Source organism: Mesoplodon mirus, assembly GCF_964341445.2.
Source record: "Mesoplodon mirus genome assembly, chromosome: 3".
Taxonomy (NCBI): domain Eukaryota; kingdom Metazoa; phylum Chordata; class Mammalia; order Artiodactyla; family Ziphiidae; genus Mesoplodon; species Mesoplodon mirus.
Genome location: NC_138978.1, coordinates 137,171,900 through 137,243,988, shown reverse-complemented (window position 1 = coordinate 137,243,988; position 72,089 = coordinate 137,171,900). Strand labels below are relative to the sequence as shown.

Sequence of the window (72,089 nt, the reverse complement as noted above, 5' to 3'; positions counted from 1 at the left end):
GCCCATCAGTATGTCTTCTTTGGAGAAATGTCTGTTTAGATCTTCTGTCCATTTTTTGATTGGGTTGTTTGCTTTTTTGATATTGAGCTGCATAAGCTATTTGTATACTTTGGAGATTATTCCATTGTCAGTCCCATCATTTGCAAATATTTTCTCCCATTCTGTAGGTTGTCTTTTTGTTTTGTTTATGGTTTCCTTTGCTGGGCAAAAGCTTTTAAGTTTTATTAGGTCCCATTTGTTTATTTTAGTTTTTGTTTTCTTTCCTCTAGGAGGTGGATCCAAAAAGATATTGCTGCTGTGAAAGAGTGTTCTGCCTGGATTTTCCTCTAAGAGTTTTATAATATCCCATCTTACATTTAGGTCTTTAATGCATTTTGAGTTTATTTTTGTCTGTGGTGTTAGAAAATTGTTCTAATTTCATTTTTTTTTACATGTAGCTGTCCAGTTTTCCCAGCACCACTTATTGAAGAGACTGTCTTTTCTACATTGTATATTCCTGCCTCCTTTGTCATAGATTAATTGACCATAGTTGTGTGGGTTTACTTCTGGGCTTTCTATTCTGTTCCATTGATCTATATTTCTGTTTTTGTGCAAGTACCATACTGATTACTGTAGCTTTTAATATAGTCTGAAGACAGTGAGCCTGATTCCTCCAGCTCCATTTTGCTTTCATAGTATGCTTTGGCTATTTGGGGGTTTGTGTTTCTATACACATTTAAAATTTTTCTGTTCTAGTTCTGTGAAAAATGCCATTGGTGGGGGCTTCCCTGGCGGTCCGGTGGTTGGGACTTCACCTTCCAATGAGGAGGATGCAGCTTCGATCCCTGGTCAGGGAGCTGGGATCCCACATGCCATGCAACCAAAACAAACAAACAAACAAACAAACAAAAACCAAAAATCAAAGCATAAAACAGAAGCAATATTGTAACAAATTCAATAAAGACTTTAAAAATGGTCCACATGAAAAAAGTCTAAAAAAAAAAATTCCACTGGTAATTTAACAGGGATTGCATTGAATCTGTAGATTGCCTTAAGTAGTATAGTCATTTTGACAGTATTGATTCTTCCAATCCAAGCACATGGTATATCTCTCCATCTGTTTGTGTCACTTTCGATTTCTTTCATCAGCATCTTAGAGTTTTCAGAGTACAGGTCTTTTGTCTCCTTAGGTAGATTTATTCATAGGTATTTTTTTTCTTTTTGATGTGATGGTAAATGGGATTCCTTCCATAATTTCTCTTTCTGATCTTTTGTTTTTAGTGTATAGGAATGAAAGAGATTTCTGTGTATTAATTTTGTATTCTGTGACTTTACTGAATTCATTGATGTGGTGTATCACACTGATTGATATGTGGATATTGAAAAATCCTTGCATCCTTGGGATAAATCCCACTTGATCATGGTGTCTGATCCTTTTAATGTGTTGTTGGATTCACTTTGCTAGTATTTTGTAAATGATTTTTGAGTCTATGTTCATCAGTGATATTGACTTCTTTTTCTTTTTTTGTAGTACCTTTGTTTGGTTTTGGTATCAGGGTGATTATGGCCTCATAGGATGAGTTTGGGAATGTTTCTTCTTCTGAAATTTTATGGAATAGTTTCAGAAGAACAGGTGTTTAGTGTTCTCTAAATGCTTGAGAGAATTCACCTGTGAAGCCATCTGATCTTGGACTTCTGTTTGTTGGGAGTTTCTTTTTTTTAAATAAATTTTTTTTAATTAATTTATTTATTTATTTTATTTTTGGCTGCATTGGGTGTTTGTTGTTGTATGTAGGCTTTCTTTTTTTAGTTGTGGCAAGCGGGGGCTACTCTTCATTGCGGTGCATGGGCTTCTCATTGCGGTGGCTTCTCTCGTTGCAGAGCATGGGATCTAGGCACGTGAGCTTCAGTAGTTGTGGCATGCAGGCTCAGCAGCTGTGGTTCGTGGGCTCTAGAGAGCAGGCTTAGTAGTTGTGACCCATGGGCTTAGTTGCTCTGTGACATGTGGGATCTTCCTGGACCAGGGTTCAAATCCATGTCCCCTGCCTTGGCAGGTGGTTTCTTAACAACTGCGCCACCAGGGATGCCCTGTTGGAGTTTCTTAATCACAATTTCAATTTCAGTACTTGTGATTTGTCTGCTCATATTTTCTATTTCTTCCTGGTTCAGTCTTCGAAGGTTGTACCTTTCTAAGAATTTGTCCATTTCTTCTAGGTTGTGCATTTTACAGGCATATAGTTTCTTGTAGTAGTCTCTTATGAGCTTTTGTATTTCTGTGGTGTCCATTGTAACTTCTTTTTTATTTCTAATTTTATTGATTTGAGCTCTCCCCATTTTTTTCTTGATGATGCTGGCTAATGGTTTATCAATTTTATCTTTTCAAAGAACCAGCTACTAGTTTCATTGATCTTTCCTACTGTTTTCTTTGTCTCTCATTTATTTCTGCTCTGATCTATATGATTTCTTTCCTTCTACTAAATTTGGGTTTTGTTTGTTCTCCTTTCTCTAGTTGCTTTACTTATAAGGTTAGGTTGTTTATTTGAGATTTTTCTTGTTTCCTGAGGTAAGATTTTATCACTATAAACTTCCCTTTTAGAAATGCTTCTGCTGCATCCCATAGGTTTTGGAACTTCGTGTTTTTGTTTTCATTTGTAGGTATATTTTTAATTTTTGCTTTGATTTCTTCAGTGATACATTGGTTGCTTATAGCATATTGTTTAGCCTCCATGTATTTGTGTTTTTTACAGTTTTTTTCTCGTAGTTGATTTCTAATCTCATAGCATTGTGTTTGGAACAGGTGCTTCATATGATTTCAATTTTCTTAAATTTACCAAGGCTCACTTTGTGGCCCAGTGTGTGATCTATCCTGGAGAATGTTTCGTGTGCACTTGAGAAGAATGTGTATTCTGCTGCTTTCAGATGGAATGCTCTATAAATATCAATTGATTTCTTCTGGTCTAATGTGTCATTCAAGGCCTGTGTTTTCATATTGATTTTCTGTCTGGATGATCCGTCCATTGATGAAAGTGGGGTGTTAACATCCCCCAATACTATTGTGTTACTGTCAATTTCTCCTTTTATGGCTATTAGCATTAGCCTTATATATTGAGGCGTTCCTGTGTTGGGTGAATATATATTTACAATTGTTGTATCTTCTTCTTGGATTGATTCCTTGATCATTATGCAGTGTCCTTCTTGGTCCTTGTTACAGTCTTTATTTTAGAGTCTATTTTGTCTGATATGACTATTGCTACTCTGGCTTTCCTTTGATTTCCATTTGTATGGAATACCTTTCTTTTACCCTCCCACTTTCAGTCTGTGTGGGTGTCTAGATCTAAAGTGAGTTTCTAGTAGGCAGCATATATATGGTTCTTGCTTTTGTATCTATTCAGCCAGTCTATGTCTTTTGGTTGGAGCATTTAGTCTATTTACTTTTAATGTAATTATCAATATGTATGTTCTTATTGTCATTTTGTTCATTGTTTTGGGTTTGTTTTTGTAGCTCTTTTTTCTTCCCTTCCTCTTTTGTTCTCTTCCCTTGTGGTTTGATGACCATCTTTAGTGTTGCATTTGGGTTGCTTTTTCTTTGTGTATCTATTGTAGATATCTGGTTTGCATTTCCCATGAGGTTTTGATATAGCAGAGTGTATATATATATATATATATATATACACGAAAAGTTGTTTTAAGTTGCTGGTCTCTTAATTTCAAATGCATTTCCAATATCCTGCATTTGTACTCTCCTCTTCTCATGATTGCTTGTTTTGATATCATATTTGTGAGTAGATGATTTCCTACCTTTACTGTATGTTTGCCTTTAATGGTGAGCTTTCCCATTCATAATTTTCTTTTTTTTCTAGTTGTGGCATTTTCTTTTTCATCTAGAGAAGTTCCTTTAGCATTTGTTGTAAAGCTGGTTTGATGGTGCTGAATTCTCTTAGCTTTTGTTTGTCTATAAAGCTTTTGATTTCTCTGTCAGGTCTGAATAAGAGCCTTGCTGGGTAGAGTATTTTTGGTCGTAGGTTTTTGCCTTTCATCACTGTAAATATAGTGGGCCACTCCCTTCTGGCCTGCAAAGTTTCTGCTGAAAAAATCAGCTGATAACCTTACTGGGGTTTCCTTGTATGTTATTTGTTGTTTTTCTCTTGTTGCTTTTAATGTTTTCTTTGTCTTTAATTTTTGTCAATTTGATTCATGTGTGTTGGCATGTTCCTCTTTGGGTTTGTCCTGTATTTGACTCTCTGTGCTTCCTGGACTTGAGTGACTGTTCCTTTTCCATGTTAGGGAAGTTTATGGCTATTATCTCTTCAAATATTTTTTCAGCCCCTCTGTCTCTCTCTTCTCCTTCTGGGACCCCTATAATGTGAATGTTGGCACATTTAATGTTGTCCCAGAGGTCTCTTAGACTGTCCTCATTTGTTTTCATTTTTTTTCTTTATTCGGTTCCAAAGCAGTGATTTTCACCAATCTGTCTACCAGCTCACTTATTTATTCTTCTGCCTCATTTATTCTGCTATTGATTACTTGTAGGGTATTTTTCATTTCAGTTATTGTTTATCTCTGTTTTTTAAAACTTCTAGCTCTTTGTTAAAAATTTCATCTATGTTCTTGGTCTGTGCCTCCATTCTTTTTCCAGTTACTTGTATCATCTTTACTATCATTACTCTGAATTCTTTTTCTGGAAGATTGCCTGTCTCCACTCCACTTAGTTGTTCTTCTGGAGTTTGATGATGTTCCTTCATCTGGAACACATTTCTCTGCCTTCCGTGTTTGTAGCCTCCTTTCCTCAGGCTGCAGGATCATGGCTCCTCTCACTTCTGGTGCCTGCCCCCTGATGGGTGAGGTTGGTTCAGGAGCTTGTGCAGTCTTCCTGGTGGTAGGGACTGGTGCCTGCCCACTGGTGGGTGGAGCTGGGTCTTCTCCCTCTTGTGGGCAGGGCTGTGTCACGTGGTGTTTAGAGGCGGCTGTGGGATCAGAATAACTTTAGGCAGCCTGTCTGCTCATGGGAGGGTCTGTGTTCCCACCCTGTTGGTTGTTTGCCCTGAGGCATCCCAGAACTGGAGACTGCAGGCTATTGGGTGGGGCCAGGTCTCAGTGCCCAAATGGTGACCTCCAGGAGAGCTCACAACAAAAAATATTCCCTGGGTCCTCTGCCACCAGTGTCCTTGCCCCCACAGTGAGCCACAGCCAACTTCTTCCTCCCCAGGAGACCCTCCAAGACCCTCAGGTAGGTCTGACCCAGGCTTTTACAGAGTTACTGCTTTGCCCTGGGTCCCAGTACACATGAAACCTTGTGTGCACCCTCCGAAAGTGGAGTCTCTGTTTCCCCCAATCCTGTGGAGCTCCTGCCCTCAAGTCCCACTGGCCTTCAAGATCAAATGCTCTGGGATCTCCTCCTCTCATTGCCATGTCCCCAGGCTGAGGAGCCTCACGTGGGTCTCAGAACTCTCACTCCTGTGGGAGAACCTCTGTGATATGATGATTATTTTCCACTTTCTGGGTCGCCCACCCAGTAGGTATGAGATTTGATTATATCACGAAAGCACTCCTCCTACCATCTACTTGTAGCTTCTTCTTTGTCTTTGGATGTAGAATGTCTTTTTTGTATGTTCAAGTCTTTTTTGTTGATGGTTGTTCAGCAGTTAGTTGTGATTTGGGTGGTTTCATGAGAGGAGGTGAGCTCACGTCCTTCTACTCTGCCATCTTTGTCTCTACCCTCTCTCCTGAATGTCACTGTGAGGAGTTCTGGCTTCTTAAAGTCCAATTTTGATTGAAATTCATGAAGGACTTCAGGCTTTACCTCTGGTCAACCACTATCTATGCAGAATATCTCCAGGGTTAGAGGGAAATCTCCCATATAGGCTCTTTTAAATCTGCTTTGCTGGAACTTTTTATAAGGAATCTCCAGATTAAACTTTTAATAGTCCCTTGAGGCTAAGAAGCCAAGCCAATCATTTGACATCCATAGATTTGGGGGAATTTTTCTCCTCAATGTCCCCCAAATATTCTGAGGTTCTTGCATTTGCCAGGAAGTGACCTTCCTTACTCAGCTAGTAAGGCTGCTGGGAACTCTGTAAGCAAGGTACCACACTATTTTCCCAAGGGGCTTTATTGGCTCCATGAAGTCAACCTTAGTTTCTTAAAGCTGTTTGGTCAAATCTAAGTTTATGTATATCTCTCTCAAATATGACATTCTAGGCAAAACTTTAGTAATATAATCAATGTTTGCAATTATGTGCTATTATAAGGAGAACAGATTCTTATTGAAATTATGCAAATAACTATATTGCCAAGAAAATAAGAATGTTCACTGAAAGCCTCTGAATTCTGGAGGAATCGGGTAGGGAGAAAAAGACAAATGATTCAATTTTGCTTACAAGGGTATAATTTACCAAATTGCTCTAAGCTTACGAGAGAAAAACAGGGCTTCCCTTGTGGCGCACTGGTGGAGAGTCCGCCTGCCGATGAAGGGGACACGGGTTCGTGCCCCGGTCCAGGAAGATCCCACATGCCGCAGAGCGGCTAGGCCCGTGAGCCATGGCCGCTGAGCCTGCGTTTCCGGAGCCTGTGCTCCGCAACAGGAGAGGCCACAACAGTGAGAGGCCCACATACCGCAAAAAAAAAAAAAAAAAGAGAGAGAAAAACAAATTTTCCTAAATTTGGAGAAACAAAACTTAAAAAAAAGAACCAGCAATGTTTCAAATTTAAAAATCATAGGGCTTCCCTGGTGGTGCAGTGGTTGAGAGTCTGCCTGCTGATGCAGGGGACATGGGTTCGTGCCCTGGTCCGGGAAGATCCCACATGCCGCGGAGTGGCTGGGCCCGTGAGCCATGGCCGCTGAGCCTGCTCGTCCGGAGCCTATGCTCCACAACAGGAGAGGCCACAACAGTGAGAGGCCCGTGTACCACGAAAAAGAAATCATAAAATGGGGCTTTCCTGGTGGCACAGTGGTTAAGAATCTGCCTGCCAGTGCAGGGGACATGGGTTCGAGCCATGGTCCAGGAAGATCCCACAAGCCCCAGAGCAACTAAGCCCACACGCCACAACTACTGAGCCTGTGTTCTAGAGCCCATGAGCCACAACTACTGAAGTCCACAAGCCACAACTACTGAAGCCCATGCACGTAGAGCCCACGCTCCACAACATGAGAAGGCCACGCACCACAATGAAGAGTAGCTGCCGTTCGCCGCAACTAGAGAAAGCCCACACACAGCAACAAAGACCCAACGCAACCAAAGATAAATAAAATAAATAAATTTATTTTTAAAATCATAAAACATTATAACCATCTTCTTCAGTTTACTTAGTCCCATGTAATTAATTCTTGTTTTGTTTGATCTTTTGTTAGAAGTTTTATGAAACCATCAATTTCTCCATTAGGGTTTTGTAAATTCTTACTCAGTTCAGTGTAATGATTTGAAATTCATCAGAAACTTGTGCTCTAGAATACTTGTTAGATCCTTTTCCAAGAATTTCTCTGAACATGAAACACATTTTCAGGAAGCTTTTGTAAAAGCATCTGAGTGAAACCATTGTCTAAGTAATAAAAGACAAATATCCATTACTAAAAATTTGATTCATTCTAATGGAATTGACAAGAAAATTTATCTGTGACACAAAACATTTAAGATAATAACTAGAATTATGACTGATAACATTATACTAGGACATATCCAATTTTAGGAATTTCATATACTTTCTAGAACATTTATATTAATAACATTCACCCTTATGATATAACCTAGAGTTTATGATCATTTATTTAGCAATGCTTCCCATGTAAGTAACATACCAAATAAGCCTAATGAGTTTCATAGCTCTCTTTTCTAATAAGATAAAACAAATCTTTTAAGGTGTTCCAGGGGGCCTCTGGAAAACCTGAACGTTATTTCCAGGTCAATAAGACTTCATTTAGAATTTGATTTGGGGGAAAATCTACTTTTTCAAAAATAAAAATGTTTTAAAACACTTTGTCAGATATGATCATATGTCACTGTGAATTAATATTTAGTTATCAATTTAATCAAAGTGACAAAGATTCACATGTAAATACAGATAGTTAAATAGTTGTACAAAGACTTAGCTCTTTTAATATTGAAAGCACTCAGTTTTTCTTCAAAATTATCAAAGACTCATAAAGACAAAATGAACAATATTTGTTTTGCTAGACAGATTACATTAAATGTAAAAAAAAGTCTTTGTTTACAATTTCTCATTAAGAGCAGACTAATAATTAAGAAAATTTTGCAAAAAGAGAGAAAAAACAAATTTTAATTTTCTACCAGCTTACATTGGATATTAAAACTCAATCACTTTATTAAATTCATTCCAATCTTAGACCTGACTACACATAAAATTCCTTTCTAAAGATTCCTTTTTAACAAACCTCTTACAACTTTCTATGTCCATTTTGGTTTGTCCCTTGTTCTCTTTCCCATTTAGAAGTAACTGGCTTTAGGACAAAAATCACTTAACAAAGTTTTTACATTAACAAAAACATCTCCATACCTTACACTTTTTCTTACCCCAAAACACATTCTAATTTCCTTATAATTCCTAGTAGTTTTAACCACATATATTATTTACAATTCTTAATCCTTTGAAGCTTTAATTTTTTTGTAAAGATAAAGTTAAAATTATTAACTGTGTAAGTATTTTGTGGCTTGGCAAACTTATAAATACATTTCATAATTTCTAGAAACATATTCTACTTCATAGTACAAGCTTTTAATGAAGCACAAGACATGTTTACTAATAGAACCAAACATATTTAGTGTGTAATAAGAGGTCAAAAGTAGGTAAACTTAGACTCGTTCAGCAATTAATATTTCAGTATTTTGTCTTAGTTGGAAATGATCTAGACATTCAATTCATTTAATTTAACTTAGCAAAACTCTAAGGGTACAATTTATCAAAGACATTTAGAAAACTATTTAAGTTGACATGGCAAAAACAATTATTGCTAAAAAAAGTTTACCTAAAAGAATTCTTATCTTATGTCTATTTAATTAATTTGTTCTTAACAATCACTCAGATTACTCAAGACAATTTCATAAGATGTTAAAGTAGTGTTAGCCATCATCTTAAATTATTATTATTATTACTTTTTTCTGAGAAATTTTGTAAAAGAGATAACATGAGCTTATTTGACTTTTAGTAAAACTACATAGAATAAAGCTATTATACTTAATGCTGATAACTCTTAAGATATGTCTGTATTAATTAAACCTAAACCTGAACTAGATTTTACTTACCAAAAATTATCTTAGATCATGTGAATTTGAAAAATATTTGTATTTGTTTTTGTTATATTTTTGAGAATTTTTATATTGCTTGTTGGAATAAATTAAGTTTACTCACTCAGATAGCTACAGTCTTTTATTATTTATGGAGAAGACTTTTAAGTCTTCTTGCCCTTTAAGTGTACTTGCCCTTGATAAACAATTTTAAGGAGACTGTGATTTAGAGTTTGAGCAAGAGAGGGTTTTTGTTTAAAAAAAAACCTCTTTCTTTTTTTTCTTTAAATTTTAGTTTCAGGTTCTAACAATTGAGCTAATCTGGGCTCAGTCTCAGCCAATGTGGCTGTGTTTACATTTCAAAGACATGGTAAGATTTATAACTTTAAGGGACAGAGGAAAAAAAATGTAAATTTTCTTCTATGAGTTTTGGAGTGTATTTTTCTATTATCATAAGTCTCAGGGTAATTATTATTTAAAAAACTTTTTCTTCTTAAGTACAGGACAATTTTGTTCCAATTATCCTTAACTTTTATAATATCTACAAGAATTTGAGAGGAATAGGTTTCAGGGTTGGTGAAGATAAATGGGCCTTGACTCGTTCCTAAGTTGCATTTCTGGTTTTGTAGAGATTTGGAAGACAAAGATAATTGTTTCTATTAGCTCTTGAATATTGGCTTCCAACTGATCTTTTCCTAATTATTTGTAGGAGGACCTAAGGAATTGCTGAGGAGATGGGGCAATTTTTAAAATTTTTCTTAAAAAGGGGAATTCATGTTGGATCTTTAAGTCTAATTTCTGTTATTTCATCTTAATAACGATTCCCTAAGGCTAGCTGTTATACATTATTTTTCCTTTCAATTTGATCCTTCCATAAATATCAATATGACAGCTGTTTATGATGAGAGCTCTCAAAAAGGCAATCTTTTAAATACAGCAAATTTAAAGGATCCATCATCTGGCCATTGAGGAGTAAGACCTTACATTAATTTCAAATAGTGACTCAAATCAGTAAGCCTTTTAATGGAACGACCCAGAGGTAACTTTTCAGGCTTAGAATAAATCCTTACCATGGATAAAATAAGCAGACTTTCAGATGGAGAGGGCACAGATGATATAGCCCCTATAATGTGAAAATTCATTTCCAAGGATAATCTAAGAAAGCAAAGGCCTTCATTGCACAGGCAGTAAGGGTGGTATAATGCAAACGGTGTCCCTGGTCTCTCCTGGGAATTTGAGGCACCTCTGATCCCAAACCTACTAATCTGTGACATCAGGCATATGCTACTGGAATGGGACTTTTCCAACACTAACAAGGCAATGAAGGTTGAAACAACAAAGGCCCCTTATGGACTGGGTCCCCTTAGGACAAACTCCTCTGACAGCTGGCACAACAAGACTAGAGTGTGCTGTTTGTGACTTTGTGTCTCAGAACCCCAGTCAATTCAACGGGTTACCAGATGCACCCCAGTAAATACACCATCCAGATGGTGGAGACCAGAGATAATATTCTCACTGGACAAAAAGCCAAACTCTCAGGACATAGAAAAATACAGAAGGAAAAATCTCATCCAGTTTTTATACAGAGGACTGACAGCAAAGTTTGTCTTAATAGGCACTGGACTGGAGAGAACTGTTAACTCACCAGTCTGTGAGGCTGTCTCAGACAGCAGGCTTATAGGGCCTACGCCTGTATTCTGCCCTATGGTTCTTTCTTCTTATGAAACATGACTCAGGAGACAGAGACAAAGAAAAACAGTGACTGTCTCTGGGAGGAAAGGATTAAGAAAAACTGAGACGAGATTACTCATTTCCAAATACCAGATTTTCTATGTCACAAGGATCTTGCTCCATAAGTATTTTCTTCTGCTAATCTAAATTTAGAGATAGAGAAAAGGAGATTCTTAAGCACTTTCCCTCCCACCAGACCTTAAAGGCCTGGGAAGTTGAGGAGATAAGAAATTTTACCTTCTGCTGGCCTTTGTCATGTGTCCTAGGATCTCTCAGCTGCAGCAGTCTTGTGGTGGGAAGCAGGGTTTAGCCAGCCTCTTGGTTGTCTTGTCAGCTGTTGAGGAGGAAGAAATGTCCCTGCCAACCTTCTTGAGTTAAAGAAGTAAAAAGGTTTATACAGTCTTCTTGACCCTGCATTCCCTATCTCTGGTGCTAATGATGTCTTTCTACCTCCTGGTACAGGGAGGGCACCATTCACATGAGATATTAATTTCCTGCTTTCATGGAGACAGATAGGAAGGTCAGTGTGTTTCTCTTGCATCAGTCATTTCTTCAGTAACTTTAATTCAAAGTAATATTCCACTGAGGCATACTTTGGAGCATCCTGCCCTGGGCACCAACAAAGTCAAATGGTTTAGAGAGAAAGCAAGTCCCTATGTCAGCAGTGACCTGTGCTCATGGTGATTGTTATTCCATCTCCACAATACCATTGGGCTGGGTGCTCAAGAAACAGAGCTGTGAAAACATAGCTCCTGTCTCTTATAATTTATAGTACCAATGTTTCAAAGAAAAAGTTTTATTTAGTGCTTCCTTTGTGTTAGACAATAATACTGGTATATTTTCAAGATATACAAATAATAGAAAGAGACATCTATGGTACTTGAATTGTAGTGAGACATTAAAAATTTCCCCCCCCCAAAATCTTTTTCTTTATACTTATAAGAAAAAAATATGTAGATTCATTTTGGATAAGATAAAGAAAATTTATGAAGTGATACATCTAACCTGAGAAAGTAGAAAAGAACACAGTACACAGGCTCTGAGCATTCTACTCACAGAAAATATTGTCCTGTTCTTTTGCAATATGGACTTGTTCCCCTGTCCCTATGTCTGTCTCTTCCCCTCTCTGTTTCTGCCCCTCTTCTCTCTCTCCCTCACACATACACACATTCACTCCCCTACAAAAAAACTCATTGACTAAATGCTAATTGGCAGGCACTGTGCTCAAACTGAGGCTACAGTGGTGAGTTAAAAAAAGAGGTAATTTTTCCATCCTCATCAAACTTATATTCCAAGATGGAGAAAGTGAATACTAACCAAAGAGTCACACAACCATAATATTGCAACCACAACTAACAACCATAACCACTGAGTTAAGCTAAGCAAGCCACTATTGTCAGCTTTCTCTCAACCCTCAGTAGAGTGTGTTCCACTTAAAGGCCTTGAGTAAGTCAATATTCTGTTGAGAAAATCCAGGAAATTTCTCAGTCTTCCACATCTGAAATTATACAGTTTGGAATGTCAGGAACAAGAGTGAGGGGAAAGATCATTCAGAACTGCAACTAACCAGTTTCTCTCTTTCTGACTGCTGCAATAACCTCCTAGTCTATCCTGTGTTTACTCCCATTCCTCTGGCCTGTTCACAGAGCTGCCAAAGTGGTCCCTTAAAATTTAAGCCTGATTGTGCCACTCTATACTCAAAATCATCCAGTGAATTCAATTTAATTACAATAAATCCAAAGTTTGCACCAAGGCCTCAAAGTCCTTTTTGATCTGTTCTCCCCTTCTCCCATGTCTCTCTTGGCCTCATTCCTACCACTCTCCCCCTTGTTTTCTGTAATCCAGCCAAACTTACTTCTTCTCCAGCTTTTACTAAAACACTACTTAGTAGACAAACAATTTAATTTAAATTGGGCAAAAAATTTAATAAGACACTTAACCAAAGAAGATACATGAATGGTAAATAAGCAACTTTTTTAAATGTTCAGCATTATTAGTCATCAAAGAAAAATTAAAACCACGATGCAAATAACTTCACATCTACTAGAATGACTAAAATTAAAAAGATTGATAGCATCAAATGTTAGTAAGGATGGAGAACAACCAGAAGTCCCATACATTCCTGAAGAAAATGTGAAATGATGTACTATTTTCGAAAACAGTTTAGCATTAATACAACCCCCTAATTTCACCCCCTAGGAATTTAAATGAGAAAAATATGTCCACACAAAATTTGTACATGAACGTTCATAGAAACAACTTTATTCATGATTGTGAAACTGAGTAGAATCCTGTGGGGCCTTCCCAGTGACAGACTCCCAGTGTTCCCTGCTTCTTGTTTGTAGAAAAAAGCTTTAGTCTCCTAGGCCTCCCTTGATTTCCAAAGAGCAGTTAATGATTATAGAACTGACAAAACTCAGAAACAAAGGAAAAGCAGTCAAGCAAGAAAAGTAACAATAGATTGAAAAACAGTGTTTTCTATATCCCTTTCTCCTCAAGGGATATAGATAACAGTCTGACACATATCCTTGATGTGGTGCTCCAAGGACAATGGTGCTTCAAGGACAAAGGACAACCCTCTCTGAAAAAGTGTCAGCGTTACACCCCTTATCAGACCCTTAATTGCCCTCCCCACCATGTTGTGATGGTTATGAAATTCCTGAGCCCAGCTGGGCCATGAGACCTGTCCCAAATAAGAAAAGGCATCTTCTCTGTCCCACTGCCACCCTACAGAAGGAAAGTATATGTGCCTCCACCAATTAGTAAACGAAATTTTCCCCTTGGACCATTCTTTTGTTTTCTGGCTATAAAAACTGATCAATAGCACATGTTTGGGGTCGACTCCCCCAGACTACTAGGAAGTCAGCCTGCTGTTCTGGCAGAGACACTTTCCCCCAATAAATTCTATCTTCTTTACATTCTGCCTTGTGTCTGGAAATTCTTTTCCAACCCACGTTTGGACCACGACACTTGAGCGTTTTTTGTAGACACTAAGGCTCTCCACCTGATGGAGGATTTGACTACATGCTGATCACAAGCATGTAGGTCCCAGACTGGTTGGAACAAGAAGGCTGATGATTAAGGTTCCCAAAACATCACCCTGTCACCTCTCCACCAACTAATCCAAAGAATGTCCATGAACTGATAATTCACCCTGAGACCCTCACTCCTAATGTTGCCTTTAGAAACACTTGCCCAAAAGTCTTCAGGGAGTTTGGGTCTTTTGAGCATTAGCTGCTTGTTATCCTTGCTTGGCATCCTGCAAATAAAACCCTTCACCACAACTGGTATCAGTAGATTGGCTTTGCTCTGTATTGGGTGAGTGAATCTGTGTTTGGTTTGGCAATAATTTTGGCAACCATGAAGGGGCCACCATCCCTAGTGGGCATCTCAACCATAGCACACTGGCCCCTGACCAGTGGCAGCTCATGGATACTACTCAGCAGCTGCTTGAGCACCTTTGTCTCAGAGATGGCCCTGAACACTTGCCACTGACCAGGCATCATTGGCCCATGGCACTTTTCATTTCTGTGGTAAAGGGAAAAAGACACATGCTTTGCTGGTTGAGATTTCTCTAGTAAGTAGTGGAACTTGTGTGTGATAATACCAGGGTATTCATTCTCTTAGCCATTTGGGTCTGTCAGTGGCTAAACATTTTTGGGATTTTCCCTTTTGGGCTGAGGAGTTTGCAACACTGAGAGACTACATTTGTTTGTTTGTTTGAGATTTTAAGATTACCAGCCATAAACAACTGAGAATGGGTAATCAGAGCTCTGTTTCATCTTATATTCCCTACGGTGTATTTTGCAGAATTGGGAAATTCTTAGCTCTTCATTTCATGGGCTCATACCCATGAAAAGGAGAAGGTGATATTTTTCTAAAATCATGTGGTCACAGTATTCTTTAGGCTCTGGAGAATAATGACCCAGATGGGGCACTTTTTGACATTCTAAAACTTGTTTTTGCATATGAAAAAGCTGGCTTGTCACAGTATTCTTTAGGCTCTGGAGAATAATGACCCAGATGGGGCACTTTTTGACATTCTAAAACTTGTTTTTGCATATGAAAAAGCTGGCTTGTTAAAAGTATCTCTTCACTATTCTGACCAGAAGGAAACGAATCTTACTAGGAGGAACTTACATTTTTCTCCCTGTGCCTTTGAAATGTAAATGTTCTACCCTGGGCTCTAATGTACTCCCACTCACTCTTGTCTATACCATCGCCAATTCCTGAGACTGAGGGGGGAAAAAAGGGGAGAAGAGTCCTTTTTAAACTCAGGCAGGAAAACTGTGAAATCTCTGTTTGTCTGGATGTATGTATGTCCATGTGTACATTATAAATATGTCTCTTTTCCTTTGGATGGTATTATCAAAGTTAGTTTGTAAATGAGCTCTATTTAATTGACTTAAAGGAAATTAAGCACTTATAGAAATTCTCAGAAATATAAAAGAAACTAACTTGAATGAATTTCAGATTCATGTGATCTGAAAAATATTCAATATTAAATGTGGGATAATGGCTGACTTGGCCTAATGTCTCATAAAGTTTTCTTGGGTAATCTAAACATAATTTTTGAGAACAAGTGAATAAAACAGAGGTAAATGAGACAAGAGTTTTTAGGTGAACTCTGGGAATAATTATGTTTTAGGAATGTCTACTTAAAAATAGCTTTTCTGGAAGTTTTAGTAACTTGAAATTTTAGAGTTTAACTAAGTTAAGCTAAATGATGAGAATTCATTGAATATCGAGGTCTTTTCCAAATAAAATAATATACTGAAATATTAATTACTAAACATTGGCTTCCTTTTACAGAGAAAGTAAAGATATTTAAGACTATTAATAAATATGTTTGCTGTCACACTGAGACATTTTCCGTAAGAAAGCACATATTTTTAGAAATTATAAATAGCATTTATTTATAAATTTGCCAATCTACAGAATGCTAATGTAAAGAACAGCTCATAATTGCTTACTTCTTAATTTTCACTAGGAATTTAGGTTTTTAAGACTTGAGAATTCTAATTAAATATGTAATTAAAGCTACTAGAAATAATGAGAACATTTTAGTATACAGGGTATTAGGATGTGTGTTTTCATTAAAAGAAGGTATGAAGAATAGAAATTTATTTTGTTAAAGAAAAAGGAAGTAATTTTGTCTTAATGCTGGTTATTTCTAAATAGGAAATAAAGGGCAAGTTAATATGAATATAGAAAGTTGTAGATTTCTGGAGAAAAAGTAATCTTTAGAAAGAAATTCTATGTGTTGTCAGGACTCACTAAGATTAGAATGAATTTAATTGAGTAAATGAATTTTAAGATTAAAAGTAAAGTGGTACAAAAACTTGAAATTTTTTTCTCTCTCTGTTAAGAGGAAAAAGTTTTCTTGGAATACTGATTTGCTTTTGATTACAGATTGTAAATTTTCTTTACCTTTTAAATAATCTGTTATAACTTTCTGTATTTGCTTTTAAAATCTTTCATTGTCACTTTGGTTAAATGGATAAGCATTGTTTCACAGTGATCTGTAATCCTATTTGACCAAGTGTTTTGAAACTTTTTAACATTTTGGATAAACTTCTCAAGGATAGAATCCTAATTAAAGTTAGTTTGACCTCTAGATAGCTTTGGGATGTTTCAGAGGACCCCTAAGTCATCTCAAAGAGAGATATTAAACTAATTAGGATTATTTGGTATGTTATAGGAGGCACTGTCAATTGATTAGAGATAAATGTATCTCCAACCTTCTTAGGTTATACACTTAGATTATACTAAATATCATTAATATAGATATTCTTATAAGTTATATGAAATTAAATAAAATTTCTAAAATTTGAATATGTCAAATTTGTATGTTACAGCAGTAAACAAATTTTTTTTTGTCAATTGCATTTTAACCAGATCTTTAACTGTGTCTTTTTAAATCTTTTTATCATTCATAGATGCTTTTGCAAAAATGCTTCATCTTCAGGAAGATTCATACTAAAGACTTTCTGACAAGTGCAGGTTTCTGATAACTTTCAAATCATACTGTTGAATTGGGTAAGAAATTAAAGAATTCTAATGGAAATCCCAGTGGTTTCATAAAGGTTAAGGCTGCAAACTGTAAACAGCTCAAATGTTCATCATCAAGTGAATGAGTAATTCACATCCGCAGTAAAGGGCAATGAAATATTAATATACATAACATGGATGAATCTCAAAACATGCTGAGTGAAAGAAAACAGGAACCAAATACACACTGTTAGATTCTATTTATGTAAATTTGAGAATGGGAAAACTACAGTCACTGAAAGCAAATCATCATATCACTTTTGTAGGAAGGTGAGGATTGACCACAAAGGAGCCTAAGGAAACTTTCTGGGTAATGGAAATTTTCTGTATCATGACTGTGGTAGTGATTACACAACTGTATATATTTGTCAAAATTTATCTAACTGTGCTATACACTTAACATGAGTACTATTAGTTGTATGTAAATTGTACCCCAATAGGGGTGATTAAAAAGAAATATATATTATGTATGACATATAAATAAATGTTTACATATATTACATATATATCATGACAATAGAATAAAATATGTTCTTAGTGATTAAATTGCCATTTAGCCAACATCCAGAATGCCAAACATCCTTATTTTTTTTCTTGTTTTTCCTTTCTCTAACCTTTCAAAAAGCATCATTTTTAATAGTCACATCAACATTGCTGATTAGGTTTGCAGTAATTTGAAAACACAGAAGACATTCCTTTTAAAAATATACACAAAAGCTTCTTTCATCTGCTCTCTAGATCTTTTTATTCTTATGCCACATTCTTTACACCAGTTGATCAATTGAGTTAGGCACTCATTTACTTTTCCACAAATCTTTGTTGTGCTTCTGCTAGTTCTACATTAGGGACTATTAAGGAGGAAAACCACTGACACAAAATGGTTTCATTTGTGCTAAAGCCCATGATACCACGCATATATTTAATACTTAACCTACTTGCAATTTCGACCTTCACCAGAAATGTTATCTTAATTCTGAAATCTGGAATTTTCTGGTCAGCACCAATGTGGTAATCTGTCACAGGGGCCCTCTCCATCTCCCCCAACCCAAGAAGAAGAGGCAATCTGCATGATAAAACTCAAGGCTTCCCTTCCCTACAAAGAGAAGATAGTACTGGTCCCAAATAACCTTTTTTCTTTTGCTAATGACTTTCTTGCCCACCCTCCTTTCTATAAAAACCTTCCATTCTGTATAACTTCTCAAAGTGCCCTTCTATTCACTAGATGGGATGCTGCCCAATTCATAAAGCATCAAATAAGTCCAATCAGATTTTCAAATTGACTCAGTTGAATTTTGTTTTTTAACAAGACATGACCTTAAACAAGATAAACATTGCCCCTGTTTTCATCTCAGGTGGCCTCAGCCTGCAGCTGCTTGAAGCAGGATTTTGGTTCCTGACCAGAGATTGAAGTCAGGCCGGGGCAGTGAAAGCACTAAATCCTAGCCACTAGACCACTAGGAACTAGTGGCCAGTGACAAGGTCCTGGCCTGTCTGCTGTGTAGAAATGAATTTCCACAGAGATGGAAAGTAGTGAAACAAGTAAAGTGTTCATTAGGAGGACAAAGAATACATGTGGATAGACACATGGGCGGGCTCAGAGAGAGAGTTGCGCTCGCATGGTAGTTTGAATCATTTTTATGGGGAATTTCTTCCAGGTTTCCTTTGACCAATCATCTTGCTTTGCCTGGTTCTGAGTTCATATTTGGTATACCTCAGGGTCCTCCCGTGTTCATGTGCATCTCTTAGCCAAGATGGATTCTAGTGAAGAGGCCTATGGGTAGTTGACATCACTTACTATGGGGTGGTGCCCTCTCCCTTTTTGACCTCCAAGGAACCCTTCTGCACATGTGTAGCTGGGAAGGTCTCCTTGACTTGAGAATGAGGAATATCTAGTCTTTTATCTCTTATCTGGGCAGGGCACAGCCTCCTTTCTCGATTGTCCTGTTATTGATATTTTGGAGTTTCTGTCCAGAGGGAATGAACTCCTGCTGCTTACCCTGGGGCCCATCTATCTCCTGCCTCACTTTCACAAAACTCACAATCTGCTGGGAGAGACAGTCAGAATATGAGCACACACACAAATAATTTTAAAGCCCGATAGATTTGAAGTCAATAGAAAAGACATTGAAAAAGAAATGGGCCTCCTTTTGATAAGGAAGCCAGAGGTTTCTCTGTAACTTCTTTTGAGAACAATAAGCCATGTCTTTTCCTTCTTCTACATTTTCTCTCCCCACTGCTGACCCCAACAAAATGCTGAAGACAGAATTTGCACTCAACAGATTACTTTTTAAGTTGATGTAAAAGTATAAAGTATATTTATGTGCATTAAAGTATGGAAGGGCATACATTTGGAGTATAAAAGCTCAGTACCTGCTGGAAATATCACATAATTGATGAATATAACACTAATTATATAATAGGGAAATTAAAAAGAAATTTCAGGCTGTGTAGAGACTAAATTAAGAGAACAATAACATATATAATAGTTGAATATTTTGGCATTTGAAATTGGAATTTAAAAAATAGATGAGAGGAAGAAATAGGAGTCTTAATAAGTGAAGGACAGAGGGGGGATAGGTAGCTTATTTAGCTTATTTCTGCCTTTTTAGTTACAGAAAATATCAATTTTGAAACCAGATATGGTTGCAATGTATTAGTTCTGCACAAAGTGCTAGGATGAGTTTCCCCACACCCACAGTTTGGGGATAGTGCTTTACTCATAACTCATCTTTCATGCATTTGCCTAAATTCTTGTGGAATACAGTTGGACTTGCAGCTCATAAATATGACCTTTGGATGTGTTTTAAACACTACTGAACTCCATTTTAATTCTATGTATTAAAGCCTCTGGGCTCTATTTACTCTTTCATTATATAACATTCATTTATCTTATGAAAAATGCTGTGATTCACTGTTGGTCTAGCATTTTTTTTTTTTCACTTATTTGGATGATTTTTAGAATCCAAACTGTATTGTTATTTATCTTGGAAAACAGAAACACTTTCGGGAGTCAATTCTCTGAGTCTCAAACCCCTCACCTGACAGCCTCTTGTGGTGCTGGGCCCTGGAGGGAGGAGACAGCAGGATCTGCAGGTGGAGAGGCCTAGAGAGCTGAGGGTATTATGTGTCTGGTTTATCGCCAAGATTAGTCAAGCCCCAAATTATAGTGTTGAGGGAGAAATTTTTCACGTAGTGAGGTATGGGGAAGTCATTTAGGCTTATACATGGTTCAGTCTAAACTTTGTGTGAACTGAAAGAGCCTGTCAAACACACACAGCACATCTGCTTTAACCATTAAGGAAAAGAAATGCCTGATTCAAAAATAAGGAGAAATGACTCCCTTCTTACGATGCCCATGTTAACACCCTCTCGAAGACGAGCTTCCTTTCCCAGGTACCAGGATCCTACTGTCTCACTATACATGTCCTCAATCTGTCTCTTTTGAAATCTTTAAGGAATAGACCCCTGTCATGTTTGATATATGTTCTTTGTTCTGATAAAGTATAAGACTACCATGCTTCAGCGGAGAAGTTCCTTAGAGGCTTTTGAGGGGCTGCCTCCTAGATTATAGCCCTCAGCTTGGCTCAAATAAAACTGTTTTCTGTTCCTATTATAAATTCTTTATTATTTCCCTCCACAGTGTGTTACTCCTTATGAAGTCCAGCTATTCTAGGCTGACACCAAGCCACCCTGAAGAAGCCATTGTGTCTTCATTGCCTCTTTCTTACATCTGGGTCCTTGAAGGTTGCTGAGATCATACTTGCTTGTCTGTGTCCATGGAACCCAGGGCAGAGCCCAGGTCCTCCCACCAGGGCCCTGGATTCTGGTACCAAACCCAGGAGAAGGTGTGCTCTAGTTATATCAGCCTCACCTGGCACCAAGGCCAAGATCGTCATGTGTTTTTTCCCAGACTTCTTCTGTGGGAAAGGGTTTTGTGATGTCTTGTTTTCCCTAGTTCACCCTAGAGAGATGCAAGGAGGAAGTCTGACGCAGACTTTCCAGCTTACAAACATCTGAGGGCTGTGTCTCAGGTCAGGATCAAAGTTCCCTTTTCCATGGGCATTCAAGTCAGTGAGGCAGCCTGACTTGAGGGCCAGGACTCTGCCTCTGTAGTCCTGGAGTTGATGGCTGAAGGCTGGGCACAGGGGCGCTGCAGTTCTGCCCAAGGGGAATTAAAGGCCAGAAAGCCCTGGTTTCTGCAGGAGTCTGATAATCTCCTGGAATATATGCCAGTTAACATATAATTTCTTTATCCTATTTATTCATTATTGTTATTTCTCATTGTACTTTGGGACTCAATTTTTTATTGTTATAGAAATCCAATGTTTTCAAAGATTCTCCCTCAAGGATTCTACTGTTAACATTTTTCATTAAGAGAAATGCCTGTCTATTCCAATCTTTTTTCCCCCCATTATTTACTGTGTCTTTTCTAGGTCTTGTCCTTGTCTCCTGGGCCACAGTCAGTAATGTCTCCACTTATGTATTCTGAGTGTGTGATCATTTGGTCCAAGGGATTCTGCTGAATGAAGTATAAATTCTGATATCTTTCTCTTGCAAACTTTCAAAAACTACAAATAAAATGAAGATATGGGCAATATAAAATGAAAATATGATTTTCCATTCTTATTAATATCTATCTCTATATTTCAATAGAATTCAATTATCGGCCCCTGATGACTATATTTTTCAAAAGAATTCCCTAAATAATTATCAGTAATTCACTACTCCAATGTAATGTAGAAGATATTCTTAGTGTATTCTTCAAATTCATGTTGATGGAATGCTCAAGTTCCCTATAACAAATTGAGCTCCTATATTCCCTCTGAATAATAAAACTAAGATATGTTTGTTAAAGATTGTTGAAAAACAACATTTTAGCTTGACATGGACAGTACAAATATAGTATCACTAAGGGTGAAAATTTAGTATATGTCCTGTGGACTACCAATTTCATGTTCCACAATCACAATCGAACCATTTAAATACAGAATTATTTCCTAACTCTCTGTTATATAAATCTCATTATAAATAACAAGCATTTTGAAAGCTTTAAATTTTTAACGATAGCGAATTAATTTGTACCTTTCTTTCCTATCAACAAAAATTGACTTTCATGGTTAACTCAATTAAAAAATAAAACAGCACAATAGGAAAGAAGTAAAATATCTCCATTGCCTACAATATATAATAATATATATAAATATGCTGATGAAAAAAACGTGGGTCTGCTCTCCCATGTGCAGTAAAGCAAATCTACTGACACCAGGTTATGGCAAAGGAAAGTGCGGCGTTTACTGCAGGTGCCAGGCAGGGAGTTCAGGTCAGCTAGTGCTCAAAACCCCTGAACTCCCTTTCCTGATGGGTTTCATGAAAGCATTTTTAAATACCAGGTGAGAGAGGGGAATCACAGGGTATGTGATCAGCTCCTGCACCGTTCTTTGATTGGTTGATGTGAGGTGACAGAGCAGTGTCACAGTGGTTAACATTATCAATCCTCAGGCTCCAGTAAAAGATCTCCTACTTAAAACAGTTTTAAAACTTAATAAAAATAAACATTAACTGAGTAGAGGGAAGGTGTCCTCAACTTCAGAACAGTGTAAAGTCAGCAAATATCACAGCTGGTGCACCCCGTGAAGAGACTGATCTTGACTGGTTGCAATTTTTAAGAAAACACATTTGGGTAAAATTAACTCTGCACTTAAAAAAATTGAGTCACAGGTTTTAGGTTTTCTAAATGCTCTAAAAGTACTTATTTTTCCTTTCCAAGAAGGGACTTTCAACCTCCCCCAAAGTAAAAGGGCAGTGCCTCTTGTATTGCTTTCTCTCACTGAACACACCGAAGAAAAATTGCATCATGTTGGTGTCTATCTGAATAATGTGCTCAGGGCTCTCCCTGAGTCATTGCATGGTTCTCATTTGCACGTGGGAGCCAATGGGTCTAAGTGCAGGCCACCACAAGATGTGCCACTATGGCATGTGGATTATTTTGAGCTGAAAACAATCAAGTCCCAAAAGACTCAGGAAGAGCCTTTGAACTTCCCCCCTATTCCCTAAAATAATTTAAGACAGGAGGCCTGTCCCAGGAAGAAGCTATCACTAGAGATAAATGTAGTATAATACTAGGTGTGGTAGAACAGGAGGAACATTGAAAAGCCCATTTGATCAAAATCCTCTCTGTGGGGCTTCCCTGGTGGCGCAGTGGTTGAGAGTCCGCCTGCCGATGCAGGGGACACGGGTTCGTGCCCCGGTCTGGGAAGATCCCACATGCCGTGGAGCGGCTGGGCCCGTGAGCCATGGCCGCTGGGCCTGCGCGTCCGGAGCCTGTGCTCCGCAATGGGAGAGGCCACAACAGTGAGAGGCCCGTGTACCGCAAAAAAAAATAAAAAAATAAAAATAAAAAATCCTCTCTGTGTCTCATTGTCTTTGGATGGCTCAGCAAACATTTGTTTACCAAACATTAACTCTTTTTAACTTCCTGTGAATTACCTTACTTCCCCTTGAAATTTCAGACCCATACCTCCTTCTGATGCGGAAATTTGGCCTCTGTGCACTGGTATGGAATCGAATTCGGAGGCAGAGTTTGGGTGAAGTAGAAAAGAATAGGTTTATTGCATTGCCAGGCAAAGAGGGACACAGCAGGCTAATGCCCTCAAAACTGTGTGTCCCAACCTGGGGGGATTTGGTGAGGAGTTTTATAGCAATGGTTCAAGGTCAGGGTTGCTGATAAGGATTATGGTGTGTTCAGGGCCTGCAATCCTTTAATCTGGCCTCAGGTGGTCTCCTGATGAGCTTCTATGCTTCTCAAGGTTATCAAACTGTGACCTTCTCTCTAGAATGAAGGATGCTTCATCAAGTAGTTAACATCTTCCATTTGTTGGGGGTTTTAGTTCTGTAGAAGAGCTCAAAGTTATTGTTATATGTTTCCCTTGAGGCAGAACCAGGATCTTGTCCCAAAGCTGCACTATTGTTTCTTGACAGTTCCTCCCTTGTCTCTGCAGCCCCTCCCTTCCCTGATTAGCAACTACTTGACCCTACCCTTTGGAATTCAGGGAAGGTTGTGGAGGCTGAAGCCTAGTCCCTGCAAACAAGAAATGGGGGACACAGAAAGACTTTAGTGCCCAGGAGCCCCACAATGTCCTGCTCAGTTTCACTTCTCTTTAGTCAAGAATATATATATGTCACCTTGTCTTGCTGTCTTTGGAATTCTTCATACTTATGTGAATTCCCCATGTGCACATAATAATTTAATTTTCTCTTGTTAATCTGCCTTATGTCATTTTCATTGCCAGCCAAAGAGCTAATGTTACCCAAAAACCTGGGTTTGCCTCTTGGTGGGTGTCAAGCTGAAAGGCACATCAAAAACAAAGATTGGGAGAAGAAAGGATTTATTACTTGCAGCAAGTAAAGAGAACACCGGGGGCCTTTACCAAAGCAGTGTCTTCCTGAACAGCAAAATTGGGGAATTTTTAAGCTAAGGGTATATGCATATTCATGAAGGGGTTTGGGTGGTCCACAGAGTCCAAGCTTTAGTGGACTGAAGTCATGAGGGTCAGAAAAGGTCAATATCATCATTCCTTATGTTCCCAGTTGATCAGGCTAATCTTTACCATTGAAAGAGAACTGGGAGTCTTTACAATTATCTTTGTTATTGTTACTTCTTTTACCTGAAAACAGTCCTTTGATTCGGCATTATTTTGTTCCCTTAAGATCATTAATTACTGAGACCCTTTCAACGGCAAGCATCCTGGCCAGGCTTAGATGGCAAAATGGCTTAGGCCAAAAATGACTCCTAGATATACATATTACTAAACTTTTGTTTTATTTTCTCCTGTTAATCAGTCTCATGTCAATTTAATTCTTAGACCAGCTAAAAGTGTTACCTGAAACACTTCTTTTGTTGAGCCAAAAGACACAACCAAGCCAAAGGGCAGGAGAAGGAAGGGTTTATTACTTGCAGCAAGTAAGGAGAACACCAGGGATTTTCCCAAAACAGTGTCTCCTTGAACAGCCAAATTGGGAAAGTTTTAAACTGTCAACTGAAAAAAAAAAAAGCACAAACCGAGAGTTGTGAGTTAAGTTTTATTTGGGGCAAAATGAGGACTATTGCCAAGGAAACAGCCTCTCAGATAGCTCTGAGGAACTGCTCGAAAGAGTTAAGGGGAAGGTCACAGTATGTATATGATTTTGGTGAAGGGGGACACGTAATCAGGGACACATTTTGGCAGAAATTTGCTGCTAGTCACAAAATGGTGCCTGCTAGTCACAAGGAGCAGATGTCTCCATTAATGATTTTAGTGCTTTTCTAGATATGAGAAGATAAAAGAAACTGGGCTCATAAAATCTTCTGAAGGGCTTCCCTGGTGGCGCGGTGGTTGGGAGTCCAACTGCCGATGCAGGGGACACGGGTTCGTGCCCCAGTCCGGGAGGATCCCACATGCCGTGGAGCGGCTGGGCCCGTGAGCCATGGCCGCTGAGCCTGTGCGTCCAGAGCCTGTGCTCCACAACGGGAGAGGCCACAAGAGTGAGAGGCCCGCGTACCGCAAAAAAAAAAAAAAAAAAAAAAAAAATGATCCTAAGTCCCTAATCTTCTGGAAAACTGTGGGTATCTTTTAACAGATTTTTGTAAAGTAACATGATTAAGATTTCAAATTGACCATTCATTCATTCATTCACTCCTTCAACAAACATTTATTGAACACCTAAAGTAAGCCATGGGTTAAACTAGGCACCAGTGTTACTGTTACTAAAATCATTATCGTGCCACCTAGAAGTCAATATATTGTGACACTCAAATAAGAAAATCCATAGTTACCATAAAAATTATTACAGAATGCTCTAGGAAGACACGGTAAGACCTTAATGCATTCTGTGGAGAGTAGTATATGGGGGATATCAGTAGGGCTTCCTGTAGAAGGCAATTGAAGTGGATATGTAACATGAAGGAAGGGTGAATTTTTGAGAAAAAGAAGATAAATTCATGTTTGCCAGAAAATGAATGGTTAAGGATCAGTCCAGAAAGGAGTTCCATTCATAATCAGTATAAGAAATGCTCACTGGGGCTTCCCTGGTGGCGCAGTGGTTGAGAGTCCGCCTGCCGATGCAGGGGACACGGGTTTGTGCCCCGGTCTGGGAAGATCCCACATGCCACAGAGCGGCTGGGCCCGTGAGCCATGGCTGCTGAGCCTGCGCGTCCGGAGCCTGTGCTCCGCAACGGGAGAGGCCACAACAGTGAGAGGCCTGCGTACCGCAAAAAAAAAAAAAAAAAAGAAATGCTCACTGGAGTGTAAGAAAAGAAGACAATGGAGAGGGTGGTAGAAGCCAGACCATGAATGGTCCATGTATGTATACTAAGTGCTATGGTCTAGTCTTTGTGTTCCCCTCCAAATTTATACGTTGAAATCTTAATTTCCGGAGGTGATAGTATTAGTAGGTTGGGCCTTTGGGAAATGATTACGGTATTAGTGCTCTTACAAAAGAGACTCCACAGAGCTCCTGAAGCTCTTCTGCCATGTGAGGTTGCAATGAGAAGTCTGGAACTCAAAAGAGGGCCCTCATCTGACCATACTGGCACCCTATTCTTGCACTTGCAGCCTCCAGAACTGTGAGAAAAAAATGCCTGTTGTTTATGAGCCACCCAACCTGCAATATAATCTTACAGCAGCCCAAAAGGACAAAGAGAGTTTGGATGTGAGATTTTACTCCAAGAAAGATGGGAATCCACTGAAGGATTTTAACTGGTAACTTAGAAGAGAGACAAGTTTCATAACACAATCAGGTATTTTTATAAGAAAAATTTGTTTCATTTTCAGAACGATCACTCTGGAAATACTGTGACTAGATTTTTGGAGAAGGGTGACGGCAGTCCCGGATATAGAAAGATGAGTTAGTAGTCCATTAATGTAAGTCAAACAAGAAAGTGGAGATAAAAAGTGTGAATTTGTGGCTGAGCGTTCTTTTCTCTTAGCACTTGAAAAATGTTATGTCAATGCTTCTGACTCCAGAGTTTTAGACAAGAAATATGCTGTCATTGGAATTGGTGTTTCTCAATAAGTGATGCATTGTTTCGGCCTGTCCACTTGCGAGAATTTTTTTGTCTCTACTTTTCAGAAGTTTAATTATGACGCGTCTTGCCAAGGATATCTTTGCGTTTTTCCTCTTTGGGTTTGTTCAGATTCTTGAATTTGTATTTATGTCTTCTAAAAAACTGGGAACTTTTTAGTCGTGATTTCTTTGAATACTTTGTCAGTCCTGCTTGTTCTCTTTTTTCATTCTGGAACTTTGATGATATGAATGTTAGTGCTTTTGTTACTGTTTACACGTTCTTGAGTCCCTGTTCTTTCTCCCATCTTTACCCCTCAGTCTACTTTCTCTGTACATTTGGTGGATTGTATTGATCTCTTCTAAATTCATGATTCTATGCTTTGTAATCTCCACTCTACTCTTGAGCTAAGTTTTTTGATTGTTGTATTTTTCAGTTCTACTGTTCTCATTTGTTTTTATTGTTATAACTTCTAGTTCTTTGTTTACATTTTCTATTTTTCCCATTTCTGTCAAGGAACACATAATTGCTAATTGAAGCATTTATGTGACAGCTTATTTAAAATCCTTGTCTGATCATTTCAATAGATGTTTATCTCAGTGTTGGTGTGTGTTTACTGTCTTTTCTCATTTATTCTGTGATTTCCTGGTTCTTGGTGTCATGAGTATTTTTCCATTGTATTCTAAACATTGTGAGTTATTATATGACTCTGTATCCCATTTAATTTTATTATTACTTTTTAGAAGGAAGTCATCCTATTTGAGGCATAGTATGAGGACTGGGGGGTTACGTACAGATTTCCATTGGGCCCTACTGACAATACCCCAGCAAAAGTGGGCACTTACATTGTCTCACTGCAGACAGATCAAGGAGAAGTTCAGCTAGCCTATGGCCCTTCTGACACCTTCCCCCCAAAAGTGGGAACATTAATATCATTGTGTTGCCTTTTAGTAGGAGTGGAAGTTCATCTCCCCAGTAGTTTTCTTGACACCAGGGGAGGGGAGAAGTGAAGTGTTTGCTGTCCTTCCTCCCGCTTCATTCCTTCTTGTTGATGCCGGGTGTGGGTAGAGGGTCAGCTACCTGCTGGCCCCACTGACACCAGGGTAAGAGGAAGAGAGGTGCCAACTAGCCCTGCTTGTGCCATCTCATTCCGTCTTACTGCCTCAGGATGGTTATGGGGATTCAGCACCCCAGTGGGTCTCACTGACATCATGTGTTGGGGGTTAGTGGGGTGCCTACTCCCTCCAACCTGTAACATCCTATTCTTATTGATGTCAGGGAGAGATGGAGGCTAAGTCCCACCAGTGGACCCCACGACTGTGTGAGGGCAGCCCAGTGTTAACTAGCCTGTCAGGCACCACCTTTTAAAGTCTGTTTGCTCATGGAAAGGGGTGGAGCCTCAGCTCACCACTGGACCTCACTGAAACAACCCTGGTGGGGAATCAGAGCGCTGGCTCTTCTGGAGGGCAGGAGTGGGGTGGTGTGGAAGATCAAATCCTACCTTGGCCCAAGTGAAACGACAGGACATAGGGGATGGGTGCAATATTCCACTGGCACTTGGCTCGAGTAGTGTGTATATTATTGCCCAAATGGTCTTCTGTCTTTAGCAACCCCTTTCCTCATACTTTGGCTAGGGGGAACAGGGTTTTATGGGGGTTTTTTTGAAGTTTTTTTGTCTGTTGTTCTGTTGGTGGTTATTGATTGGGGGTTCCTGTAATACCCTCTCCAGGATGTATGGGAAGCAACAGGAAACACAGGGGACTCATCACCATGTCATTCCTCAAGTCCCAAAGTCCTTAGTTAAGTCTGCCTTCTCATTTCCACCTTTCAGCGTCTTCCTATGTTTGTTTGTTGTTATGTTCAGGGTTTTAGTTTTAAGTGGGAGAACCTGGGAGAAATGGGCTACTTCATCTTCTTGGAAGCAGAGGTCTGGAGGTCTTTTGATGTTAAAAAGTACTGCTGACTGTAAATTAAAATTTGATGATACACACCTTGCCCTTTAAGAATTATTCTGCTAGATGATGTGGCTTCCCAAAGTTGCTACAATTTGATTTTCATACTTCTAGAAGCCATGTGTTTTGCTGGAGTTGAAATTTAAAGATAAGCAAGAGATGAGGCTAAGATGATCTATGTGGTAACAGATTAAAGTTGGAAATATCAATATACATTCATGTTTAGCTTAATATTGCTTCATATTACCTTAATACACAGGGTCATGTAGAGAGATACTTACAGATATGTGCATATACATGGGAAATGTACACACATATTATCTCTTTGCTCTGTCAGCTGAGAAGATCTAGAAGCAATGACATCTGAGCAGCAATTAGCACACCCCACACCCAGATCCTGCTGTCTAATACCGTTCTCCACTAAAAAGACCTAGTTATCCTTGAAGAAATAGCTGATTCTAGGACTGGGGCAGTAAATATACAAGATTTATATACAAGGCCATCCTACAGTGTCAGAAAGTAAGGAAGTTCCAAAAAAATATATAGGATGGGGATACCTCAGAGTGGGACAAGAGCCAACTGAAAAGAGTTCACAAGGGTCAGGACTAGAGCAATTTGAGGAACAAAGTAACTAAAGTAGAATTAGATTATAACCCAAAGTATAAAATAAAAATCCATGAGTTCTTCTGATATGAATAAATAATTGGATACATAAATGCAGGAGAATAGATAAATCTCCAGTGCAAGGGAATTCCAAATAGTTTATGTAGTACTCCATCTTAAGCATAACTCCCTATTCCTTAGTTGTGGGCTCAGCATATTGACTTCCTTCCAAACAAGTACAGTATGAAAAAGGGAAAACAGTAATCTTACTATGGAGAATCCTGAAAAACACTACCTCAGCCTGGTGATCAAGGTCCACCTCAGCATTCATAATGCATATTGATACTTTATACACTTGATGTGATCTGACAAAATAACCCTTCTACTCTGTGGTCTTCCTCCCCAAAACACATAATCCCAATATTATCATGAAAAATGCATCAAACAAATTCTAGTAGTGGGCATCCTACAAAAACCTAAGTACTCAAAATTGTCAAGGTCATCCACGGAAAATCTGAGAAGCTATCAAACCCAAGAGGAGCCGAAGGAAACACGGCAACTAAACGTAATGTGATGTTTTGGATGAAATCCTGGAATAGAAAAAGGACATTAGGTAAAAACTAAGGAACTGGACTAATGTATGAACTATAGTAAATGAAAATGTATCAATATTTGTTAATTGATTGTAACAATGTAACATACTAATATAAGTGGATCATCATAGAGGGAAATGGGTCTAGTGTATATGGAAACACTTTATACTATCTTTTCAATTTTTCTGTAAAATTAAAACACTTCTAAAAAATAAAGTCTATAAAAACGCTGTGTTTTCTTGTTTTATGATTATGTGCCTGTATTTCCTAATAAATATGTAAATTTGCTTTACCTTCCTTGATACTGATATTACAGAAAATACTAAGTAACTCTGAAAGAATTTGTAACTCCAATTCAACAAGCAATAATTCTTGGTATTAACTTTTTGGAAGAACCCACTGAATAAATCAAAGCAAATTATCTTTAAAAGCTGAATTTCTTTTCAGTGCTTAATCTTTTATAGGATTAATGCATACCACAAGCATGATTCTGTTTCCAAGGGCAGAAAATGTTGATTGTAGGCAATGACTAAAGTACAGTGAAATATTAATGCCTGATGCTATAACAACTTTAATGTATTTTATGTTTTCAAAATGATGAATTGTTTTTTCAGTTAATAAAGTATTCACTTTTATACATTTCCTACCCACCTTTTCCCAAAACACCCACAAGGAAATGATACTATCATCTGATATTAGGTTCATCAATTTAAATTGGAGTTTTTGGTAGCTGTGGTTGCCAATGGTACTGGAATGTGTGACACTTTTACAAATCCTCTCCATGGCAAAAGCTGATCTTCACAAGGTAAATCACAGTAGGTGCCTAAAGCCAAATGACATATAGCTTTGTAGCTAGATTACCAAGCATTTTACTTAGAGGCGCAATAGGATGTAGAAAAGGCCATTTCTCTTTCTGTCTTTTTCTGCTCAAAGGTCACTCACCATCTTACTTTTTCTCAGCCATCTCAGAAGTTTTCCACAAATTTAGACTATATAATGTCACTTAATGTGAATGTAGCTCAACATTCTGTTTTAGTACAGCTAATCTCACATTATATTATTGGTGCTAAATATGTAAATCGTCAGCAAATTTTTGTACTTAACTTTTTTTCTTTGATGTGGACCACTTTTTAAAGTCTTTGTTGAATTTGTTACAATACTGCTTCTGTTTTATGTTTTGGTTTTTTGGCCGTGAGGCATGTGGGACCATAGCTCCCCGATTAGAGATTGAACCCACACCCCCTGCATTCAAGACGAAGTCTTAACCACTGGACCGCCAGGGAAGTCCCTGTATTTAACTTTTAAAAATAATTAAAATAAGCTATTCAACACATTTCCCCTTAAAAAAAAAAAAAAGTAATTCTCCTTAGGCTGGCCCTGGGCACATACGTGACTTTGCCATTTTTTCCATGCACTATTTTCTTATCTGTTCTACTGTGTCACATCTGTTCTACCTTCTCAAAAAGAAGCATTTAAAAATTCATCTACGCACTCATGCATTCATACATATATTAAATAAACCTATTGAACACCTACATATGGCACAGAAAAGAAGGCAGAAAACTAATCTGGGTTTCACAGAAAGTAATGAACTCAGTTAAAATTTTTGGTGAAAACAGGTGTTACTCAATCAACTGGAAATTACATTTCATTATGGGGACTCACAGACTCAAGGAAAACCAAAACCTAAATAATAATAAAGTAATAAAAGCACTAGCCATTTACTGAGTGCCTGCTTGTACGTGACTCTGAAACTCTAAAATCATTATGGATGTTTTGAGGATTATCTGATATAATTGTAATCTCCATTTTACAGATGAAAATAACAAGGTTCAGAGACATTAGGTTACTTGCCTAAAGTGAGGTGGCCCAGAAACTAAAGAACTGGAAATTGAACCTTAGACTTCATAATGCCAAAGTCTGTGCTTTTAATCACAGTATGTGTGTGTGTGTGTGTGTGTGTGTGTGAGAGAGAGAGAGAGAGAGAGAGAGAGAGAGAGAGAGAATGTGTTTAATAGAGAACTTCTGAGAAATGGCAAGAAAACTACCAGGTATCCATAAAACAATAATTTAGGAGCTTCCTACTATACAAGTAATTGTTAATCATATGGCTGAACTAAGGATCTCTCACTTTTGAACTAAGAAATCAAAAGCTTCCAGAAGTTGAGTCTAAAGTTTACACTTACATAAGATACTTCATACAGAATGCTGAAGTATAATAACTAAAGAGCTCTGAAAATATTGGAAACATTCATATTAGTATGGTTTCATATTGTGGATAATAGAGGATTTAAGAAATTGGCAGATGCAACTGCAGACTCATTTGTTATCATTCCTGTGAAGGGCAAGATAAATGAATAAAATGAGAAAAATGAAAAAAGAATGGCTAGCAATTTTAGGTAGTTTGCTTAATCTCCATACTAGGAAAGACTAAGCAAAAAAAAAAAAAAAAAAAATTCTCGAAATTTTATTTTGAAAGCACCTACAAGTGTATATGGTCTTTTTATACCAAAAAACTTGGAATTATGAACTGTCAAATAAGTCTAATCTCCTCTGATGATAAAATTGCTGATTTTATTTGAAACTATGAAATGAAAAATGAGGTAATAATCAGAAATTCTTAAGCAAAGGAGTAGAAAAAACAAAATTATAAGAGTTATGTTAAAAAATATTTTGAAACAAACATAAAATCCCCATTACTGGTACAGAGCTTTTAAAACCTTATTTTGGTTTTAAGTGTTAATAAATATTTATATGTTTACATAATTACTGTCATAAGGAAGACAATTTTAGGTCAGCTTTCTTCATTCTTTCTTTATTAAGCATTATTCTATTTTGCTCCATCACCTTGTAATTATAATATAGTAACTGTGTAGCTTTCTACTAAGTGGATATAATTTCCTTAACTGTTTTCCTACTGTTAACAATTAAAGGTGTTTCCAATTTTTTGTTATTACAAATGACATGACAATGAGCATCTTTATATAATAATTTTCTGGATTATAAATTATTTATTGGCATAAGCTTCCAGAATTAGAATTAATGTGTAAAAAGCTATTAACATTTTTATCTTGCTAGACATTGCCAAATTACTTGTCAAAAGATGGAACCAAATTATATTGCAAAAATCTTTGCCAACAGAAGACATTATATATAATTTTTGATTTTGCTAATAAATTAATAAGTTGGAAACCTATGTTCCATTTCTTTGAATTCTTTGAGGCTGGAGGCTGGGAGGGCAGCCATGTCCGTGAAGGCTCCCCAGAGTTGGAGCGGGAAAGTGGAAAAAGCTAAAAAAAATACTAATTGTATTTTCCCTCGATTGTTATCTCTCACTCTTTAATGCCTCTGTGTAACTTATATCCAGGTAGCTGGAGAAAAATCATGTGGCAGGGCAAATTGGTATTCCAATAAATTAATAATCACCAACTTCAAATGGATTTTCAAGACTGGAAATATTGCTCTGACTTACAGCACGTTCTTTCTAATTCTCCTTAAGGACTATATTCTGAGAAGCTTCACCTGCCCTCCTCAAATGTTCCTCCATCCTCTCCACTTCCTTCACTCTGAGCCGGTGAGGTGCTTCATGACTCATTAAGAACACAGAAGTCAGTAAATAGTCCACTGCCAAATCCATTAATTCATTAGCATTTGCGTTGCTCTTTGTATTCCCTTTTACTACAGGACTCAAAAGGCCATGTGCACTACAGACAGCATTTCATTTTCTCTCATCTTCTCAAGTACTTCACAGCACTGCGTTTTCTACAACCCAGCTACTCCTTAGGAATGATTCTTGCCAAAATTCAACCTCATTCTAGACTAGTAACTCCAACTTAAAATGTTAAAAACTATACGTGTAACATGAAAGCCTCCCTCCTCCCCTAATCCCTGCATATCTTCTTTAGCCAATTCATGTCTGAACTTTTCAAAATTGTTATCTTCATGTATTGTTTCCATGTCCTCACGTCGCATTTACTCTATAATTTACATCCATCTGACTTCTCTCACCGTAAGCTCTTTGCCCACTGTCCTGAAATTTTACTTATGACGGTCACCAGCGATCTCCATGTCAGTATAGCCAATGAATAGTTTTTGTCCTAATTCTAGGCTCTTTCCTTCTTTAAAAAAGAAAAAGAAAAAGAAAAACAAAAACCGTTTTTTTTCTTCTATGCTTTTACACTCTCATCATCTTCTGTCTTGGTATATTTTACTGGCTTTCTGTGTTTAATCTGATTTCTAATATTCTGTTAGTTTCCTTTATCTTCAGTGGAATAAACCACTATATGAAGGATTATTCTCAACAGTTAGTTCTCATAATAACAGTACTAAGAGCAGCAGTCAATACTCTTTAATGCTTACCATGTGCCAGACACTATTCTAAGACACTGTTTAAATACATATATATATACACATACATATATATATATGAGGTTTTCCTCCTCATAGGCCTATGAAATAAGCCTATTATTATACCCATGTTACAAATGAGAAAACTGAGGCAATGAGAGGCCAAGGTCACATGATCAGTACTTGGTGAAGCCCCGCCTGAGTTAATGCCGGAAATTTAGAGTAGACAAGTTAAATAATGTCTCACAGATTAGCCTTAAAAGTGAGCAACATTTAATTAATGACTTGTGAAGTATCAGAAAAAAATGGAACATTTTAAATTGAATGGAAACTACTAAGTCATGTATCAGTAACTAAGATTGACTCTTATTGAATGAAATTATTTTTCATTATTCTTTTGAAAGAAGATTATTCTTGTGTTAGTGTTTCACAGTATTTTTTTATTCACATATTTAATCATTTATTAGACACATATTTCCTACACACCTTCTATGTGCCAGTGTCTCCTGCAAGCTTTGGAAGATTCAGTGGTGAGCAAAAAATTACAAAGTCCTTGCTCTTAAGCAAGTGTCCAGTGGTGGAGGAAGACAGAGTCAACATGTAAATACATTTTGTACAGCGACAGAAATACGACTGGACAATGGGATGGAGAGGCAGTGAGGAGGCAGGTCTCTTTGGTCAAGATAGTAGTGGTGGCGTTTGAACCGAGACCTTAGTGATCAGAGGGAAATTGGTCTGGGTAGAAGGATTAGCCAATCTAAAGCTGGGAGAGCAAGAACTAGAGCTTGTTGCATCTGAGGGACTGAAAAAGACAACTGTGCCTCGAACCCCATGAAGGTCAGGGAAACATGTAGTAAGTGACCAGAGCACATGGTCCCTGTGAACCTGGCTAAGTAGTTGAAATTTTCATCTCTTTACAATAGACAGCCTTTAGAGATTAGAAGCAGTGCGATAATAGCATCTGATTTGTGCTTTTTAAAAGACTACTTTGACTGTGGAGTGTCCTACAAAAGCAAACTACTTGTGTCTCTATGAAGTGCAGATAGTAAATTTTAAAAAGCCCAATGAGCTCATAAGCAGTTGGTTTACTAACTGTAATCATTTATCTTAACTAGACTTCATTAATATAAGCTTGGTGACCTTGGGGTCTGGGGACATATTAGATTAGGGAAACCCAACTATTTTCAAATAGTGTGATTTGAAAAATTCTCGAAATTGTTGGGGTTCAGGAAGATTATTTTATTGCTGGGCCTGGATGGGAAGTTTAGAATAAGAAAAGAAAGTATGATGGCTGGCTTCCATCTATTCTCCCTTTCTGTGGGAGAAATGATGGTGGGGTGACTACTTTGCTGTTGACCCAATGCTTAAATTTCAGAGCTAGTTCAATCCAGTAAATATTCGCTGAACAACTATTATATGTTAGGCACCTAGCTGAAACTGGGAATATAAAGAGAATAATTAATAATAAAAGCAGGTATGACTAACAAGAGACAGGCACTGTGCTAATGCTTAACATGCACTATCTCAAGTTACATTAATTTACACACTAACCATATGGGGTAGATGCATTTATTATACCATTTTCCGGGTGAGAAATCTAATCCGTTTAAGGGGCTTAAGTTACTTCTCCAAGGTTACACAGCTAGTTAGGGGCATAGGCAGTATTTGGACTCAGGTCTGGTATCAGCACCAATTCTCTTAGCCATTATGCTCTATAAGGACCTTACTTGAGAAGTTCAGGATTATACATATATGGGTACAACCAACCCTAAGACCATCTGGCAAAACTGGCTGCTTGAGAAGTCCTGGATTTATGTAAGATGCTCTTGGAATGGAGAAGATCGTGAAGGAGGGTCCCCAAAACACATTCTCTATACTAAGGGGCAACAGAAGAGAGAAAGAATTAGCCTACAGCAGTATGATATTGAGGACCAAGAAACAGTGTTTCTCTCTTTTGTGAATAGTTATTACATTATTTCTACTTCAAAATATCAGAAAGAAATCACAGTACTATGGACAGTTTGTGGAGCCACCCTATCTTAGCATGAATCCTGGCAGGTGTAGAGTTCATAGTATGACTCTGGCACCTAAGTGTAGTTAAGTAAGCTTTCATTTTTCTTTAGCCTTAAAGCAAAATAGCTTTCTGATAGGTATAGTTTAGGAAAGTCTTCAAAGAAAATATTTAAATTCCACTATCTCAGAGAAAAGCAATTTTGCAAAAGATCTGTCAGCAAAAGCAGGGCCAAACACACTAATTATTTAGTGAGACTTGTATTGTTATATCATTGCTCATGTTGTTTCTTTATGCATTTACCTGGAAGAAGGCTTTTAATGTTCAACAATTCTCAAAGAGATAAAGACCCACACTGACCTGTCAGAAAGAGCTGTGCCCTGGAATTAGATCAGTTTAGGTTTGGCTACCTACTAAAACTAGGTAACATTCTTAATCTTTCTGAGCCTGTTTCCTATCTGCAAATAGGGATAACACTATCTATTACAGAGGGATGGGGTTAAATTAAATGACACATGTAAATGAAATATATCCTTCCAGACTGAGAACATACCTAGTAAATGTTAAGTGATCTGCAAATATTCTGCTTTCTTGAAATGGATGAAACCTGTTATGTTCTTAACCAATGGTCTAAATATCAAGACAATATTTAGTTAAAAGTTATATTTGTTCTTTCACTGTCCATCTGCATTTTAACATATTCTAACATATTCTCCTTGATCAATTGTGTCAATATTAGTAACATTTGTCATTTAAGCTATTACTGTTCATATGTTTAAAATATTTCAACATGATATAAGTCATTACTCAAAGGGATGCCTAGCTGGCTTTGTCAAAGATTTATTTTAAGTAAAAATAAAAGACACATTTTTCATTTTCACCAAGTTTTATTGAACAGTGTATTCATTAACTGTATGAACTTTCTGGCCAACCTAATACAGTAGCCAAGACATGGAAACAACCTCATTGTTTTTTTGTGGATGAATGGATGAAGAAAATGGGGTGCATACAACCTACTATTATTCAGCCATGATAAAGAAAGAAACCTGGCTATTTGTGACCACATGGGTAGATTTGGGGGTCATTAAGCTAAATGAAATGTCAGACAGAGAAAGATAAATACTTTAGGATCTCACATGTGAAATCTAAAATACTGAACTCATGATAGAAAGGATGGAATGATGGTTGCCAGAGCTGGGGGTTGGAGGTGAGGAAAATGAGTGAAGATGATCAAAAGATAAAAACTTCTAGTTATAAGATAAGTGAGTAATGGTGATGTCATGTACAGCTTGGTCACTGAAGTTAACAATACCGTATTTTATGTTTGAAAGTTGCTAAGAGAGTAGATCTTGAAAGTTCTCATCACAAAAATAAAATTTGTAATTATGTCAATTAAGGTTAACTAAACTTATTGTGGTAATCATTTCACACTATATCTATATATATCAATCATCACATTGTACACCTTGGACAGATACAATATTATATATCAATTAAATCTCAATAAAACTGGAAAAATCTCATTTATATTTTAGCATAAATATATCAAATTGGGTTTCCTGACAAGATTAATAATAACTATAGATAAAAGGAAATAAGATATTGTTGTTGCTGTTGTTTGCTTTTCCAGAGTGCAAAACACTAAAAAGGGGGGAGGTGAGTATGGGCTTGCAAATGCTGCTCCATGGGCCCTAATGCTGTGATATAGACATTTAGTCCAGATCTGAAAGAGAACTTGAGTCATTTCAACAAATCTGCAAAACAGTCGTGTTCAAACGTGAAGAGATGAAGAGATATCAGTAAATTCTTTTTCACACTGCAAGAAATCTGCCTTCAGCTTTCAGCAAAACCTCAGTTTTGGGGTTATGAGGGTAACAGTTCTTAAGCAAGCAGCACAATGCTTCCACCAGTGCTTTCTCCCTACGATGAATAAGTTTTCAGTCTCCCCACCAGTGCTCATCCCTTCTCCCCTTAATGTCTTGGCCAAAATTCAACCATCAGCCCAGAAAACTCTTTCCCAGTTTCATTGCCTGTACATGACCACGTTATTTCAATCACCTTGGCACATTTATATTACCTACTTCCTAAGGTAGGTATTATATATATGAGATTTTAAATAAAAGAATGCCTGTAAAGTACTTAATGCTCAACTCCTAGAACAATATGAATATTTCGTAACTGCTGACTAGCATTCTTGTTATATCATTTACATTAAAACTAATCTGTACTTTCACACACCCATGTTCTTTGTCCCCAACTGGGGTAAAGGAAATAAATGAACATTTATTGATTATCTACAGTTAAGAGTATAGAATGCAGTGTAGGCTATAGAATTAGTGGTGTTCAAGACTGAAACTGACCTGGATTTGAATTCCAGACCTCTCACTTACTTAAGACTTTACGACGCCTCAGTTCCCTTACTGATAATTAGAGATAATAGACATTTCAGGGACCACGGTAAGGATTAAAAATATTATAATGTTTGGATCCAGAAAGGGCATTCATTACCTCATTTAATGTAAACTCTTAGATAATCTGATTGAGTTTTGAGAATCTGATAACGGCTCTGCATCCTTTTGCTAAAAATAATTAGATAGGTAGATAACTATTCATAGCATTTTGCATAGAATTCCAGGGCTTTGCTAATACGAAAATCAATCAAAGGCTTTAGTTGGCACAAAGAACTCAGAGAAATTGTTATGGGGCAAGAATTAGAATTCTTCTTGAAATACAGACTATCATCCTGGAGAAGAAAGGACAACATTTTAATGTGGTTAAATTTGGGTCAAAACTATGCACTTCCTTAATGGTGTTTCTACCAGCTCTTGATTTGACTGGGATTGAAATTTCTGACATTACTGTCCCCATCACAGACTTGAAAACCTGGCAGACAATCAAGTGCAACCTACAGTTAAAGGTCGCTCATCTAAAAACATGGGTATGTTACTACCATTCTGACAAGAGCGTTATGAAGATTAAGAAAAAGCACAAATAAACTCTCCTAACACCTGACAGCCAAGTAATACATCTTTCAGCTCTTTCAATTCTTTTTCCTGCTTACCTGACTTATTTCCTTCCCTGCTCTGAGTTCTCACTGTGTTTCATGTCCCACAATGCTGAAGTCATTGTAATGCTTTTACTCAGCAATCTCATTTAACATTTAGCATAGTAAATAAGAAAGCCTAAGAAGTGACTGAGGTAAACTGTCATTATTGCATCATTCTGATAACCTGATTTGTCCGGAAATGTAACTATGTGATTCTCCTTTACTTCCAGTTGCTCACCATTCATGGGCACAAATTGAGTGTATATCAGATATATTAAATTCCTGGAAAATTATCTGTGGTGTGATTTGGGGTTCTATTTGTGTACTACAGCCTTCCTAAAACTAAACTATTATCATTTCTACCCCTCTTCTGTCTGAAAATCCTCAAAACATAAGTTCTAATTAATAGTTATACTAGTTGGCATTATAGTCGTTCTTTTTTGCTTTTTCTCTGATTGTAAGTCTCTTCTGACTCTTAAGTCAATCAAATGGGTTCTCTACATATGAGGAAGCTCAGAGAGGAAAATAGGATGAGTAGGGTAAGAAGACATTCACACATAGAATTAGTGGAAGCCTTACCAGTAACAAAACTAGTGAAATTAGAGCTAATTAATTAGCAGCCAGGAAAATTTCATTTTGTGTTGTCATTAACTGGTCAACTAGGGTAACTAGGCTTACAAACAATAGAAAGAAAGAGTAGAAAATCTATTGGTTCTGCCAGCTTCTCCTGCTTGTTATCAGCGCAATTTTCTCCTAGTTTATGAAACAATAACAGTTTGGTATTAGAATTTAAATGCCATCAATATAAGATATGGAGATATGTGAAGCCTACTACACTTTCTTCGTAAACTAGTACTATAGCATCATAAATCCCACAGTAGAATGATTCATTTCAAAGACAAAATTCATGCAGAGTACACTATTTGTTTAAACTTCAAAAAAATCAAAAAAGATTGCTATATCTTGTTAGATATGTTATGAGCCCAAAGATATGTTATGAATCCCAAAGCCAGCCAGGCTATCCCTCTGCATTTCTTTGTCCTAACACAGGCTTTTGTCCACCAGCATCCCCGTCGGCCCCTATACAGAAGAGAACACCGTCTGTTCACCAAGAGCCCCACGCCGCAGACACACGGCGCGGAGTTAGAGCTCAACGATGAAGCTGGAGGAGAGGCAGGGATCTCCCAGTTGTGTCCGGCCTGGTGGGATTCTAGAGAAGCTATTTCTTTAGGAAGCGTCCCTTTCTTCAGACAGACTGGGGCATTTCCAGTGGCTGGCCACAGTGCCCCGAAAAGGTGGACTCAGATGGACTTGGGCATCAAGGAAGGTCCTGTGGGGGGCTCACGGGCTGTTCTTCCGTGTTTCGAACATACAAATCAAGGTGGGGGCAGGCCACCACTAGTGCAGGGCCGACCAGAAGGCACGTCAACAAAGTGTCCCCTCCCTAACCCCTGCAGCCCCTTCTAACAAAAGGAAGACCAAAAGGAAGATGTCCAGGGAAGCCTCATCTAAAAGGTGGAGGAGCAACATTCCTCGGTGCAAGTGTCCTGGCCGTGGCTGCAGCGGGAGGACCACACCATGCCACCCCCTGGCTGGGTGTCATGATGAAATTTGGACATTATACCAGAAGCCAAAGGGTCACTCCACCAAACCCTTAAGAAAAGGATGAGGGACGAAGCATGTGTGCCCTCGAAGCCCCAATCTTCTGGTGCTCCAGTCTTCAAAACTTACACAAGCTGCCTCTTACATGTCTCCTTTAGTTGTCACCTTGGGACAAGGACCTCTGAGCACCTGACTGAGGAAACAGAAAGGCCGCTGCCACAATCATCCTACTGAGCCCTCTCCCCTCCCCTCAAAAAGGGCCAGCAGCCCCCTTCCCTTGAAAGGGCTTTTCTTTAGAAAGGGCGGCCTGGACTTAGCATGACAGGGGAATGCAGTTTAGAGACACCTGGGACCACGGGGTGCTTTCAAAGCCTCTCCCCGCCCTTCCAGGTCTTGTCTGGTGGGGTTTTCAATATTAACGCCGCACAGAGAAATAACACCCAGTGTCAGGATGAAGTGTTCTTACGTGCACAGGGTCAGATGGAGGGTTGAGGCCCCGAGCGTGGTCCAGTGTCACGGGAGTGGGGGCGGGGCGGGGGGCTGGCCGTGAAGAAACAAGAGGAGGAGGGGCAAGGCTCAGTACTGGATCCTGCTGACTACACACACACACCCACACCCACACACACACACACACACACCCACACACACACTTATAATCTTTAGCTGCCCCATGAACTTTTTGTGAACTGTTTAAAACTGGAGGTCTGTTGAACAAACAGCGGCGCCACTGCCAGCCATAATTTCATTGCAACGAGCTAAAGACTGTTAACTCTTCAGGTTCCAGGCCAAAGATGGACCTGAGCGGAAAGGGCCAAGGAGCCGGGGGCCCTGCCTGGCGTGAGGCCCTTCTCCAGAGCGACAGCCCAAATCCTGGGCAGGAACACCCTCATCCTGGGCAAAGGCCGTACTGCGTACACCCCACCATCACTGAGAAACGGGCCCACCCCCCATCTCTCTGGGATGTAGAACTAACTAAGGGGATCTTGGGCACAAGGGACACAGAGATAGGGTCAGAGACACCGCCACACTCACCCCATTCCTCTTCTAAAAGCGGCTATTGAAATAGTTGGGGGTCTTTCTTACTTTCTTCTTTTTTTTTTTAACCTCCAAGGAAAAGTTCTTCAAAAGTGACTTCCCTCACCCTTGGCTGTGGGTCATGCTGCAGGGGGCAAATGACGTGATTTAGATGACAGACAGAGCAGGCGCTTTGCTGCTGTATATAAGAGGCTCATCTGCCCTTATTTCTCAACGACCCCCCCCTTTTCTTCCACAGGTGGGTGATGCTTCTGGAAGTGCCAAGATGTGTGAAGTCAGTCATGAAAAGCACTTTACAAGCACCAACCTGTTTCCAGTGGGAGCTGCTAAGCTACACCTTGGCTCTGGGTTTTAACCCTTTTTTCCAGCAGTGGAGAGAAGGGGGCAAGGATGTGGGATAGGGATGAAGAGGGAAGGTGGCCAAGAGAAGGGGTCAGCCGGGGAGACGGAGGAGGGTCTGGTTTCTGAAGAACAGACCAGGAATTGTGGTGGCTGCCCGCTGAACACCCAGTTCTGGGAGAGACCCGGCTTGCAAAACGCAGACTCGCCGCGTGGTCTCCGGCTTTCGGTCTGGCCCTAGGGCCAAGCACAGGAGAGCTTGAGTCTCCCTCGACAGACTTGGGCAGTCATCTGGTCCGGGAACCAAGAGTTATGATTAGCATCCGAGCTTGGCCTGGACGCTGGGGAGAAGAGCCTGATTGGCAGAAAGAGGTCAGAGGGACCAAGATTAGGAGCTGTCCCCCCAACCTCGGCATCCCTGAGTGAGGGCACCTTGGCCCTCTGTGAAAAGACACGAGGGGGCACACGGGTCCCCAGCTGTACCCACCACCGTTCTGCCGATTCCTGCTATGAAGACACCATTATGGAATGAGGAGAAGGAGAGAACGTTTGTTTTGTTTTTTTTCTTTAAAGGCGACTCCCCTTGGCAGGCAACAAACAGATTGCAAAGGAAGGAGCAGTGGCAGTGAGAGGCTGGCGTGAGCGCAGGGAGGAAGGCAGCACCAGGCCACTCCTGCCACCTCTCCTTTCTCTCCACCCCAGCTCCTCCTGGCACCGGGCCACTTTCCACTGCCTCCGCCCTTGAGGCGCTGATGGATTGGTTCAAGTCTGCACAGCACGCTTGTCAAGTGACAGCGACGGAATGGGAAGCAGCGCCACCAAACCATCCCAACTCCACTCCAATACTAACGGTGCCCCTTCCTAGGGCCTCACTCTCTAGGCACCCCATGCCGCATCAGGCACTTATCCAGTTAGTGACCAAGAAGACCTGGACGGGTTTTGGGGAGCTTCCGGCTCAGAAGGCCGGGCAGACGGCAGGGCTCCCAGCCAGCATGCCATGTGCCACGGTCCTCCGTAGGCTGGGGACCTCTTCGGGGAAGGGGTGTCTCTCACTGCACGGGCATGGCTGGTTCTCTGTGGAGGACACGCGCGCGCGCGCAGTCACCACAGCCTCCCAGCTCCCACTCTCATCCATGGCGTGTCTCTGGGCAGGTGGCCGGACCTCTTCAACTTTGACCCCCTCATCTGTAAATCTTTGGCACCGTGTTTTCCAGAGGATTAAACTGCACTATGGACTTGAGTTCTGCCTGGCAATAGCTGGTGCAGGCCACATCTAACCCATTAAACAGCATCTGACTCCACTAAACATTCTACGTAACAAACAAACCCCAGAATGGCTACATAGTTTCCTTGCGGCAGAGGGAAGGCTGAGGCAGGGACACAGAGGGGGCCAGGGAGGGGTGACCTTCTGCAGAGTGTGTGGCTTTCATGGAAGCCCAAAGCTCATGGCGCGGGAGCCCTTCCTGGGACTGCTCCAAGCGCAGACTGAGTCACACACAGGCACTTCTCTACTGGCGTCAAGGAAGGGAGGGATGAAGAAGTTCCTATTTTAGCACTGGGGGCCGCGAGGAGGTGGGAGATGAGAAAAAGCGGTCCAGGGTGTGCAGCGTTGGGGCAAGTCCTCCTGGGATGTTTTCCCCAGTATGCGTAGCAGTGGGGAGAAGGGAACCCCAAGGATGCACCCAGGTCGGGGGGAGGGTCGCAGGCTTCCTGGGGTGTGGCTGAAGGAGGTCGCCTGACTGGGTCCTGCAGCCGGGCATGGGTGCTGGGGGGGAGTGGAGGGTGGGAGGAGTGATCCAGCCTGCCCAGGCTCTGTCTCTTGGCACACTCCAAGTCATGGCTGTCGCCGCCTCCAGAGGCGTCCCCACTCACGACCCAAGTTTTGCATTAGTAACAGAGCTGCGGAGCAGGAGTGCGGGTGTGACGGGGTGGGGGACGGGAAACTCACGTGGCTGGCCCTGACCTTTTGAGCAACCAGAACCTTCCCTGCCTCCTCCCAGGGCGCCAGGATAGCGCCGCGAGCCACTCGGGTCAGTCGGGAGTGAACTTGGCCTGCAGCGGCGGCGGCGAGTGGGGGAAGGGCGCCCCCTCCCCCGCCTCAGCCCTGAGCACGGATCGGTCGGCATCAAAGGGATTTTCTCTCCCACCACACACACCCGCGCTGCCGCAGGCTCCTCGCCCCTCCTCCGCCAGGTCCCCGCGCGGGGCCGATCCCGCACACGCACCCCCCGCCCGACCTTCCAGGACCACCGGCTCTCTCGGCCAGCCCCCGACCCCAGCTCACCCCGCCCGCGCGCTCCTCTGGGCTCCCCCTTCCCAGGCGCCTGCCGCTGAATCTCTGACAAAAAGCAACTTTGGGTGGGCGCACGGAGAACCCAGGATGTGCGGCGGCGCGCCCCAGGGGAGTGGGCACTGACTGGAGACCGCTCCGGCCCATCGTCCTGCGCTCCCTTCGGCCAGTCTGGAGTGTTCTCTCCGTGGACGCCTCCCCCACCTTCCCCGATTCAAAGATGCAAGCCAGGTGTAGCCAACTGTAAAAGGGGGCTCGGGGGCTTGGGGAGGGGGGCACCAGCAAGGATCGACCGGGAGAGCCGCTGCCAAACCGGGGCTGCCCGCCACACACCCCCTTTCCCAAAAGCAGAGCCGTGGCCCCCCGTCAGCTCTTGGACCAACCTCAGACACTTCCCCTTCCCCCCGCCAACCCGCCCCCCCCACGCCAGGCCTCGGCTTTTTGTTCCTTTCACTTTCTTTCACGGTTGTGCCACACACAACCACGCGTGTATGCAAGAGGGGGCCCCATTTGGAAGCTGGTGTCCCTCAACAGGAGGCAGCAGCCCAGGACAGGAAACCGAGGTTGAATGCAATTAATCGACCTGACTCCACTCCTCCCCGCCCACCCACCCTCCACACCCCCCCGGGTCTGGTCCCTACAGGCTGGGATCCCACTTGGAGTCTACACAACCTGGAAACAAATCCAGAATAAACGATCCATAGACCACGACTCTAGAGGGGGTGTCACTGCACTGCAGCCTCCATCAGGGCTTTGTAGAAATAAAGTGAACTCACTGCAAACTCCTCCCCCCACAAGGAACAAGCTATACCAGAAAGCTATTAACGACAGCTATCATTAGTACACACAGGAAGCACAAAGGAACTTTTTACGAATAAAAGATGCATAAAACACAGGGTCCTGTGATCTGCACCCGGCTTCCCTGCTGATTGTGTGCAGCCTGGGAGTCCTGGGAAGGCTGGGGATGAGGGTCAGAGGAGGACAGGGGCTCCCACTTTCTTTACGAGGAACAATAGGAACCCCACGTCTGTTCATCTTGGAACCCGGAACACCCCAAACAAAGCTGTGGGAAAACTGCGGTAGACGTGGGGGCCCGTGAATTCTTCTAGCTGTTCAGAGCTTAATTACTCCTCCTTGATCCGTGGGACCAGACACGACACCACCAAGGTTAAAATGCCCCAAACAGCGCCGAGCAGATGTGAGCGAGCTGGCAGACGCGCAAATGAGGCCTGCCTCGGAGCACGATAACAAGTGACTAATACGTTGCATATCGTTGAAAGAAAATTATTTTTCTCTGATTTGCATTTGCTTCGGGGGAAAAAAAAGCCAACCAGAGTCCCTCTTCACAAGCACGAGTCTAATCCTGGAAATGCAGCCCGGCTGCTTTAAGAGAGCTGGAAGGAGGGAAAGACTGCCAGCGCTTTGGCGTTGCAGGCTTGTCTATCTTTCCGCCTTTCCTCCAAGGCGAAACTCGTTTTGCAAGCAACATGCCTACAGAAAATGGCACACATCATAAAAAGAGACCAGTTTATAGAACTGGCACCGAAGTTCATGTATCATTCCAGAAGCATCTCCCAGCTCCCCTCTAGGGAACCCAACTAGATGTAGAAGTCCACATTATAACTCAGAGAGTAGATCTGGGGGCAGGGTGGGGCGGAGGTGGACCCATAATTTGCAGATATCCTGCAAGCTGTACACTCAGGGGCCGAAGTCACACAGAAGGGCACGATATAGAGTTAAGTCAGCTCTAAATGATCCTCCAAAGCCCGGGGGCCAGGGCTGCGGAAGCCTTCAACCTTGAGGTTGGGGGGAGTGGTGTTTACACCCAGCTTGCCCCAGGACAGCCCAGGGGCAGGCCCATCTTCTGGACCAACCTGAGGACCATCCTGAGCCCGCCAGCTTGGACCGGCCCAGCGGGGTATTGCTGCCACCCACCAACTGTTCTCCCTCCCACCCTGGCGCCTCCCCGCAGTGCCTGGCAGAGGACCAGGAACTCAGAGAAGGCCGGGCTCTGGGCATTTAGTTGATTAAGTCACAGAGTGGGTGGCGCTGTGGGCAGACCTCAAGACAGCACCGTTGGTCCTGCAGCTGAAAGGCAAGCGCGCTCTTAAAAACCGGGAAGGCAAAGGGAGGCGGGTGATCAAAAGCCGACTTGCACCCCTCCCCACCCCCATTCACCCCCCCTTCGGGTCCTGAACCTACCCACTTGTGTTTCCAATCCAGGAAACAGGGCCGAGGGCATAGAACACAGCGGCCGCCCGTCTCTTGAACTTGTCTGAATAACAGGGCCATTTCAGAGGAAGAACAACGGCCTTCAGAGCCTCTTCAATTTCCAGAAAGCCTTCAGTTAATAATACATTCTTTCCAACAGGCTTGCTTTAGGGCGGAAAGTTATTTTCCCAAATCTTAACAACCCGGTCACAAGCCACTGAGGCCCCAGGTCAACAGATCCCGGCCAAACCCCTCCAGACAGTTGACACTCATGACCCCGCAGGCCTTCTCCTGCCACCTCTGCCTAACAAGTTCCCTAAACCACAACACACCAGCCAGCGCGCACGTCCACCACGATCCCAGGAGCCAGAAAGATGCGTGTCGCGGGGGGCGGGTGCCGCCGCCGAGGGCTCTCTCGCAGCGCATCCGAGGGCTCCCGGGCCAGCAAGGGGCGGCCACCTCTGCAGCTCTCCGCGGGCCTGCACGGTGCGCGCTCTGTGTGAGCGCCGAGGAGGCACAGCGCTGCTCGTGCGCCAACAGCTGTCACATTATTTGCACTCGCTGTAAACAGCCTTCACACTCCCCCCTTACCACACAGTTAAGGCCAGACTAACAATCCAGTTAGAGATCAAACCAACAACAGCAGCATTGTGTCTGCCTTCGCACCAAGCCCAGCAGCTGGCAGGTTTCTCCGGAACAAGAGACCGCCCTCCCCCCACCCCTCCAGGCTCCAGCCAAGGCTAGCCGAGGCAGCAATGCGTGTGTCGCTGCTGATTGTTAAAGCAAGACAACACAGCCATTTCGCGCAGAGTTCTGTGCGGTTCATCAGCTCTCCCAGAGTTTCCTCCTCCCAGGCCCCCTCCCCCATTTCCTCAGCTGGGAATAAAGGTTGTTCAGACTCCCAGGGTCGGTTTCTCTGCTCAGCAAAGTGTGGGTCGGCCCGCCCCGGCCAGGCCTGGGGTCCTGCAGCCCTCTCTACCGTGGTCCCAGAGGCTAGGCAGCCCGGCACTTTCTGCAGCCCAAAGCCTCGTGTGTTTCGGAAAACCGTCCAACTCCCTGAATCCTTCCTGGTCGCCCCACTGACCAAAATGTCTCCTTTTATGATTTTTGGTTAAGTCGAACATTTCCATAATCGTCATTATTAGCGCAAATTACATGCCTAATCGGTCCTTAAATAGATTTTAATTAAATAATCATACAAGGCTCATTTTATGACTTAAGAAAGGCATTAGTTTTCGTTATAAACTTTCCACCAGGATATAGAATACTGATAGCAGACATACACTTATTCTTTGAAAAGCACCAATAACTGATGGGCAGAGTGTTGGGAAAGCAGACCCTGCTTCACACCTTCTGGAATCCAAGTGGAGACTAGACAGACCACATCTGCACAACTTTCCTCCGGAGAAGGGAGAGGGGATTTCTTCCTCCAAAGCATTACTTTTGTCTTCTCTTTGGGGCCAGGAGAAAGGAACCCCAAATGTTCCTTTTCCTTGCCCATCTGAAGAGATCTCTCCAGCTTAGAAGTCTCTTCTAGAGACCACTCCTCGCCACCCCCATCTGTTTTCCACCCCTCAGTCTGCTGAGAGCCGTGGTGGAAAGCAGGCAGGCTGTGCTTGTTAAATGCTGTGTAAAATGCTGTTAATAAAATAATAAATACAAAGGATGGAGGCTGCTGGTTCCATGGGTGTTTTGACTGGAAATGCCTTGGCACTTGTCATGTGTTTATGGGAGGGCAGACAACTCTAGGATTTACATAGTTTGGACATCTCTGTACTTCATTTATTCTTTCCTAATTGACGTAGGCCTAGAGCTATTTCAAGTTTGCATTTGTACAGAACTGTTAAATGCCTAAGAGTTTCTCCAATTAAACCAAGTTTTAAATCAGACCCAAGGCTGGAACGTACTCTCGGCCTCGCCCCACTCCACCCTTCTGCCTCTGTGGCTGGAGAAAACAAACAGACACTCAACAACGATCCCCTGTCCTTGCTCTCCCCACCTTCACCACCCCCACCCCCGGGGGGGGCACCTAGGGCAAAGGTTAAGGTGTCTTCAGATTACAGGCAAGGCCCTGGCTACACACACTGGAAAGCACTGCAGTTGGGCGCATCCTGGGCATACTCGAACTTCTAAAATAGTGAGCTAAGATGGGGGAAAACTGCTGGCCTGGTAAAACCCACTGTTCACAAAACAATGTCAGCAAAGGCTGAAAGGCATTCTTTAGAGAGGTACCAGGGACTCATGCCTACTGAAGCTCTTTCAGCACAAAGTCTTTTAGGGGAAGAAGGGAAAAGGAGGGTGGGGGCGGGGAGGAGAGAAAGGCAGCGCTCCTGTTTCAGAGCAGGCATCCCCAGAGAGTCAAGAACCAAGTGTAGCTTCAATCAAACGCTGACTTCCCCTCTGGGAGTCTAGTAGGAAACCTGATCACAGTAGCTTACTACCGGCCTGGATCCATACAGGTCTGGTTTTCTTCTCATGCTAGTAATTTTTTTTAAATACATATCGATAGAAAAGAAGCAATCCCTGACAGACTTTTATTGAAAACCACACTGAGACCTCATAACATCCAGACTTAATCCCTATCAGACAAACCACAGCACCTCTGGCCCCTGCAGTGGGCCAGACCCTTTCACCTCTTCCCACCAGGTCTCTCCCCTCCAGCCGTTGCTGTTCCCTCTCCCCAAAAGAATGACGGGAGAACTTGCCAAAGAGCACCTAGATACCGGTTCTGGAATCAATTCCTAACCATATAAATGATCCCACTTAGGGGGAGAAAAAAAAAATCCCAGCCTTTTCATATGGATTCCTTTAAAGCCCAGAATGCAAAGAACTGTAACAAAGGGAAAGAGGAACCCACGGAGGCAGACCTGGAGGAATAGCCTCAGGAATACCCTTGGAGGGGAGCTTAACCTGAAGTTTGGTCCCCAGACACTGGCCTACTCAGGTCTTGGTTGGGGGGGGGGGCGGCTGGCATCTCAGGGGCAGCAGGGAACGGAGAAGCAACCTATAGGAATCTGACCAGTCATTCAAAGCAATTACTAATCCTCCGGGCCTACTATGTGCCAAGTATTCTTTGATCCTAAAGGTGGAAAATTATTCCCAGTCTTACAAATGAAGAAACTTACTGAGGCTCAGAGGCCATAAATAACCTGCCCCCAAGGTCACACAGCTAGTAAAAATGGGCCACGGTCAAACTCAGTCCTGGAGTTGAGGAGAGGAGCCAATTATTGGTCAAATTGTGCCATCCAGAATCCCCAAGAAGTTCGGAAGCCTTCCTTAGCCCTTGTACTCCAATACAGGGTAAAAGGATAGCACTTAACACGTATGAAATTCGGTCCACAAGGAGCCCGCACCCTAGTTTCTCCTACACCCAGAAATCTCTTGGTCCATGTGAAGTCTTTCGAAATTTCTGCCAACATCCTACCCATCTCCCTACACTGGAACACCCTGGTGTGAGGCCAGGGGTTCCCAACAAGGCTCCACTTTCCCCTCCTCCAGGAGCCCAGAACAGGCAGTGGGAGGTGGGTGCTACTCTTAGGTCTCTATAAAAAGTGCTGACACCTGGAACTAGAAGAAGGCTTGCCACATAAAGCAATAAATCAAATTATCTAGACAGAGCAAAAGCCCTTTGGAAAGACTGCCTACATCTACCTTTCCTAGGACTTTAATGAAAAACTCAGGGACCAAAGTGGGCTGGGGAGGCAACTGAGGGGGAAGCGGCTTGCAAGATGCTGGACCCTCCTGGACTCCTGGGGGTCCCCACAAAAAGCCAAGTCCCGAGACAAGCCGGAGGTTGGGGTTATCTCTCCTCTCCCCAACTTCTCATCCCAGCAGCGCAGGGTCAGCGCTCAACATCCCCTCCCCACCCCATCTTCAATTTCCTGCTCTGCCCCGGGCTTTCAGAAGCTCCGGGAACCATCCACACCCGATGCCACAGACGCCACAGGCTCCACGACCGAGGGCCGTCTCCAGCTCAGCTCGGTGGGAAGGGGAACGGGCAGGAGCGCCGGACACTCAGCCGCCCCTGCGGCTTCCCGGCCCCGGGCGGGTGGCTCCTCCAGTGGCCGAGGCTCCGGATGTGTGAAATGGCTCCAGGAGCGCCTGGGGCAGGCCAGGGCCTCCGCAGCGGGAGGGACCGAGGCGATGGCGGAGCCGGGTCCTCACCCCTCTAGTCAGCCAAACACGCCCCGGCGGCCCGGCAGCCCCTGGCTCGCAGCCAGTGGCTTTCTCTCTTTTTTAAACTTTCCGGCCTTGGCCATCACCGCCGATTGGGACAGGATTTCCAGCCCCCGCCTTCCCGCCTCCACACCCTCCGTGCAGGCCCTTCCAACCTCCAAGGAGGTGACCCCCGCCCCCGGGCACCGTGAGTCCCCTGGGCCACCTGGAGCGAGCCGCTTCCCAAAGCGATCGTCGTGCGGCCGAGTCCGGGGCTGCTGCTGCGTCCGGGGAGGAACTCCCGCAGCCTCCAAAGGTCCAGGCCTGCCCGCAGCGGCATGCAGAACCGCCCCCTACTCTCGCTCTCTTCGAAAGACCAGACGCGGGGGCAGGGGGGTGCGGAGGAAGTTTAAGGCCTGTCTTTAAAAAAAAATTTAACTCTTCAGATGCAAGAATGTGGGTGCCCTTGGCACGGTTATGAGCGCTCGGGTAGAACAATAGAAATGGGGGGTGCCGGAAATGGTGCAGGAAGACCCCTATAACCCTATAAACCTCTCCTCCCCCCTCGCAGTTACTACTAGCATTAAAAGATCCCAGTGCCTTCAATGCAATAGTGCCTGTTTATAACTTTTCCCTGCTGGGTCCCCATACCCTATACAAGCCCCCTCCTCACGTTTTGAAATCACCAGGGCAAAGATCGCTCCCAAATCTGTGACCTCCCGGAGCTCTTGGGCCTCTCACCTGCTCTTGCCCCTGGCACCCTGACCTGACTCACCCTCTTCCCCCCAGTAGTTCCTCTGGTGTGCACCTAGACAAGAAATTTAGTTTCATTTAGCTTCCGGTCTTTAATTTTAGCAGGTCTCCTTTTTGCATGCACATCAATATGGCAATTACCATCTAAAAGCTCGCCCAGCCCCGGGTCAATGTAAATTGATCATTGTCCGCCTTCCACAAAATAACACCGGGAGTCTGTGATGCATAATGAGATTATACTGGAAACTGTCTTTTAGATCAAATTCTATTTTAGGCTGTCAGGATCTTCTCCTGGCGAACTTCCCCGCTAGTCTAATCACGGGGCGCCGGAGCCCATGGGTGCTGAGGGGCGATGGCTGGCCGGGGAGACATGGTTCTAAGAAATAACAAAGTGCGGGGACGCCCCCCCCCCACATTTCCAACACCCTCAACTAGGGGCCGGCGGAAATGAGCCTGCGCTGGGAAAGGGGACCTTCTTACAGAAACGTTGCGGGGGGAAGAGCTCGTTGGTTAATTCCCATCCAACAGAAAGTCAGCTATCCCTTCCGGAGGAACACATGGGGGGCAACCAGCGAAAGCCGTCGGGCCGGGCTGGAGGTTGGGAGACGTCCACGGCCAAGTGCTCGGGGCACAGGCGGCTTGGCTGCCACGGGGGTGGCCTGAGAAGACCTTCCACTCCTGCCCCGGCTGCTTCTCAAGCCAGCGCCACCATCTAGGCCCCGGCAGCGCAGCCAGCCTTGCAAACAGACGGAATCCTGCCGGCCGTACACTCCGGCGAGGCAGCCCGGTCGGGCCGGGCCTCCTGACTGCGCGAGGCCCCTCCAGGCCCGAACCATGTGAGCCGAGGGCTGGAGGCCTCCAGCCAGGAGAAGGTCCTCCCGCCCCTGCGCGGCCCCCGGGGCACGGATGTGACCCTGGAGCTTAACAAAGGGCCTTCAGAGCTCCTTTGGGCCTCGGGCTGGCGGGGGGAGCGGTGGGGCCAGGGGGAGAGGGGCGGTACGGCGGCCCAAGGGGACCCGTGAGGCCCCACGCCCCGCCGGGCTGGGTCTGCCGGGCCCGCCGCCCTCGAGGAAACCACCGAGGTGGCATTGGCGGGGCCGCTGGGCATCCCGAGGACCGTCCTGGGGTTCGGGCGGCTCGGAGGCCGGCGAGCCTCCTGCCCAGCCCCGTGGGCCCGGCTGTCGTGCCCGACCCAGCGCGGGCTCCACCCGAGTGCGGTCTTCCCAATAAAAGCTGGAATTCCCGGCTGGGCTCAGACAAAGAGGGGCCGCGGCAAATCGACGCCGCGGGCAAACCAAACCCAAGCCGAGTTTACGCGCGCGTCTGGGGTCACAGAGGCGCCTGCTAATCCTCCCTACGCTGGCCGTCCCCGCACGGTCTCCTCAAGGGGGAAAAAAAAAGGGAAAGAAAGCATACCTCCCCTTGATTCCGCCCAGAGGCCGAGCTTCGCACTTCTTTCGGTTCAGTCTCTCTCAGTTCACTAGGCCCTGCGCCACCTTAGCAAACAGGGCTTAGAGGAGCGCAACATCCCTTGCTTCCGACCCAGAATGCAAAGCTACTCCTCTTTTTCCTCCACCATCCATCCTCTCAGGGACCAGAACTCAAAAATCTTTCAGAAATCCTCCTACCTGCTCAAGACATACTCTCTTCCCCACTCTAGATGCGAAGAAACTATAACCAGAAGCAATCTTAGTAACCAAGGGCCATCCACCCTTAGCTAGGCACCGTCGCCCTCAGTTTCCCTCTAGCCGAAGACACAGTATTTCCCAGTGAATGAGTGTGCGAATGTGGTTGTGTGGCCCACACTTCCGTGCCCTGCTCTGTCTCACCGGGCAGGAAAATCTTCATCAGGCATGGAGGGGTTTTTGTCATTCAGCCTGTGTATCTAAGCATGGACGTATGCATGTGAATGCTTTTTGTGTTTCCAAGTGACCCTCTTCACACCTTTAAATGGGCTTTTGTCTCTCGAACGAACTTACAGAAATTCTGCTCCAGTTTCCAGCTCAACAAAGTCTGGGATTTTCTCCTAGAATCTCGCTCTAGGTCTCAGTATTTGCATACCCATGTTTACATTCCTCGCGGCCAGTTCTTTCTCTCTTCTGTATCTCTTGTTCCATGTGGGCACCAGAGTCCAAGTGTCTTGATTTGTCTCAGCACATGTCATTCAGGCGCACATCTTAATCTGTGCATTCCTGTCTAACACGTACACCTCCCCACGAATTACATTCTTGCTTTGTCTATAATGGGGCTCGTTCCCAGACCAATATGGGTTTGCAGTTTAATGTAACTAGAGGATCCCCTAAGACTCCAAACCCTAAAAGGAAGAGGAGGGGGAAGGAGAGAGGAGTGTGACTAATGATTCATTTCTCTATAGGGTAACCCACCCACCAATTTCTACCTCAGGGAAAGAACGAGACCAATGCCTGCAGAGTTGTATTCAATTTTTAGACCCATTCAATGTTGACCCCATGGATGTGTATACAAATGATCGATCTTGTACACATCACTGTCCAACTCCTGTTTGGAGGCTGCCTCCCTGCACATATCTTATTTGAACTCTCCACAAGTTCATGGTTAAAAGTGTTTTTATTTACATAGACAACTCAAGGACCCCTTTGCTCTCTCCGACGCATACCTGTACGCACTGGCCAGGCATTTCAGGCTTGGGTCTTTGGTAGGCAACACTCTCGGTCAGAGGCCCCACTGACTAAAGCTCTGAGCAGACCTTCACATACTGGGCCTCTGGGAACGGTAAGGTCTAACCTCTGCATCTCCCCAACTCAGTTCCTTAAGTGAGGGTGCCCACCGTGTGTGTTCACACCTTCCCCATTGAGAAGTATCGGGTCAAATTAGATCACCTAGCAGCTGCGTTTGGTTCGTCGAAGAATCGAGCCCAATGTACCAGGATGTGAGACTGCATACACAGAAGAGAAAGGAAAACCCTAAGCCCAGACTCCCGCCTCCTCTCCCCAGGGGGCTACTTTGCCTCCAGGAATTTCTACTACACTCCCCACCCCCACTCTCCCTATCGTCTTTAAAGGGTTAAGAGAAACCCTCGCAGCCTTCCCTCCACCCTGGTCGCTGGGCCCGAAGCCTCGCTCGCTCACGGGAGTCTGCCGCCGCCTCCGCGGCCCGCCCCCCCCCTCCCGTCCTTCAGCCGGGAGGGAGCCTGCATGCCTGTCTAGACCCATCTATCACAGGCACACCAACAACACCCGCGAGAGCGCGGAGACCCTACCCAGGTCCCCCTGCCTGCACGGTTCCCGGTGGACAGAACGCTGGAGCGTGACCGCGCCTGCAGGGTCGGGGTGGGACTCTACGGGCTCGGGCTGCCCCGAGCGCACAGCGGGTCCGCCCTGGCCCCGGCCCACAGCGCTCCCGCCAGCCCGGCTGCCGGGGCACAGTCACAGCTCTGTGCGCTGGGCAGTCCTATTTTTATCTTGTCTAATCCCAAACTGGGCGGGGAGCACAGACGTCGTGCTTAGAGAACAAGAGATAGGCGAGGGAGGCGGGGAGGAGCAGCCAGGCAGCGACGCGAGCGGGAGCGAGTTAAAGACACGGTCGAGGTGACCGAGAGCAGGAAGAAAGAGCGGGCTGCGCGGGCCTCGAGGCGCCGCACGCAACGCGCCGCCCGGCCAAGTTACACTCGCCTCCCGGTCGCCCCTCGCCGCCCATCCCTCCCCACTTCCCAGAGGCGCTCTCCGCAGCCCGGGCCGCGGGGCCCCGGCCTCTGTGGGAGGCACAGGCCCGGCCGGCCCTGCAAAGGGCTGGAGAGAATCGCTAATGAGCTGTGCGGCCCATTGATCCGGAGAACACTTCCCAATTAACTCTCAGTCACCTACTGGTGACAGCGCCTCAAAGGACAGCGCTGGGGCCGTCCGAGCCCTAACCCCGACCTGCCCGTGGAGCGCCTGGCGCCCGAACCCCGCGCGCGCCCCCCCACTACCCCAGGCAATCCCGGTGAGTGGCGGCGTAAACCCGCACACTAAAGGCCAGCCTCGGGTTAAACCTGGACGGCATTTTAATCACCGCCATCTCCCCGCTTCCTCCTCGCGGTGAAATCATGCCCAAAATAAACACGGGAACCAACACTGCAAAGCCCAGACCAGATAACAGGTCGGGGGTGGAGTGGGAAGGGTCGAGAAGCAAATGTATTTTCCAAGTGTCCACGTACAGGAGTCTCGGAGGCCGACAATTAAAATGACTTCCACACAAGCAATTCTGTTGGCCAAACCGAATCCAGCACCTCGTAAGGATTGATTTCGGCCCGCGGTGTCCGTTTCCAGTGCCACAGGAAGTGTCAGATGGCTACAAATAACCAAGTCTGTCTGCGTTCACCACCCACCACCTTCTGGGGTGGGCCATTTCCTCCTCGTTTTTATTCCCAAGTCATTTTAAGGATTTTTCTTCAGAGACTACCCCTAGAATCAAATACCACTACCCCTCCTCTGGCCTTCTCTCAAAAAAGAAACAAACAAACAAAAAAACCCAGCTAAAACCCTGAGCTGTCTACTCTAGACACAAGAGGCTGTACGAATACCTATTTGAAGCGCGCTGGTTTCTTTTTTTAAGGTTTGTTTTTAAATACACATAACCCTCCCCCCTCCTTCGCTCTTCCATCCCCGCAACCCCCCAACCCTTTAGACGCCGGCGGCGCGCGCCCTCGCGCGCGGGCACTCACAGCCTCTAGCTGGAGATCGCGGACTTTCTGGAAAAGATTCATTAACTGCAAATTAAGCCTCGCCCCGGCTTCGGCCTACACGCGGCCAGGCTCAGCCATCTCAGGGACCCGGGGACGTGCCCACTCGAGAGTGCAGGCGGCGGGAAGCCCGCCGGGACCACGCGTGCCTCGAGCCGCCCTACTCCGCACACGGCGCCCCGGGGCTTGCTTGGTCAACAGCAGGAGCACGTCGCCGCCGCCCCGAGCCCCCTAGTTGGCGGAGGCTCTGCAGCGCAGCCGCCCGCCTGCTCCGAGCGCGGGCCCCGCGGTGCAGCGGCGCCTCGCCCTCCCCGCCTCGGCCGAGGATCGCGCCCGGGTGCGCAAGTTCCTCTTCGCCCTCGGCCTCTGCGCCGCACGCCCTCCGAGTGGGACCAACTTCCTCCGGCCGCAGACTCGCACACGCCCTACAGGGCTTTCCACCAGACTCCACACTACCCAGAGGAGGACCCAGGTCTCGCCCCCCGGCCCGCCGCCGCCCCCGCCTCCGCACGATCTACCCCCACCCCTGGGGGTAGATCTTAAACTTAAAACCAACTTAAAACCAACCCCACGACGTCGCGGGGAAGGTGCGGGTGGACCAGAGTGGCAGATTAAAATTTTTAAAGAACATTTACAAAACAAAGCGTCTGACCTAACTGGCTGGCTGGCGGGCGGGCCGAGTCGGAACTGGCTGTCGCCTGTTTCGATTTCCTAGTATTTTTTTTTTAATCCATGTGATTCACGCTTTGGAGCAATCCAAAAATAGCGAAAAAAACCAAAAAACCGGGACTCCCCTCCCGAGTCGCGCGGCAGCGGCGGCAGGTCGAGCTCGGCTCGGCCCGGGGCGCCCGCCACACACACCCTCGCGCACGCACACGCCGTCGTTCCACGAGCAAGAACGAGCTGCCCCCGGAGAGGTGAGACGAGGCAGCGGCGGCTGGAGGTTTTTACAGTTCTTTCCCGAGTCGAAAACGAAAGCAGACGGGAACCCGCCGCCCTCCCCTTCCTGCTAGCAAGCTAACGCCGAGCCGAGCTTCCCAGCTTCCAGCCCAGCTCACCCCCACGCCCCCCGCCGCCGGACTCGCGGCACTCAGCGACGACCGCGCTCCCGCGCACACAGACACACACTGCCTGCAAACTTCTAATCCGCGAACTCCCTGCTCTCCTCCCAGCCCCCAGGGGGGCGGCAGCCACCCCCGCCGCGCCCCTCCCTCCCCGAAGCCCACGCCGGGCCGCTTAGGTTGGCTGCATTTTTAATAACTTACAGCTAGGAAGTAAAAACGAAAGCGAGCAAAGCAGCCAAAGTGAAGCGCGAGGCACAAGCTTCGAGGGGTACGCCAGAGAGTCAGAGGAGCCACCCGCCGCTAGTCTGGGCCCCGAGGGAGGGGGCCGACTGCAGCCCGCTGCACGCACGCCCGCCAGCCCGCGCGGCCTCCGCGGGGAAAGGTGTTCCGGGCACTGACCTGAAATCCCCAGCCGGGGAGTAAGCAGGGAGCCTGCGATCCGGCGCTTTGAAGTTTTCCCCGGAGCAGAGTCGAGGCGGCGAGGAGGAGCGACGGGAGGTGGGGTGGGTGGGGAGAGGTGTGCGGGGTTGGAGGAAAGTGGGGTGGCGACCTTGGCGATGGGAGAAGGGGCCGGGCCGGGGAAGCGCGGCGAACAGCAAAGTTTGCCGTCCCCCGCTGCCCGCAACCCGCTCGCGGGGCCGCGCTCGCTCGCCTCCCTCGCCGTCTGCTGCCAGCCGGCTGCCCTCGGGGTCGGCCACGCCGAGGGGTGGGCTCTGGGCCGGGTGGGGGCGGGGGTGGGCTCAAAGCCTCCGGGCAGGTGGCGACAGCCCCACGCGATCCTCCGGGCTCCGGCGGCTGGGCCGGGCTCAGCAGCTCTCGCGTCGCCGCTGCTGCCGCCCGCGCTCGGGCAGGAGCCCCAGAGCCATGCTGACGATTAGCCGCGAGCGCCCGCTCGGGCTGGGTGTTTATGTGTGTGTGAGTGTGTTGGCCAAGTCTTCCCTGCGCGGCGACAGCGCGGCTTGGGCTCCCCGCCCGGCAGCTCGCGGGCTCCCCCTCCGCCGCCGCTGCCGCCTCGCTCCCGCTCTCGGTCGCGGTCTGGGCTCCGGCGCGTCTTCCCCGCTGCCGCCGAGCTCGGTCCGCGTTCAGCAAGGAGCGTAGCTCTGCCTCCCCTCGCCGCTGGGAGCCCAGGCTCCGTCTGCCGCCGCACGCCGCGATCCCAACGCGTCCCCCCTCCCTGGTTCCCTCCTCTTCCTCCTCCCCCTCCCTCCGCCCTCTCGCCCGCCCGCCCGCCCGGCCTCCCTCCCTCCCTCCCAGCAGCCGCCTCCCCTCCCCCTGCAGGCGCAGCGCTCAGGCGACAGCCAGCCGCCCGCCCGCCGCCGCCTCCAGCTCTCACAAGTTTGAGCTCCCCCAGCCTCCGCTCACCCTCCGCTCACCCTCCGTTGCAGCGCCTGGGCGGTGGGGTGTCGGAGCGGTGATTCCTCAAAAAGGTTTGCCCGAGTTTCCCCAGCCGTCATCGATTCCCGGCGCGTTTCGCCTATCTGGGTTCGAACCCCAGACCACTTGGGTGGCGTCCCCCTCGCCCCTTGTCCTCCCCTCCCCCGCTTGGACCGAGTTGGCTGCGCACACCCCGCCCGGGCGCGCGTCCTGGGCGAGCGAGAGACCGACTCGGGCGGCGGCGGCGGCGGCGCGGGCGGCCCGTTGATCCTGAGCCGAGGGGATGGGGGGCGGCGGGGACGGCTCTCCCAGCCGCGCGCCGAGACTCCCCTCGCTACCCAGAAGGCCGGTGGAGGACCGCAATTACTGTAAAGCGCCTAGCACTCGGCTCAGCCAAAGCTGTCAAACCCCAGCGGCAGCTGCCGCTGCCTCCTCTCGCCACCAGCGCTGCGCTCTCCCGGTCGTGCGTCCCCTCCGAGACCAAGCAGAGCCTGGGCGAGTGCGCGTCGGTGCCCATCCCCACACTGGGTCCCCCCTTCCTCCCGGAGAAGCCCTTTACCATTTCGGTGTCCAGAGCTACCTGAAAACACTACCGTGGGCAACGGTGGCCGTTCCGCCCGAACTCCGCGCCCGAGTTCCCCGGATGTTTCGATTGTGTGGGAATTGTTTGGAGAGGCGGGGGATGGAGGAGGCAGCCCGTGGAGCACAAGGAGGCGGGAGTGGGGGCGGTAGGGGAGTGGAGATCCACCAGAATTTCTCCCCGTTCTCAGGCATTTCACAGTCTGCACCTCAGATGATTAGAGGGTCTGTCCTGGCCCCTCACCCCTGCCTTGGGAGATTATCACCCGCGTTTTATTTTCCTTGGCAGGGAGCAACTTTTGGCTTACACCGTTCACTCCATAAATTTCCACTCGGTAACGTCGTGCTGATCGGAGCTCGGCGGCGGCGTACAGCCTGCGCCCGCAGCAGTTCAATTCAATTGACACGTGTTGAGCTTCTCCAGCGCACCCGGCGCGGCGCTGGGAGCGGGGGGTGGGCAGGGGGCAGGCAGGTGAGAGGGGGAAGCGGAGAGTCGAGGTTTCGGCCTCCCCAGAGCGCAGAGCCTCTAGGGAGAGCCGAGAAGCCCCAGTTCGTGAAGCGGGCGGGAAGGGGTGGGAGCGGGGGAGGGGTGTTCCGGCCTAACCGGGCCCGGACACCGCCGCAAAAGGTGACCCCACTCCGTTGCTGGATAGGCTCTTTTTATGCTGAACGTGTGCCGGAGTCCAGCTCCAGCGAGTCCAGGGATACCCGAGGGATGGATAGCGTCGGTGAAGGAAATAATTCTATTACACTTCTTAAAGTATCAGCATTGCATGTTTCTCTTATGTCTTTATTCTTCACAATCACAGGTTTATATATTGTAGTTGATTACATTACCAGGTACGTGGCCAAACAATCTTAGCACAATCGAACCGCAAAATGTTCTACAAAGATTTTTTAAAAAAAATATCCCCTAGTTTCTAGATGTCCTATTAAAATATTTCCCCAAGTTCCCATTAATCACAGGTTATTTCTTAGTAACCAAGCCAAGCAGTTATATGATTATTTCAATTGTAAAAGTTGGAGCTACTTGTTCCTATTTCTCTTCTTGCATGCGCAACCTATTACAATGGTTCCATGAAAATATTTACAATATACCCTGCATGCTCTTTCTCCTTGTTTCCTTCAACTGAGACAGCGTTTTCTCCCTACCCTGGCAACCAATTCTGCTCTAGTCATTTGCTTTTCTATAATTAATCTTCCTTTATAATAGAACCATAAATTTCCTATGTCATCAGAAACTCCGGCCCATGGCCATAACTCCATACTAGAGGGTGTTTTTCATAAAAACATCCCCTTAGTTCCAGGCTCTTAATTCTTTTTTTTTTTTTTTTTTTTTTTTTTTTTTTTTTGCGGTATGCGGGCCTCTCACTGTTGTGGCCTCCCCCGTTGCGGAGCACAGGCTCCGGATGCGCAGGCCCAGCGGCCATGGCTCACGGGCCCAGCCGCTCCGCGGCATATGGGATCCTCCCAGACCGGGGCACGAACCCGTATCCCCTGCATCGGCAGGCGGACTCTCAACCACTGCGCCACCAGGGAGGCCCCAGGCTCTTAATTCTTGACCTATTTCCCCGGGGCTTTAGTGGGTACTTCCCATTCTGTGGTAGTTTCAGGAGGGGGAGTCCTAGAGGAATTTTTCTTTCACGTGGAGCAACATCCCCCCAAAATTGCCCCTGTATGTAAATTTATTATCATAAAACATAACAACGGAGCTGTAGTCCACCTTCCTGGCACGGCGCTGCCTTGCAGTTTCGCCTTCCGTTGCTCATGACTTTGTCATGGTGCAATGGCTCCAGGATGGCTTCCGACATCTCCCCCTTCTTTATTTTTTAAAAGTGCAGTATGTAGCTCCACGGAAAGTTGTTTGATGCTTTTAATAATTATTCTGACGATGACTGGAAGTAAAAATATCAGAATTAGTACAACTACTGCAATGATTCCTCCATTAATGAGCATTGAGAATAAGGTTTTATGTGACACAAATGACTTAATACTTTCAAAAAAGTTCTGAGCAGACTGTGCCGGAGATAAATCTAAGTTTGTATTTCCTATGTCATGAATCTCTTGATGTAATTTAGTAAGGTCTAAACTAACATCTCTTTTGTTCCAAACTCCCATAATATGAGTCTGAATTTGTTCCCAAGAATATAATGATTCATTCACTTTTAGAGGAGTAACACAAAACCATCTATATTTTTTATGACACCTCAAAGCTAATCTTACTTTGAGCGCTGTTAATTCCTGCCCTATGTGTAAAATTGCTTCTTCTAAGGCATCCACCTTTGCTTCTAACTTTCTGTCTATAACTTCCTGAGTAGCCAGAGCTAAAGATACATTTTTTGAAAGCTCGTTTACATGTTGAGCTGTAGGTACTTGTTGAGCTAAGGAACTTATTGAAAGAGAAAATGTGCTATTACAGCTATAAATGTAGATATTCCTAGAATCAAAGCTGCAACAACTCTCTTTGAATGTAATAAAACTTCAGTTTCATGCAAAACTTGTAAGCCATAATCATCATACCAGGCAGAGGATAGTTTTACAGGCAACATAATGTATGGTGGTCGTTTAAGAATCATTAAAACTCATACATTCATAGAGGGATTTATACAACTTGTCAAAATACAATCATAGCAATGTGTCCAAAATGTAGAACCAGAAGTATTATGATAAATATTTAGATCCACATATTTTGGGGCTACCAAGAATACATAAGGCGCTGACATACAACCCTGCACAAAATAAATGCCCATATTTTTAGGTCTATGAAGAATAACTGGCGATGGTGCAGCAATAGCTTTCCAAAGCTGGGTCTGTGCATAATACATATTATCTTGAGCCATAGTTAGGATAGGAGGCACCCATCCTCCAGTGTGCCATCTATTAACACGCATAGAAGCAGGAATGAATGAATTATTCCAATCATAACGTGCATGATGTTGTAAATAAGATCTATAATCCTTAGATGGATCAGGATTACTCCAATCATGCACATTTTTTGTGGTATCCTGTATGGGAATATCGATTCTTGAAGAATATATACAATAATTCCATGTAGGAAATCCTGTATTGGTATCTACAGCATCCCAGTTACTATCCAATTGGTCTTCCGGAGATTGTAATATAGATGATTGTACTCCTGTACGAATACCATAAGGAGGATTACAAGGAGGAAATTTTAAAGGATGAGAGGAAGGTTGATTATAAGTTGGATCTTCTCCGGGTGCTAGATAAATCAAAGACCAAAGAAGTCTCTTATTAGATTGACTCGAAGGAGAAGCAGTAAGCTGTCCTTTAAGAAAAACCGGTATACATCCATCCTTACGAGAGGCTACAGAATTATTAATTGATGGAAATATAAAACATATAGGATGGAACCTTGATTTTCCATGAAAAGTAAAATTATTATTTGTTTTAAATTTATTATATGGATAGGAGCTTAGGGCTCCTCCCATTAACCTGGGCATAGTAGTAGATACTGGTATATCCTCATTATCCCAGGCTACAGTTTGTAAAATCGGTGGATCAGGGAGATAAGTCCAATAAGAATTACCCAAAACATTTCCCCTAGTTACCTGGAAGGCCAATATAGCAAGCATAGCAACAAAAAGATTTCCAGGTGTTAAGGTAGCTCCCTGGTCTGTTACCACTTTCTCGGCGTCGTCAGCAAGTCGTTTAATCTGACCCCAAGTTGGTGGATTCGAAGTTCTCATAGAGATGGCTTGTCTCTTGCGAGGTCTTGGGCGCGGACGCGGCAGACAAAGAATTGGTCTCTCTCCGATGGTGAGGTTTTGTATCTGCTGCAGCAGCGGTTTCTATATGAGGAAATAGCTTAACCACATACTGTGAGTCTGAATATAAATTAAAAGTCTGGTTCTGCAGCTCAGCGAAAGCATGTATTATTGCAATTAATTCTGCTTTTTGAGCAGAAGTTTCCTGAGTTTGAATTACCTTTGGAACATTATTAATAAGTAAAGCAGCTTTTCCATTAGATGATCCATCTGTAAAAACTAAAGCTGCATCTTCTATTGGCTGATCAACGTAGAATTTAGGAAATATAACTGGAGTGTAGCAAAAAATTGTAATAGCGGATGTTTTGGCAAATGAAACAGAATTTGTCCAGTATAAGAACTAAGAGCTATTTGCCAGACTTCATCATTCTGTAATAAAATTTTTAGTTGATCTTTATTATAAGGGATAATTATATTAGTTACATCCTTTCCAAACAATTCCTTACTTCTTTTTCTTCCTTTAGCTATTAAAGTTGCTGTTAACATAGGATAGGAACAAACTATTTTCTTTGAAGTAGCTGGTAAATGGATCCATTCCAAAGGTCCTTCCTGCCAAAGTATACCTGTAGGTGTAACTGGAGTGGGCAAGATTAGCAAACACCATTCTTTTGTGGAATCTATTCTTTGTAAGAAGCAGTTGTTTAAAGCAGATTCAATAGACTGAAAAGCCTTTTCTGCTTCAGGAGTCATATTTCTAGATGAGGTTGGATCTGAATTTCCCTGTAATATGTTAAATAAAGGCTTCAATTCTGCTGTAGTTATTTTTAAATAAGGCCTAATCCAATTAATATCTCCCAATAGTTTTTGATAGTCATTTAATGTTCGTAAATTATCTTTCCAAAGTTGTAATGGTTGATGTGTCACAGTTTATGTATGTATTATTCTCCCTAAATAAGTCATAGGTGGTTCAGTTTGAATCTTTTCCGGAGCTATTTGGAGTCCATTTTTTTTTGCAATGCCTCTGTTAAATGCTGTAAGACTTCTTGTAAATATCCTCTATGTGAATGGGACAACAATATATCATCCATATAGTGTATCATATATACTTCCGGATTATTAATTCTTATTTCTGTTATAGCCTTATCCACAAATTTTTGACATAAGTTTGGACTATTTTTCATTCCCTGAGGTAATATTTTCCATTGATATCTTTGATAAGGTTGTTTAAAATTAGTAGAGGGTACACTAAAAGCAAATCTTTTTCTATCTTGAGGGTCCAAAGGAATAGTAAAAAAGCAATCTTGTAAGTCTATAATAATTATATTATAATTTATTGAAACAGCAACAGAAGAGGGCAATCCAGGCTGTAAAGCTCCCATATCTTCCATAGTATTATTAATTGCCGTTAGATCTTGTAAGAGTCTCCATTTTCCTGATTTCTTCTTTATTACAAAAATTGGTGTATTCCATGGACTGTTAGAACTTTCAATATGTCCTGCTTCTAATTGCTGTTGTACCAATTGTCTTGCTGCTGACAATTTTTACCATAGTTAACGGCCATTGTTCTACCCATACAGGAAGATCTGATTTCCAAGAAATGGGGTCAGCAGCTCAAGCAATGGCCATATTTATAAATTTGGATAACCCAAACCTTGCCTAAATTTATGTTGTTTAGTTAGTATGGGCAACATATCACCTTGTTGTTCCTTACCTAATCCCTTATTGGGATCATATCTCATATTTAACATTTGAGAAGTAACCTTTTCATCTGGGCTATATAATAGCATTCCCATTTGTGCCAATATATCTCTTCCCCAAAGGGTAAATGGCAAAGAAGGTATTACATAGGGACAAAATTACCTGATTGACCTTCCGCATTGGTCCAATGCAATATTTGTGAAATTTTTGCTACAGATGGAGCTTTCCCCAAACCTGTAAGCTCATTATGAGTACTTTTAGTTGCCAGGCTGGAGGCCAATCCTTACCAGCCACACAGGTCACATCTGCTCCAGTATCCAATAATCCTATAATCTCTTTTCCATTAACCCTTAGTGCTTTTGTAGGTCTAGACTGGGTAATTTCCTCTACCCAAAAAGCCATATCACTAGATCCAAAACCTCCTTCATTTCTAGGTTTATCAATTACAGATTGTCCCGTCTGATAATATGGGAGCAAAAACAATTGAGCTATTCTTTGACCTTTAAATATTTGTTGCGTTTTTGTAGGGGGAGCCACCATAATTTGTAGTTCTCCTGTATAGTCAGAATCTATAACACCTGGCAAAACTGTTAACCCTGCAAGAGATGATGAACTTCTTCCCAATATGAGACCCAATACACCTTCTGGCAATGGCCCTTTGATTCCAGTAGGAATTTTTATTGGAGGAGCATCAGGAGTTAATATTGTTGAGGTGGTGGAACACAGGTCCAATCCTGCACTGTCTGGGGTTGCTCTGAAGAGTTCTGAGATGGAACAAAAGGAAGGAAGGGGTTCAGATGTTGGGATGTATTTATTTGTGTTGCCCCTATCATTTTGGGGGCCTGGGGCAGGGCCCCCTGGAAGTTTCCCAAATTGCCTGTGTCAGAATTAGGTGGTAAAAGTTGTCCATTCTTATGAAATTTAGATCTACATTCTTTTGCCCAATGATAACCCTTCTGACACCGTGGACATAAAGTATTTGCAAGATTGACTTTTGAATTTATAGGTGAAGGAACCGATAGTGGAGGCATGTTAGGTGCTTCTTGTTGGTTATCTGCATTCTTACAAGGACATGCTCTAGTAAAATGACCTGGCTTACCACAGGCATAACAATAATTTCCGGGAGTACCCCCAGCCATAATGACAGGAGCTCCTTTTTTCTTTATTTTGTACATATTGTGGATACATTTCCCCTTTTAATGCAGCTGCTATAGCAACGCCCTGTATAAAGGCAGGTCCTACATCTGCACATTGTTTAATAAAATCAGTTATATTTCCAGTTTTCCTAATAGGTCTCAATAATGCTTGACAGGTACTGTTTGCATTTTCAAATGCCAATTGCTTAACAAGCATATCAGCTGCCTCTTGATTGGTAATTACTCTCTGTACTGCCTGTGTTAATCTTGACACAAAGTCTTCATATGCTTCATCAGCCCTTTGCTTAATTTCCCCCAAGGTCGTTGCTTTCCCAGCCACCAAAGGAAGAGATTTCCAGGCATTAACAGCACAGCTAGTGACCTGCGTCAAGACTTCCTTATCTAGGTACATTTGACTTTGTGCAGTATCATGATCTCCCTCACCTATTAACATATCCAACAAGATATCAGCTTTCCTTTGTCTTTTATTAATTGCAGTTTGTTTTCTAGCTAAGTCTTCATATTCTCTTCTCCACAACAGATACTGCCCACCTGAGAGACAGACTCGAGCCGACCCAATCATATGGTGTCATCCATCTGTTAGCAAGAGCATCTAGCAAAGTGAGGGTATAGGGAGCTAGTGGTCCATAATCAGCACATGCAGCCTTTAATTCTTTGAGAATCTTATAAGGCAGAGGTTCCCATGTCACCCCATCATCAAAGGCTCCTTCAAAACCTACAGGGAAACAAGCAGCAAATTCTGGATCATCAGAGACCTGCATTCTTCTGGAATGCGTCTTTGGCTTAATATTAAATGTATTTTTAATCATTTTGTTAGTTGGAGGAGGCGGCGGTGGTCTCAAAGGCATCTCTTGTTTATAATCTGGTAATGCAGGATAACTAATTTTTGGCAAAGGTGTTTTTGTCTCAGAATTAATAACAGGAAAATCCCAAGGATTTGGCTCTCTATGATAAGCAGCAGCAGCCTCCTCCAGGTCTTTTTGGTCCTGAGGCGACAACTCATCATCATCATCATCATCTATTTTACATTTTTCAAATGTAGCTGCCAATACTTTCTTAGGAGGTGGTTTTGGAGGTATTAAGGGAGTACTTTCATCTGGAGTTCCCATATAAGGTATTCTCTGTCTTTCTTGTACTGGATCTAAGGTATCTCTAATGAGATTCCATAGAGCAAAAGTATCTACAGAAACTTTTTCAGGCCCATGAAGTGAATAATATGTTTTTAATTGATCCCCTACCTTAGCCCATGTATCCAAATTAACTGTACCTTCCTCTGGGAACCATGGACATTGTTCTTGAATAAAGTTTAAAAAGTTAGCTAATTGACTAGTAGTTACCTTAATACCTCTTCCAGATAACATATGTTTAATAATATCAATAAATAATTTTCTCTCTTTAGATTCCTTATGACCCATAGTTAACTTACCTTTTATATTACTTATTAGATTATCCACCCTTCACTTACCTTACCTATACTCTGCAAGGGGGTCTGCAGCACCCTAGGTGGAAGCCTAGCTATCCCGAACTCACTCTATTTACACTTACCCTTCAGGTCCCTGTTCGGGCGCCACTTGCTGGAGTCCAGCTCCAGCGAGTCCAGGGATACCCGAGGGATGGATAGCGTCGGCAAAGGAAATAATTCTATTACACTTCTTAAAGTATCAGCATTGCATGTTTCTCTTTCTCATGTCTTTATTCTTCATTCTTCTTCTATTGTTTACAATCACAGGTTTATATATTGTAGTTGATTACATTACCAGGTACGTGGCCAAACAATCTTAGCACAATCAAACCGCAAAATGTTCTATAAAGATTTTTTTTTAAAAAATATCGCCTAGTTTATAGATGTCCTATTATTTCCCCAAGTTCCCATTAATCACAGGTTATTTCTTAGTAACCAAGCCAAGCAGTTATATGATTATTTTAATTGTAAAAGTTGGAGCTACTTGTTCCTATTTCTCTTCTTGCATGCACAACCTATTACAATGGTTCCATGAAAATATTTACAATGTACCTGCATGCTCTTTCTCGTTGTTTCCTTCAACTGAGACAGTGTTTTCTCCCTATCCTGGCAACCAATTCTGCTCTAGTCATTTGCTTTTCTATAATTAATCTTCCTTTATAATAGAACCATAAATTTCCTATGTCATCAGAAACTCCGGCCCATGGCCATAACTCCATACTAGAGGGTGTTTTTCATAAAAACATCCCCTTAGTTCCAGGCTCTTAATTCTTTACCCATTTCCCCCGGGCTTTAGTGGGTACTTCCCATTCTGTGGTAGTTTCAGGAGGGGGAGTCCTAGAGGAATTTTTCTTTCACGTGGAGCAACATCCCCCCAAAATTGCCCCTGTATGTAAATTTATTATCATAAAACATAACAACAGAGCTGTAGTCCACCTTCCTGGCACGGCGCTGCCTTGCAGTTTCGCCTTCCGTTGCTCATGACTTTGTCATGGTGCAATGGCTCCAGGATGGCTTCTGACAGGGAAGTAGGACCGGCTAGCAAAAGCACTCGAGGAAAGAGAGAGGGGTCGCCCCAAGATTTTGTTGCTGTTTAGTGGTGTCCTTAGTGGACAGATGTTCCCCCTCTAACCCCCTGGCCTTGCCCCAAGTGGAATGCCTGGTCTGGTGACAGCTGTAACATTTGGAAACAAACAAGCTGAAGCCACATTAACAGATGACTGCATCTCTTTCTTTCCCGAAGGATTTATCAGAATTGGCTTTAAGAATAATATTAGCATATACGTATATAATAAACCCTTTCCTTCTCTCTTTAAATTGGCACTAGCTATTAACAGGTTTCTCTCTCTGTCTCATCTTCCTCCCTCCCTCCTTCCCTCCCTCCCTCTCCTAAGCTGACCAGATCATCAGTTTCTGGACTTAAGGGGGAAAAAAGGCCAAGGATGTGCTCTCTTTACAGCTGAAACAGGGTTTATTTTCCCAGCGTTGAACCATTCCCAAGTAGAGAGGCTCTTTGACACTAGGGTTCTCTGTGAGTGAACTTCTCACATTCAGCTTGCTTTTGGAATTGCCCATCACTAGGTCCAGGCCAGTTTTATCCTTGGATTTGTCCAGCAACCTAAACAGTATAATTGCACAAGGCCAAGGCAGTACTTTTAATCTAGGAAGAGTTCCCAACTCTCTGTTTAGCAGTTCCAAAATTAGGAGGTAGTGTAGCAAACAGTTTCAACAAGGCTCAGTAAGAATTCTTGACCCTAGAATGCGGGCTTTTTAAAAGCTGGAACAACCTAATTCATCTCTCTGAGTTTCACTTTCATAAAATTAGACCTCACCAAAGAGCAGGGGATTCTTAATATGTATCAAAGTGTATGTGGAATCTGGATGGGAATATTACATCTTTAATTTCACTAACCTCTAGCTGCAATTTAGTATTTAGCATGTCCTTTAAATCTAAATGCAGACAACAAACCACGATAACATTAGGAGTACCTGTGACTATACCCCAGCAGATTCCACAGACAATTTCCTAAGGCAGTTTTTATAGATATCTCAAAGTATCACTAGTCTGATGTTACAATCAAATCATCATTACCTTTTTTGTTTTATCTAATAGACTATATCTATTTTAGAATGGTTTTAGATAAACAGAAAAATTAAGGGGATAATACAGAGTTCTTATATATCTCATTCCCAATTTCCTCTATTATTGACACCGTACACTAGTGTGGTACCTTTTTTACAATTAATGAGCCAATATTAATACAATTATATTAACCAGAGTCTGTACTTTATTCAGATTTCCTTGGCTTTTGCCTAGTGCCCTTAATTCCATTTCAGGCTTCCATCCAGGACACCACATTACATTTAGTTATCAAGCCCCCTTAGGCTCCTCTGGGCTATGGTAGTTTCTCAGGCTTTTCTTGTTTTTGATAACCTTGACAGTTTCTTTTTAAATTTTATTTATTTAATTTATTTATTTTTGGCTGTGTTGGGTGTTCGTTGCTACGTGTGGGCTTTCTCTAGTTGCGGAGAGCGGGGGTTACTCTTCGTTGCAGTGCGCCGGCCTCTCATTGCAGTGGCCTCTCTCGTTGTGGAGCACGGGCTGTAGGCGCATGGGCCTCCGTAGTTGCATCATATGGACTCAGTATTTGTGGCGCACGGGCTTAGTTGCTCCCTGGCATGTGGGATCTTCCCAGGCCAGGGCTCGAACCCGTGTCCCCTGCATTGGCAGGTGGACTCTCAACCACTGCGCCACCAGGGAAGCCCCCACTTTGATGGTTTTGAGGAGCAGTGATCAAGTGTTTTGTAGCATACTTCACTAATGTAAACTGTCCAATGCTTTTCTCATGGTAAGACTGGGATTATGGTTTATTGGGAGGACAACCAGATAAAGTGCCTTTTTTATAACATCTTATCAAGGGTACATGCTATCAATGTGATTTGCCTGTTGATGTTGACCTTGATAACCTGGCTGAGGTAGTGTCTCAGATTTCTCCACTGTAAAGTTACTCCTCCACCCCTTCCACACTACACTTGTTGGAAGGAAGTCACTATGTGAAGCACAAACCCAAAGAGTGGAGAGTTATGATCCACCTCCTTGAGGACAGAGTATGTACATAAAGTATTTGGAATTCTTCCACACAGATTTGTCTATTTCCCCCTAAACATTAATTTATTCAATTATTGACATTTATTTATATCAGTATAGACTCATGGATATCTATTTTATCCTTTGGGTTATAATCCAATACTACTTTATTTTGTTGTTTGAATTGTTCCAGCTTTGGCCATTGGGAGCTTTTGCTTTTGGCGACTGCGCTCCTTTGACATACTCCCTTTGGGGTGTGTGAGTTTGTGTGTGTCTGTGTATCTGTGTGTATCTGTGTTTAGCATGCATGTTTGTGTGTGTGTGTTTAACACTTCCTGACTTTCTGGTACCACAAGATGCTCCAGGCTCATTTTGTGTATTTCCTGCCCCAGTCCTAGAATCAGTCATTTCTCTGAGGAGCCCTGATTCCTTTAATTGGAGAGTAGTAATAGAAACCAAGATCTGGGCTCTAGATGTGCTGTTGCTAATGGGCTATTATTTGATTAGGCTCTCTTAACTGAGAGAACAAAGAAATATATATGTATACTAACCCATGTATATACACATATCAGTAAATATTTCTATATATAACTATCTATATCTATATTGAGCTGAGTGTATACTGATGTCTGCAACTATAATCCATTAACTCTGAGATTAGTTTAGCCTTCTCCTCTTGTTTATCTGTAAATTCATACTTCAATATTGAGAAATGTGGCTACCACCATCCACCATCTATTTATTTAATTGTTCAATTTCAGTACACATGTATCAGAGTTGTGAACCCATCTCCCCAACATCACTATTTTTAAGTATAGTAGTTAATAGAGTCTCTGTTATATCTTCTTATTTAATGAGTTTAAATACCCATTTGTTTCTATATCACAAATTTGGTTCTTAAAATAGTCTAATGACTGCATTTAAAACATAGTAACTAGTTTCTTTTGAGATTCTATGTATTATATTTTATGAATTTAAAAGTGTTATTTTAAGACTCTTTAAATGGGCTACTCCATATTGTCAAAGGGATCCACAGTAAAAAGAAGGTTAGGACCCCAACCTCACAAAGATTATTGTCAGTTTATAATGAGATGATGTGAAATTGTCTGGTGCAAATGTTGGGAGCTCATGCTTGATAAGTGTTAGCTTTGTCCACTTGGGCAGGCTTCTTTCTCCTCTAAAGTTCTAAATACCTTGGAAGAGAGAACATGCTAAACCTTATGGTTAATAATTTATAATGTAGTGGAAGGATTTGCTAGGTATCAGT

General features: G+C 43.4%; 1 protein-coding gene across 1 annotated transcript; it reads right to left on the bottom strand.

The window, feature by feature from the left end:
- Window positions 1-26,497: 26,497 nt before the first annotated feature.
- On the bottom strand, window positions 26,498-59,884 carry LOC309799252 (uncharacterized protein; the record flags this gene model as incomplete). Its single annotated transcript, XM_082612227.1, has 3 exons — window positions 26,498-26,596; window positions 59,110-59,476; window positions 59,691-59,884. 3 exons carry the CDS (start codon window positions 59,882-59,884, stop codon window positions 26,570-26,572), a joined length of 588 nt encoding a protein of 195 aa, XP_082468353.1. The 3' UTR covers window positions 26,498-26,569.
- Window positions 59,885-72,089: the final 12,205 nt, after the last annotated feature.